The sequence below is a fragment of the Convolutriloba macropyga genome, chromosome 4 (assembly GCF_964194025.1).
Source record: "Convolutriloba macropyga chromosome 4, txConMacr16.3, whole genome shotgun sequence".
In the NCBI taxonomy this organism is placed as follows: domain Eukaryota; kingdom Metazoa; phylum Xenacoelomorpha; order Acoela; family Convolutidae; genus Convolutriloba; species Convolutriloba macropyga.
The window spans coordinates 63,895,020-63,967,108 of record NC_134471.1 but is presented as its reverse complement, the minus strand read 5'-3'; the positions used below and the strand labels follow the sequence as shown (position 1 = coordinate 63,967,108).

General features: G+C 35.1%; 1 protein-coding gene across 1 annotated transcript; it reads right to left on the bottom strand.

Moving 5' to 3' along the window:
• Nucleotides 1–36,681: 36,681 nt before the first annotated feature.
• On the bottom strand, nucleotides 36,682–52,468 carry LOC142338133 (uncharacterized). The gene is made up of 4 exons (XM_075387768.1): nucleotides 52,395–52,468; nucleotides 39,681–39,740; nucleotides 37,192–37,295; nucleotides 36,682–37,020 (listed from the first exon to the last, which is right to left on the bottom strand). Exons 2-4 carry the CDS (start codon nucleotides 39,700–39,702, stop codon nucleotides 36,682–36,684), a joined length of 465 nt encoding a protein of 154 aa, XP_075243883.1. The 5' UTR covers nucleotides 39,703–39,740; nucleotides 52,395–52,468.
• Between the last annotated feature and the right edge of the window lie 19,621 nt (nucleotides 52,469–72,089).

The following is a 72,089-nucleotide window of genomic DNA, read 5'->3' as shown; positions in this document are numbered from 1 at the left end:
GTTCTTCGTTGGCTGAGTTTCAACAAATAAACAATTTTGCGTCCTCGCCTAACAACAGTGTAGAAAATATGGCTCCCAGTTTCTCGTTGAGCACAATCAATGATCATGTCTCAGATTCGTCCTCAGAAGATGCTCGTGATTTTGCTAATGAACGAAGTTGCACATTTTCGCAGCAGAACTTTGCGATCTACGTGAATGAAATTATTGCCCGTCATGGTACGTCAGACGCTGAAGCTTCCAATTGGATAAAACTAATTCGGACTGCATTTCCCAAAAGCTACGTTCCCTCGCTAAAGTCAATGAAACGAAAAGCTGATGAGACCGTGAAATTGGCCATAAAGACCACTCTATCATGTGGTGAAGGCGAGTTAATTACATTAGATTTTAAATCAGACATTTTACTTGATCTTAAGAGGAATCTCAATTCAATATATGAGTACAATTCTTCCCGGGGCCCTCTGAAAGATGTGAATAGCCCGCCATTTTTTGATTCGAGCAATATAATAACAGTTTCGTTGTCAATGAATTCCGATGGTGTTAGGATTATCAATTCAAAAAAGCGATCGTTGTGGCCCCTATGGCTTGGTATTCTTAATTTACCTCCGGTTTTACGATGCATGTTTGCAAACATTAATCTTGCAAAATTATGGCTCGGTCGAGGCAAACCTGACTGGAATGGTTTTTTTAGCCAAATTAAAGAATCTCTGCAAAGTGAGTCGTCAATTGAATGGAACGGTACTCTTCGGGAAGTCAATTTTGTAATCAAATTATTAGTGGCGGATTTGCCCGCGAAAGCATCCATACTTAATATGCAACAATTCAATACCTATTTTGGCTGTACGCTCTGATTGATAAAAAGCAAACCAATAGCAGAAGGCAAGAAAGGTTTATATTATTCTAACCAGAGGAACAAGATGCTAACGGCGGCACAACATGAAGCCTATATACGCTTAATACAGGAGCAAGCTATGGATTCTTTTAAAGGTGTCAAAGAGCCTTCAGCGGTGTCCACATTAATCGAAAATCTACCTCTCACTGCTCCTGTTGATTACATATATCAGGTGCTGCTGGGTGTTACACGTGCTCTTCTGTTTCTTATTAGAGATAAATCGACAAAATCTGATCTCAACAAAATTCGCGAAAACTTTTCCACTCTTCAATTGACTTCTGATTTCAAGAGATCGGTCCGAAGTCTTGATGAATTGGAGTTTTTCAAAGCAAACGAGTTGAAAGTTTGGCTTTTATATGTGGGACCAGCAGTTTTAGGGAGTTTCGTTAACAAAAGTTTGTACGAGAGGTTTCATTTGTTGAGCTATTCCACCCGTTTGCTTTTATTTTCTTCTGAGCACTGCCGCGTGGCTGAAAATCTTTTTGAACGGTTTCATCTTATAACTGCGGAAGCCCACTCAGACAAAGTATTTTCTGCGAATATTCGTTCTCTCAATCATTTAGCGTGGCAGGTTAGTTGCTTTGGACCTTTATGGTGCACCTCTGCCATCATGTTTGAATCGGCAAATTACCTCCTACGTTGCAAGTTCACAGGGACAGTGTGTCATCTGAAAGTTTTGGTGGACCGATATATAAGGAACAAAAATTCTTGCTGCGAAAATCCTCGAAAAGACACGCTATACGACTTGTGTCTGTCTCTTAGGGAGAGAAAATCTTTCAAACAACGGGCTGTTTGCTTGCATGAAATCCCCTCTGATCTCAAAGATATTTCTGCTCAATTTTATTCCACGCAAAATTTTGAGAATTTTACCCTTGATTCCTTTTCTCATTCGTCGTGTAGAAACTCGTTCTTTTCTTTTGTCTGTAACGGCGAGAAAAAATTGTGTCAAATTTGATTGTTCTTTACAATCGACAAACATGGTTTTGCTTCTGTTGTGCTCTACCAAATAGAAAGAAAGCACAGACCGTCTCAATCAACGGCTGACGTTTACAGTTTTTATGAAGTCAGAAAATTGAAAAATGTACAGACTATTAGTCAGGATGCTATTATTGAAAAGCTCTTGCCATTAACTGTAAATGAAAAACTTGTTTTGGTACCTTTGGTGAATATCTTTGAACATGATTGAGCCTTAGTAGAAAATTTTGAACTCAAAGTTTGAAAATATTGAAAAAATTTTGCTTTTATGTTTGAATTTTCAGTGTTTCTTTTTTTGGTAAAATCTCATTTCTTTTATTGCTTCTTCAGTGTAAAATGCCTCAAAAATACCTTCGAAAAACAACTGAGAAATATTTCACTTCTGATTTAAATGCCGCTGTTAAAGATGTAAGAACCAAAGGGATTCCGTTGTTGAAGTCCGCAAAGAAACATGGTGTTCCAAGATCGACATTAAGACGCCACGTGTCAAAAGTTGACTTACAGCAAGGAAGGCCCTGCGTACTTCCGCGTAGTTTGATTAACAAGTTGCTGATCGACGTAGTCCTCTACGCAAAGTCTGCGCAAGATGTTAAAGAAGCAGCGTATAAGATGGGTCTGAGGTCAGGGGGTCTCGATGCCTCTGAGTTGGACAAAAAACGAAAGAGCTGGAAATGATTGGTGGCAGAAGTTTGCGGAGAAGTACCTCTTTGTTCGACACTTTCTGGCTGCGAATTCCAATAATCCAAATCCAGCTATAGCGATTATTTTTGGAAGTTGTTCAGATCGGTTTTTGCGTGACATGGGTTTTTCATTTTGCGCTCAATGCTGTGATGTGATCTGCGATGACTGTGCTGTAAAAGATTCAAAAGTTTGTTGCCCGAACTGTGGAAAAATGAATGAGTCAGTCTTTTGACTTCAAGGGTGACTTTAAACTATAATATTTTTGTCAATTTGTATAATTTGTTTTGATTGAATAACTTTTGGTACATTTTAAAGAATTTTAATCACAATTTTCCCTTTGAAAAATCCAAATTTTTCTTGAACTTTTTGTTTTCTTGTTGCTTGTATTGCGCTTTTTTGCCCAGAGTTAATACTGTTCTTCAAAAGCAACTCAAAAAATTCTAATTGCTACTAAACAGGAATGATTTCTTTTCTTCAGACGTTTGAATTGTCAATCCATTGATTGCCAGAATGCCTTCATGTAACCCCATCTTCCCCTTCTGTTTGGAGGATGTGGAAGATAATGTTTTTGTTTTGCACAAAAGCTATCTAATTGAGCATGTTGGATGCAAGAGTTGTATTAAAGAGTGGCTCGAAAGTTTCTTCAGTCAGTTCTTGTGCAATGAGAGACCGACGTGCCCTATTTGCCGTGATGATGTTGACGAAATTTTATCCAACAACAATTTTGCATTGTGCTCTGTCTGTCGAAGTTATGTCCCCAGGTTCTTTGTTGATGCTGAAAAGTCGATTTGTGGGGACTGCGAACAAGTGGTAGAAGTTTAGAGCGATTGAATACAATTTTGAGACTCAATGATAACTCATTTTTTTTTCAGTCGAAAAATTTTGCAAAAACTGAATTGTCTTCTTTTTAACAAGCTTTTGTTTTTACCAGAATGTTAGGTCTGTGCTATTTGAGGCAATACAATAAGCTAATTCTGTCCTTCAGTAGACTTTAATATATGCTCCTTTCTATATGGAATGAAATAACTTGGAAAATTTTGATTCGAGGTCAAGACTTCAAAAAGTAGTACATTAGAAATGTAAAGATCGCAAACGCATAATTTTCGTCTGTTTTAAATTATCTTCTTATTTCTTGACTTTTGGTTCTAGCCAGTTCAAAGTGGTAAAACAAATGTTCGTAAGGCTATCATTGGCTATGATGTGAAGAATTTTTGCAATTTGTGATATCTAAAGTTGAGTTTTCCAATTTCGTCAATATTTCTCAAAATTCGTCTTTTTTTTTAATTATGATGACCCTGTGGGTCAAGGAGTTGTTGAATGTTGCTCATACTCTTTTTATTTTTTTTGGGGTGTCTCAAATTTATATGGTTTGTTTTAAATCAAAAACTTCTGCTATTGGTTCAATACTTGAAAATTTGGTACATAGAAAGTTGAAGTTCGGAAACGCAAAAATTTCGTCTGTTTTTTATGTTATTTGCCTTCTTATTTCTAGACTATTGGGCTTAGGCAACTAAAAGTGATAAGAGAAACGTGTGTCAGGCTAATAGTGGCTTTGATGTAAAAAAAAGGAAATTCAAGATTAGTGTTATATGAAGTCAAGTTTTGCAATTTCGTCAATTGTTTCTCTAAAGTCGTCTCGTTTTTCAAAAATTTGATGTAGCCCCATGGGTCAAGGAGTTGTTGCTCATACTATTTTTGTAAAATGCCCTATCCATAAGGATTGCATCAAACCAAAATTTTTTGCTTAGGTTTCAAAGCTTGAAAAAATGCTGCATTAGAAAAGTAAAGTTCGGAAACGCAAAAATATCGTCTGTTTTCTGTTTAAAATGCCTTCTTTTATCTCGACTACTAAGTCTAGGCTGCTCGAAGCGATATAACAAGCGTGCGTTTGACTAACGCTGGCTATGAATAAAGAAAAATTCCCATAAGTGATATATAACATCAAGTTTTGCGATTTCGTCAATTGTTTCTCAAAATGTCAATCGTATTTGAAAAATGCAATAGGACCTTCTGGCTCAAGGAATTGTTCAATGATACCCTTACTGTTTTGGCAGTGCCTCCTATCCATAAGGATTTTATAACAATCCGATATTTTTCTTTTGGGCCATTGCTTAAAAAATGGTTACACAAAACCGGTGTAGGTCGGAAACGCTTATTTTTCGATCGTTTTTTATGTAAAAATTAGTCTCATTTCTTTACTACGGAGTCGAGGCAGCTCACAGCGATTTAACAAGCGTTCATTAGGCTAACGTTGGCCATGAGTTAAGAAATTTTTCAAGAAGTCATATATAACATCAAGTTTTGCGATTTCGTCAATTGTTTCTCAAAAAGTCTATCGTATTTAATAAATTTAATAGGACCTTCTGACTCAAGGAGTTCTTCAATGTTACCCATAGTGTTTTGGCAGTGCCTCCTATCCATAAGAATGTTATAGCAAACTGATAATTTTCTTTGGGCCAATGCTTAAAAAATTGTTACGCAAAACAGGTGTAGGTCGGAAACGCTAATTTTTCGATCGTTTTTTATGTAAAAATTAGTCTCTTTACTTTACTTCTGAGTCTAGGCTATTCAATTTGAGATAACAAGCGTGCGTTAGGCTAGCATTGGCCATGAATCAAGAAAATTTTGCATAATTTCTATATAAAGTCAAGTTTTGCGATTTCGTCAAATGTTTCCCAAAATGCCAATCGTATTTAAAAAATGTAATAGGAGCTGCTGAGTCAATTAGTTGTTCTATGTTTCCCATACTGTTTTGGTAGTGTCTCCTACCCATACAGATGTTATAACTACCCGAGATTTTTCGTTTGGGTCAATACTTCAAAAATTCTTACATAAGACAGGTGAAGGTCGGAAACGCTAATTTTTCTAAAGTTTTTTATGTAGAAAGTAGTCTCATTTCTTTACTACTGAGTCTAGGCTATTCAAATTGATTTAACAAGTGTTCGTTAGGCTAATGTTGGCCATTAATCAAGAAAATTTGCCAGAAGTGGTATATAACATCAAGTTTTGCAATTTCGTCAAATGTTTCTCAAAAAGTAAATCTTATTTAAAAAATATAATAAGACCTTTTGGCTCAATGAGCTGTTCAATACTACCCATACTATTTTGGCGGTGCCTCCTATCCATAAGAATGGTAAAACAACCAGAGATTTTTCTTTTCAGTCAATGCTTAAAAAATTGTTACGTAAAACAGGTGTAGGTCGGAAACGCTAATTTTTAGATCGTTTTTTTTATGTAAAAATTTGACTCATTTCTTTACTAATAAGTCTAGGCTGCTCAAAAAAGTATAACAAGCGTGCGTTAGGTTATTATTGGCTATGAATCAAGAAAATTTACCAGAAGTGGTATATATATATATATATATATATATATATATATATATAACATCAAGTTTTGCGATTTCGTCAAATGTTTCTCAAAAGGTCAATCTTATTTAAAAAATATAATAAGAAATTTTGTCTCAATGAGCTGTTCAATACTAACCATACTGTTTTGGCGATGCCTCCTGTCCATAAGGATGGTAGAATACCCAGAGATTTTTCTTCTGGGTCAAAGCTTAAATTTTGATACATAAAAAAGTGTGTAGTTCGGAAAAGCAGATTTTTCGACCTTGTTTTATGTCAAAATTGCTCTCATTTCTTTACTACTGGGCTTTGGTTGCTCAAATTTACATGACAATCGTGTGTTAGGCTAACGTTGGCTATGGAATAAGAAAATTTCCCATAATTGATGTATAAGTTCGAGTTCTGCAATTTCGTCAAGAGTTTCTCAAAAAGTCAATTTTATTTAAAAAATATAATGGCACCTTCTGGGTCAATTAGTTGTTCAATGTTACCAATACTGTTTTGGCAGTGCCTTCTATCCATAAGGATTGTAAGGCACCGGCTTTTTTGTTTGGCGTCTTCGTTTAAGTTTTGGGCGCTAATTTTTTTTTTTAAAAACCGATTTTTTGTTAAATGTCCATCCCTTTGTGCCCTTACAGGCACCTTCCCCCATGTGCTGTATTTTAATTGTGCGTTGTTTCTTTCTTCTATGATGTGCTATAATTTCCCCTGTTTTCCCTTGTAGTTTAAGAAGCTCATGAGGACACACGAAAAAACCAAGAATCTTTAAATGCCTCCTTTCTGTTGTTATGGAGAAGTAGTATCCATAGAACTTCCATATTATGGAGAAATTGTAGTCATGAAACTTCCATTTACGGAAAAGTTTTAGTCATAGAACTTTCATTTATGGGAAAGTTATAGTCTTACCAATCTTTTAAAACTTTTTTGATTTATGAAGTCAATGGTCCATAATATGAAAATTCTATGATTAAAATTTTGTCAACCCGGGAACTTTTTTTCTGATGTTGTTTGGAGACTATTAGTCAATCTAATAGCCGTCACCTTGACCAAAAATTGAGCCGTCAACTTGACCAAACCTTGTCCAATATCAAGCCAAATGTTGTTTTCAATTTAAGAAACATTTTATTTCAGTTAAATTTTGTTATATCGTTTAAGTCTCAAAAACTTTCCCAATAATGCGGATAAGCTAATGTCGAAGAGGTTGTGGCTGAAAAAATCAAACTCGGAGTCAAAAATGTTTTGAATTTGTTTTAGGCAAGCTTTGATAATAGTTCAATTCCTCACTCGATTATCAAATTGTAATTGAGCTGTAAATTATTTCTCATTGTTTCCTGTTCCTGAAAAATTACAAGCGCAGAAATTCATCTGTTGCTACCGCAGTCTATTGCATTTAAACTCGCGAGTATAAAGATCAATACCCAACTTAAGAATAAGTTTAAACATTTTGAATAAACATGCCTTAGACATATATTTTTGTCTTTGATTTGTTCCCCTATTTGTTTCAGCTGGTTCACACAACGATATTCCATATTGTGTGATCTGTGGCAAAACCTGTCCGATTTGATATTGAGAACATTAAGCTTAGTAAAAAAGTAAAAAATTAGTTTGCAATGCAACGGTAAAGATATAACGGATAAACAGTTAGAAAAACGAACTGCATAAAGAATAATGGCTGAACAGATTTTGAATCGCTAAGACGAACTAGGTGCTGTACAGCTTTCCAGCTTTCCGTGAATATTGTGGGAAAAGAGCCGATACAAATTATTAGTTCAGCAGAGTTCAACTGACTCAAACATTTATGCTCACTGTCGAATTTATGTGTCACTTTATCTTTATCTGCTAATTTAAAATTATTTTTATACCCAATTAAAAGATCGGCGGCCATTTTTTTTTGAAATTTTTAGCAGTTAGTGTTTGAACTAATATAGACGATAAATGCTTTGCAATCGCTCAATGATTAATGGAGAATCTAGATATTGACATGGCGAGACGGTCTTGGAAAAATGACCTATGAAAACAAGATTCATCAGTGCTACTACTGCGGTGAACTGTATGAACCTGTATGTCTCTTCGATTTTAAATGAAAGGAGGCTCGTTAATGTGCGTTAGCACATGATGTTCCGACATGCGCTCATCTACATTTTTGAATTAACTGTCTTTTGACTTACATTTTTGACAAAGCGATAGCGATAATCAAAAGTAGATGTTTGAGTTCAAAAAAACTGTTACACAACCAAACTGATAATTTAATTAAATAATGCCATGCCTCATTAAAAATGACTACGAGAATAAAAAATGACTACGAGATCTGCATTGAAAAGACTACGAGAAAAAAACAACAACTACAAAAAAGCAAAAACAAAAGTTTCACGTCAAAAATTCAATATCTAATTTTAAAAGCAACTATCAACAACGTCAGATTACAATTAGACAAAACCCTAACTACACGAATGTAATTTTTCCTAACTACACAGCAGACTGGATTTTTCCTTAATGACACTAGGTAACAATTCTGCAAAAAAATAATGAGGTGAAATTCAAAAATCAACCAACATTTTTTAAACCGAAGTCTTGAAAATCATTAGCTTTTATCAAATTAATTCTCAATAATTTTAATGAAGAGTCAAGAAACCAATAGGACCTGTCTTTGGTTAGACTAAGCCACAGGAACCAACTATAGATGAGGAAAAATTACAATCATTGCGAAAACACAAATTAGTGAAGCCGTTAAAATCATTCGCTATTTTCTGAATATTATGTTTTTTTTTTTCAATCTCCATTTATACTAATTCAGCAAAATATATACTGAATGAATAAATAAGTTCAATTGGGCCACAGTTGAAGATCATTGGGATCTGCTATTACGCGATTGTGCAAAAGGAAGAGAAAAAGAAACACAAATACATCACTCACAAAACTTTTTATGAAAACACATTGTCCAACGAACGAAACATTAGTTATGTCATAATAACTTTAAACATGTTAATTTTTTAAAAAAACTTGGGACCTCTCATTGATGAGAATACATTACAAGTAAACAAAAACAACAACAAAAACTGAAAAAATTCAAAAATCCTTAAATCTCCAAATGTATAATATTATAAACTTAAAGAATAATCGCTATAAACAGTCTTCTTCGGCTAACATTATTCAATCAATCCTCACTTACAAGCTTATGAGACCGGTCAATATTTACGGACATCTAAAGAATAAAAAAACAGGTTAACACAGCAAATTCAAAAAAAATTGATCGAGGAAAGTGTCGAAGCCATTAAAAAACGAACTTTCCAATAAAACTTTTGCAATTGCAATTAATTTCTAACAGCAGTGGGATTCTTCTTTTTAACAATTTGACACCATTAAATCAACAAACATGAACAAACACATTAAAACAACGAAATTTTTTTGAGAAAAACCGTAGTATCAACGCCAATAAATTCAATAGCCTTTAACGGGACCCGCTGAATACGCTAAGTTATGCATCGGTGAGACAACAAAAAGATAGGATGTTGGGAACTCATAAGCTGCCAATAAGGCCTTATAAAAAGTCATTGACTTGGAAAACAACAAAAATCAGAAGCAAAACCCAAAAAATTGGTACAAAAGTGCGCGAAGAGTGTCGAAGCCCTTTGAACCATAAACTTTTCTCTGAAAACTTTTTGTATGATCCATTGAACGTTGTCATCTCTAAATCAATGAAACTTTCAATATTAGGATAATGTGTTATGATTCCAAAAGGAACCAGAATTAAGAAAAAGAGATCCAAAACCTTTAAAAATTGTTATTAAAACTCGTGTATCGAATTCATAACACCAATAGTTAGAACAAAAAACCTCTCTCTAGACTAATTTTAGTTGAATTAGAAAAGAAAGGTCCGGTCCTAACTGAGACTGACTCACATTTCACGAACTAACGGTTGAGATAGTTTAATGTTAAAAAGAATTCTCGGAAAATCGATTTTAATGTCTTAACAACCATTAAATCCAATAGCTTTCAACGGAAGCCAATAAATACGCTCAGTTGTCCCTCGATAGGACAACAGGAATATTTATCATGCATGGGTAATCGATAAGACATCATAATAAGTCATATGACTTAGGAAACAACAACAAATACAGGAAAAAACGAAAATTTCTGTGGAAAAGTGCGCGAAGAAAGTGTCGAAGCTATTTAAACCATTAGCTTTTCTCTGAAAATTTTGACCAAGGTCCATTTAAAAAATGCTTTAAACCAATGGGAGACATTAATATCAGGAGAATTGGATAAGACTTCAAGAGGGACCAATAAAACGAAAAATTCCAAGTTTTTTTTAGTTTCGAAATTTTGTATCATTGAAGTCATACAACAAATAATATGAAGATAAAACCGCTAACCAGATTAATTTTGGTTGCAGTTGAAAGTAAGAGTGTCGTGTCATTCTTGAAGCTGACTTACATTTCACGAAAATAGTTTTTGATCGGGTAATGTTAAAAAAATTTCTCGAAAAACCATTTTTAAAGTCTTAACAGCCATTAGCTGTCCGCTCAAAGCTCTAGATAGGTTCTCTTAATGCTCATCATGAAACCTAATACACTTTTTGAGTTCATGCCGTAGGACTCCAAAGATTTTGGTAAAACCTTAAAAAAATCAAAATTTCATTTAAAATTCAGAGTCGTAGCCAAAAAAAAGTACGAGCGATTCATTCGAAACGAATTTTTGTTCATTGGGCTTCATTAACGAAACCTCGGGATGATAAGTTAGTAGTCTCTATGTGACAGAAGAAATAAAAAAAAATATGATTTTTTTAAAAAAAGAGCTCTCAAATAGATATCGATAATTTTTTTTATAGTAAACTTCCCTATGAGAAGAGAACTAGTTTTTTATCGCTTTTCGTCTATTAGGAACTCAATATTGATTCTTTTTGTGCCGTGAAATGTAATTTTGAATCAAAATATTTTTAAATAGAAGAATTACCCTAAATTACACGTAAATTACACTAAAAGTGAACAAAATATCACATGTTCACACAAAAATTCAATCCTCGATAACTCCTCGAAAAAATGGAAATTAAAAATTTTTTTTTTAATTTTGAATTCTACGCTGGACGAGCTTTTCAATGATTCAACTCACAATTCTCTACGATGAATGTATCGATCGGCCAAAATTGACTGAACAAAAAAACCCCATTTGAGTATATAGTTCCTCCCCCCAAAAGTCGGGTCGGAACAATAAATTTGTCCAAAGAAGATAATGTTGTTCAGAGCCGAAAATTTCAACTGATAGAAAAATTAAAATTCCTATTTGGAAGACTGTTTTATCTTGAATTTGCATATCTGGGGAAAAATTTTGCGTTGATAGGTGATTTAAGATGAAATTTGGGTTTAAAAACCATAAAACTATCAATCCCTGAATGAGATACTCACTTGAAGTTTCCTCTGAAGCAAGCTTTGACAATTTTCATTTGTTCATTTCTCTCTTACAAAACTGGTTGGGAATTCTAATGAAATATCTGAGCAATCATTTGATTTTGTCATATGAAACAAGGGCAGAGCAATAATTATATCAAAGATAATTGTAGTTACTTGCCTAGTCAAAAGAACCAAGGGATAAGCAGTTAAGTATTATTTGAATAGCTGAATTTAACCTCCTTCTCATCTAACCACTGAAAAACTAAAAAAACCTTATTTTGTTTTTGCTAGCATTCCCCAAGCGAGACCGGATGGTTATCTTGCAAGATTCTGCCAGAATCTTGCAAAAAATGGTTATCTTGCAAGATTCTGGCAGAAAAATGGTTATCTTACAAGATCTGCCAGAAAAATGGTTATCCTGCAAGATTTGCAAGAAAAGGGCTCTATTCGTTAAAACAGTCAAAACAGTGTAAAATTTTCCTTAAATAGACGCACGAGAGACAAGATACACCTCCGATAATTCTCTCGAGTTGTAAAAATAGATGAACTGTACTTTCCAGTTTTGGATATCTAATGCTTTATGCATTTTTTCTCTCTTGAATCAAGCGGTTTCACTAACTCCAGTTACATCGAAGTTCAAATAGAGCTCAAATACCGTAAAAAACAATTGGCAGTAATAAATTAAGTAGGTTCATACGCCAAAAAGCAACAGAAAAATTGATTTTAGGTTTTGCATAGCTACAAAATAACGTTTTTTGTGCTTAAAAATGTTAAAAGCATTGTTTTCTTGTTGAATAGTAGACGTTTTAATCATTATTAGATGACCAATAGGAATAAAATTAGCTGTAAGTGTTTGAATGATAGTAAAAAAACACGTAGTCACTGCAAGAAAGTCAACCAGAGGTTTAATGTTGCGATAACATAACATGATTCAATGATTATGTACGTCCCTCGCGAATATCGTAAATGATCATAGTTCTCATCCTTCTACTTCTTTATAAACTCCTTCTATAGCAGAACAACGCTCCTAGTAGAACTCAAACTCAATTCAGAGAAATAACAGGGGTAAAAAAATTCTTTTTTCATCGAAAAATTTTTCTCCTGGGCCCAAACGGAAAGTTTCAAGCCAACTTTACAGTTGATAAGCTATCTTAACTACTGGTTTACATAAAAACAGTTCCATGATCTTTTCAGCGGTTTATTCCATTAGGACCAATTGTCAGTTTTTGTAAAAGCACTAATAAGCTCAAGCAAAGGCATCAATGGCATTGCAGCATATGGTATTTAGTGTTTTTTTTCAAATTTTATTCTTTAAATGAAACTTTCTAGGCCTCCTTTCATTTTTAATCATTATTAGATGACCAATAGGAATAGAATTAGCTGTAAGTGTAAGTGATAGTACAAAAAAACACGTAGTGTCTCTCGTTTTTCACGTTTCTCTCTCTCTCTCTCTCTCCCCTCTCTCCCGCCCCTCTCCCTCTCCCTCTCTCTCTCCCCCCCCTCTCTCTCTCTCTCCCCTCTCTATCTCTCCCCTCTCTCCCTCTCTCTCTCTCTCTCTCTCTCCTCTCTCTCTCTCTCTCTCTCTCTCTCTCTCCCTCTCTCTCTCTCTCCCTCTCTCTCTCTCTCTTCCCCCCGTGCGTTGTGGTTTTTTTCGTGTTTTTTTGTTGTTTTTCTAGTGCATTTTTGTTTTTCTCTTGTTTTTTGGCACTCCGTGCCATCAGTTTTTTTTCGTTTTTCTGGCCTGTTTTCCTGTTTTTGGGCACGCCGTGCTTGTAATTTTTTTTGAGTTCCTAATGTTCAATTTTTCCTCTGTGTTATAGCAAGTCTTCAACCCAACTGCAGCCCAGCTTCAACCCAACTGCAGCCCAGCTTCAACCCAACTGCAGCCCAGCTTCAACCCAACTGCAACCCATCTCCAACCCAAGAAAATCAAGAAAAAGACATCGAAAAACAGAAAAGTTAAAAAAAGATATGAAAAAGATCGAAGATGGAAGGACTTCTTTGCTGATGCCTTAGATTAATAATTGTCTGGTGATAATTATTATTCCGCTTGTTTTTTGTTGATGCCCAAAATATGTGTACATCCAAATATTACGACGTTTTATATTTTTTTTCGAGTACATTAGGACGTTTCGCGCGTGCTTTTTAGCTGTAGGAAGTACTTAAAAAAAGGGTTATATTGTAAGATTCTGGCAGAAAAAATGGCTGTCTTGTTAAGATTCTGGCAGAAAAAATGGCTATCTTGTAAGATTATGGCAGAAAAAATGGCTATCATGCAAGATTCTGGCATTAAAATGGTTATCTTGCAAGTTTCTGGCAGAATGAATGGTTATCTTGCAAGATTCTGGCAGAAAAATGGTTATCTTACAAGATTCTGGCAGAAAAATGGTTATCTTTCAAGATTCTGGCAGAAATCTTGCAAGATTATGCATAATCTTGCAAGATTCGGGCAGAATCTGCCAGAATCTTGCAAGATAACCATTCGGTTTCGGCTGGGGTTCGGAAATATTACGAGCTTTATTACTCGGGAAAGTCCAAAACCAGGTAAAAAAGCAAATTAATTTTCGGTTTGTTTCACACGTCACTGTTTCTCCAATAGGCTTTCCTAAGAAGATTTATTCGTAAAAATGAAGATCAAATCGAAAAAAACCGAATTCAGCTTAATGACATCTCATTGTTACATCTCGTTACAAACAGCGAATGAAAATTTTTTTTTCCTGATTTTTGTTATAGAGATTCAAAAAACCAGGAGAGAAAACATAAATTGATGCAAGAAAATATGCACAGTACATTAATTTTGCTTGACGCAGTTATAACTGTGACGGTTTATCATCAAGAAATGAATAATGCTCAAGAAATATCACCTGATTAAGACGGGATCTCTTTTGCTTATCAACTTAAAAACGGTGGTAATTTTGAACTATTATGAAAAATTACATTTAGATCAGCTGTTATTCTTATAGTAATATTCAATAATCATCCTTGCTTTAACTAAATTCTCTTTTTTTGCTATTAGAATCTAATTCTACCATTGAATTCAATCAATCCCTCGACTTTGCACAATTTCTATGGATGCGTATTTTGGCGTATTTTGATAACTAATATACCCTTTGAGCTAATATAGAAATAACGTTCATCGGGACGGCACTAAATTTTATCGCGCGCCAATCATGTGAACCATTTTTAGCTGCAACTTTAAATGAACAACTAACTTAATGATTTTTTTGACCCTTGATAACGACCACGATAGCGGCGTCCTGACCAACGGCAGATCAAAAGTATTTGCATATGAACAAAGCTGAGGCTAGCACGGGGTGATTGAGTTGGTTTGTGTCAAAGTGTTTTGCTAAGAAGAAAACTTACAAGGTCAAAAACGACGGCTTAATCGAGGACATGCAGGTACTTAATTCGTTTATCATTATGCGGTACGACGCACTCATAATACTTAGGATTTTACTATGACCGAAGAAGTTGCAGTAATTACACCGTTCAACGATATCTGAGCTCAAACTCAAAATTTAGTCTCACCGGGCCGAGGTGTCAATGCTAAAAAAACGGAAAGTTATGTAAGATTGGTGTTGAATGCAATAAATTTATGTAAGATCTAAGCTTGAGCGAAGATCTTACATAAACTTAACGCATTCAACGCCAACCTTACATAAATTTGCGCCGAATTTTGGCGTAGATCTTACATATTTAGCGTTGAATTTTAGCGTAAATCTTACATATTTAGCGTTCAATTTAGCGTAGATCTTACATAAATTCAACGCATTCAACGCCAATCTTATAAATTTTGCATTGAAATTTGGCGTAGATCTTACACATTTAGCGTTGAATTTTAGCGTAGATCTTACATATTTAGCGTTATATTTGGCGTAGATCTTACATAAATGCAACGCATTCAACGCCAGTCTTATAAACTTTGCGTTGAAATTTGTTGTAGATCTTACACATTTAGCGTTGAATTTTAGCGTAGATCTTACATATTTAGCGTTATACTTAGCGTAGATCTTACACAAATGCAACGCATTCAACGCCAATCTTTTTTTTTGCATCGAATTTTGGCATAGATCTTACATATTTAGCGTTGAATTTTAGCGTAGATCTTACCTATTTTGCGTTGAATTTAGCGTAGATCTTACATAAATTCAACGCATTCAACGCCAATCTTACATATTTTGCGTTGAAATTTAGCGTACATCTTACATATTTTGCGTTGAGCTTAGCGTAGATCTTACATAAATTCAACGCAATCAACGCCAATCTTACCTATTTTGAGTTGAAATTTGGCGTAGATCTTACATATTTAGCGTTGAAATTAGCGTAGATCTTACATAAATTCAACGCATTCAACGCCAATCTTTTCTTTTTTGCATCGAATTTTGGCATAGATCTTACATATTTATTGTTGAAATTTAGCGTAGATCTTACCTATTTTGCGTTGAATTTAGCGTAGATCTTACATAAATTCAACGCATTCAACGCCAATCTTACACATTTTGCGTTAAAATTTAGCGTAGATCTTACATATTTTGCGTTGAACTTAGCGTATATCTTACAAAAATTCAACGCATTCAACGCCAATCTTACATATTTTGCGTTGAAATTTAGCGTAGATCTTACATATTTTGCGTTGAACTTAGCGTAGATCTTACATAAATTCAACGCAATCAACGCCAATCTTTTCTATTTTGCATTGAATTTTGGCATAGAACTTACAAATTTAGAGTTGAAATTTGGCGTAGATCTTACATATTTAGCGTTGAAATTAGCGTAGATCTTACATAAAATCAACGCATTCAACGCCAATCTTTTCTTTTTTTTATCGAATTTTGGCAGCATAAATCTTACATATTTAGCATTGAATTTTAGCGTAGATCTTACCTATTTTGCGTCGAATTTAGCGTAGATCTTACATAAATTCAACGCATTCAACGCCAATCTTACATATTTTGCGTTCAAATTTAGCGTAGATCTTACATATTTTGCGTTGAACTTAGCGTAGATCTTACATAAATTCGACGCAATCAACGCCAATCTTGTCTATTTTGCATTGAATTTTGCCATAGATCTTACATATTTAGCGTTGAAATTTAGCGTAGATCTTATCTATTTTGCGTTGAATTTAGCGTAGATATTACATAAATTCAACGCATTCAACGCCAATCTTACATATTTTGCGTTGAAATTTAGCGTAGATCTTACATACTTTGCGTTGAACTTAGCGTAGATCTTACATAAATTCAACGCAATCAACGCCAATCTTGTCTTTTTTGCATTGAATTTTGGCATAGATCTTACATATTTATTGTTGAATTTTAGCGTAGATCTTACTTATTTTGCATTGAATTTAGCGTAGATCTTACGTAAACTCAACTAATTCAACGCCAGTCTTACATATTTTGCGTTGAAATTTAGCGTAGATCTTACATATTTTGCGTTGAACATAGCGTAGATTTTACATAAATTCAACGCAATCAACACCAATCTTTTATATTTTGCGTTGAATTTGGCCTAATTTTTACATATTTAGCATTGATTTTTAGCGTAGATCTTACATAAACGAACGCATTCAACGCCAATCTTACGTATTTTGCCTTGAATTTTTGCGTAGATCTTAGATATTTAGCGTTAAATTTTAGAACAGATCTTGCATATATAGCGTTGAATATAGCGTAGATCTTACATAAATTCAACGCATTGAAAGCCAATCTTACTTTTGATGCGTTGAAATTTGGCGTAGATCTTACATAATTAGCATTGAATTTTAGCGTAGATATTACATAAATTCAACGCATTTAACGCCAATCTTACATATTTTGCGTTGAATTTTGGCGCAGATCGTACATATTTAGCGTTGAATTTTTTCCATTCCATTTTAGACCACTTTACAATTTCAAAAGTTTTTCAAGTTTTTTTCAAAAAGTCAATTTTTCACTGCTTTGACCCATATACTTCACAGGAGAGTCAGCAAAAAACCACTTTTTATTGCTCTTTTATTGTGCAAAATTTATTTGTAGACCATTTTACAATTTCAAATTTTTCAAGTTTTTTCTTTCAAAAAATTATTTTTCTTACTGTTTCCAACCCCTATGCTGCACAGCTGAGAAAATTGAAGTCAGCAAAAAATCACTCTTTGGTGCTCTTTTATAGTGCACAATTAATTTCAGATCATTTTACGATTTCAAAACTTTCAAGTTTTTTTTGCAAAATCGATTTTTTTTACTGTTTCGACCTCTATTCTGCACAAGTAAGAAAAACAAAGTCATCAAAGAAGTAACCTTTGAGTGCTCTCTTACGCTGCAAATACTATTTCAGACCATTTTAGGAATTCAAATTCTTATCAAAACTTGAAAAAAAATTAAATTTTTCCAAGTGCGCCTCAGATGTTAAATGCGTTGAATACTTTGAATTAATGTAAGATCTCGGTTAAACGTGTAAGATCTACGCTAAATTCAGCGCCAAATATGTAAGATCAATGCTAATTTCCACAAAAAAATATGTAAGATCTACGCTAAATTCAACGAAATATATGCAAGTTCTAAGCTAAAATCAACGCAAAATATGTAAGATCTACGCTAAACTCAACTTTAAAAATGTAGGATCAGCGGCAACTAGCGTTGACAAATTGGAAAATTCACTGCCATTTCTTACATCATTTTGCGTTGATTGCGTTTAAATTTTGTCTTTAAATTCAACTTATTCAACGCAAAATTATGTAAGAATATTGAGGTGAGTTTTCCCACTTGACAACACTAGTTGCCGCTGATCTTACATAATTTTGGCCAAATTCCTCGGCCCGGGTCTTCAGATATGAGGGTTTGAGTGTCCACGTTTCTATTTAAAAAACAGAGCGTCCAAGAATTCAAGCCAGACGGACACAATTGGCAATTTAAAAAAAAATCAGAATTGGCAAAAGCTCGAGCTGAAAAAACCTTGAATTGAATATTCAGAAAAGGAACACTGTCTTTTGCCAGCTTTTCTGCAGATAATATTTTGTATTGTGAGAACAAAACGATTGGGTAAAACTCTGAAAAGATATTTCGAATAACAGACAAGAACTTCACACCCAACAGAAACAAAAATTTGTGCACTAGATGTTGAGATACACCAGATTATAGTAATTCATGTCCTCCACTAAACAAAAAACACCACCTGTAGAATAGGGGGCATCTCTTATTAATCTGTGAAAGCAAATCCAGGTAAGCACCAGCTTCAAGTATTTGTAAAAAAAGCAAAAAAAAATCTATAGGAGAAAATATTTCTTCAGAGCAATTCTCTCAGTATCCTATATTGAATAGTTGACACTTGAGAAAAAACGTAAGCTTGCCTGCGGCATGAGAACGAGCTTCAATAAATCAACGCAAATTAAAGAGCAGATGAAGAAGCAGACGCTGTCTCTGACAATAAAAATTTAATCAATTACTAAGTAAAACGCATTTGCAATCGTTTTATTGTCTGGTCACAAGACTAATGTAATTTCTTCTTTAAGGAATATTCACTTGACAAGCAGACCATATCCCAATGAAAATTCTATATGCATCAGACCAGGTAATCAGCAAGACAGCATCAGCTAAATTTACAAAGTGAGCAAGATTTTTGTTGGGTTTCGACTTTGATTAGAAGTACACGCCAGGTGAGTATGTACCTTACGCAGATGCCTTGAAGAGAAAAAATATCAGGAAACAAGAATCTGGTAGTGATCAGGTGGCATTCACAAGACTAGATGAGATCAATGTGAATACTGAAAAACAAGTGAAAGAGACTGTATCTAGATCAGAAACACAAGTTCGGCGTACAGGTGTGGGACCTTCACACCAGAATGAAGGTTCTGTATCAATTTCAACTCCAAAGCAACCATCACCTGCCTTATCAGAACCTTTAGATATTTCAACAAGAAAAACAAATTTTTTAAATACTTGTTCACAATGAAAAACACTAAACATAAAAAAAGTTAATACTAAATTTTTTATTGGTTCAACATTTGATTTATTATTCACCTCCTTGTTCTCTTTTGACCCACGCTGCGACAATAACTCCTTAATTCAAATCAATTTTTACCTGTCGCCAGTTTTTGATATGCAATTACAATTGCAGCCTTTCCACTTGTCTTCAATTTGAGACACTGCTTTTTAATATTTGTTTAAAATTATGAGAATTTTGAGATTTCTTATTCGCGAAATATGGAATATCTTTGATATGGTTTTCGATTAGACCAGTTTAACAAAAAAATAAAAACAGCGATTTGAAGTGATTGCTATTTGTAATTTGATGGAACCCGGGTCGAGGTTCAGCGACGAAATTTTGTAAAAATTGCGGTAAAATGCGATGAAAAAAAGAATTTTCACCGTTTATTTCTTAAATCTTTTTGCGGTGAATGCGGTGAATTGCGTTGGATTTTTTTCTTAACTGAGTTCTTGGTGGTGTTGCTCAATTATTTTTTCCACCGCTTGATGCAATGAATTTTTTTTGACTGCATCTAGCGGTGAAAAAAAATTCACCGCTACCGAGACCGCGTTAATAACAAATTGACCGCGCTTCTCCATATTCAACGCGAAAAAAAATGTGAGAAACACGCGTTGAAAAAAAATTTTTTTAGTCATCAGCAGACAACTCAAGGCAGACAATCTTTATCAGCCTCAATTTTTACTGTTGAGCAAATTTTTCTGATTTTGTTTCCAGTTATTCTAGAGCTTCAAAAAAGAACAGGAGAGAAAACATAAATTGATGCAAAAAAATATGCACAGTGGATCAATTTAGCTTAACCCAGTTATAACTGGGACGGTTTTCATCGAGAATTGAATAATGTTCAAGGAATATCACATGATTAAGGCATGATCTTTTCTACTTATCATCCAAAAAATGGTTGTTATAGAGATTTTTTATTAAAAATTACATCTTGATCTGCTGTTATTCCAATCGTAATCTTCAATACTCATCCATGTTTTATAAATTCTCTTTTTCTTACTATTAGAACCTAGTTCCACCATTGAATTCAATCAATTCTTCGACTTTGCACAGTTTCTATGGATAGCGTATTTGGCGTATTCTGAACGAATTTAACGAATTTAACTTTTGAGCTAAAATAAATATAGCGTTCATCGGAACGACACTAACTTTTTCCGCGCGCCAATAATTTGAAAAATTTTTAGCTGCATTTTCAAATGAAATTTTAACTTAATGATTTTATTGACTCTTGTTAACTACCACGAACGAGGTGTCCCGACCAACGACAGCAAAAAAGTATTTGCATAATAACAAAGCTGAGGCCAGCACGGTGTGATTGATTTGGTTTGTGTCAAGGTGTTGTGCTTAGAAGAAAGCTTACAAAGGCAAAAATGACGGCTCAATCAAGGACTCGCAGGTACTTATTTTGTTTATCATTATGCGGTACGACGCACTAACAATTTATGGGATTTTACTATGACCAAAGAAGTGTCCAGTAATTACACCGTTCGGCGATATATGAGTTCAAATTCAAGATATATTCTCTTTAGATATGATGGTTTCAGTGTCCACGTTTCTATTTTAAAAACAGAGCGTCCAAGAGTCCAAGCCACACGGACGCAACAAGCAATTTTTAAGAACTCTAAATCAGAATCGGCAATGGCTCTAGCGGCAAAGACCTTGAAATGAGTATTCAGAATTGAAACACTGTCTTTTGCCAGACTTTGTGCTGATAATAAACCGGATGGTGAGAAACAAAAGATTGGGTAAAACTTTTAAAAGACATAACAGACAAGATTTTCACACCTAACAGAAATAAAAATTTGTGCACTAGATGTTGAGATACGACAAATCATAGTAATTCTTGTCCTGCAGACAACAAAAGACAACACCTGTAGAATAAGGGCGCATCCCTTGATTTTCTGTGAAAGAACATCCAGGTAAGCAATAAATTCAAGTAATTATAAAAACAAAACAAAATGTATAAAGGAAAATATTTCTTTAGAACAATTCTCTCAGTATCCTATATGAAATATTTGACACTTGAAAAAAACTTAAGCTTGCCTGCGGCATGAGAACATGCTTCAATAAATAAACGCAAATTAAAGAGCAGATTAATATACAAACTGAGCTTGGTAAACTTCAGAAGAATGGTAAAATTTATCTCAAAGCTAATGTTGGTTAGCAAATATTACGTCTGAGATGATTTATTGATAACGCTGATTGCCGTGGAAAGGGGCAGATAAAAAATCAACTATTATTTGTGCCTTCTGACAAAAAATTGGTCTATTTGAAGATATATTCTACAAACCATAGTGTGAAAGAAAAAAAGAAGCATCAATTTTCTACTATGAATAGTCACAAAGCCCTGTGAAATTGATGCCTAGTCATAGCTAACCTTCTGCAGAGCAAGAAAAAACTCAACTCAAATACAACGTCACATAGAAGCTAGAATAGATCGTTGAAAAGGGTATCCTTGAGCTTGTGCAGCCAGGAGTCACTAATGCATCACCGGTGTTGTGGCAGCGAAAGGAGAGTGAGGAACTAAGACGTTCCGCGTACTTGAAACGGCATACGATTGGCACATTCATCGATGAGAACTCTACCCAATAATTTTAATGAAAACGATCGTTCATAGTTTTTCAGTATCATCTTCTTTTGGAACAATTGACCAAGAAAGGGCCACTATAATTTTTATATAGACGACGAGATGACGCATTGTTTATCCGCAACAAAGAATTTTAGTAATCCATATGTGAAAGACACGGTCTCTGACGATAAAAATTTATTCAAACACTCAGTAAGAGGCACTAGCAATCATTTTTTTGTCTGGTCACAAGACCAGACAATAAAATGCAATTTCTTCTTTTAGGAATATTCACCTTACAGGCAGATCATATTCCAATCAAGAAACTGTTGGCACCAGACTAGTATTCAGCAGGTCAGCATCAGCTAAAATTACAAAGTGAGCATGATTTTTGACGTGTTGCGACTTTGAGTTGAAGTACACGCCAGGAGAGTATGTGCGTTACGCAGATGCCTTGAACAGAAAAAATTTCACGAAAGAAAAATTTGATAGTGATCAGGTGGCCTTCCCGAGACTAGATGAGATCAATGTGAATACTGAAAAACAAGTGAAAGAGACTGTATCCTGATCAGAACCACAAGTTTAGAGTACAGATGGCGACCTTCACATAAGAATGAAGGTTCTGTATCAACTTCAATTAGAAAGCAACAACTACCTGCCTTATCAGAACCTTCAGATATTTCAACAAGAAATCTAATTTTTTCAGTACTTCTTCACAATGATAAGCACTACACATAAAAGCTAATTTGAAATATATTATTGGTTCAACGTTTGATTTATTATTCACCTCCTTGATGTCTTTTGACCCACGCTGCGACAATAACTCCTTAATTCAAATCAATTTTTACCTGTCGCTAGTTTTTGATATGAAAATACAATTGCAGCATTTTCCCTTTGGTTCTCTTTAGTTTGAGACGCTGCTTTAGAACGTTTGGTTAAAATTATGAGATTTTTTCAAATTATGAGTTTGGTTAAAATTATGAGATTTTATGAAATTATAAGATTATGAAAACAGCGACTTAAGGTTGTTGTTATTTGTAATTTGTTGGAAGAAATAGAAAGTTGATCAATTTTTAAAACAACTCACTATTTTTCACTTTTAACATGGATGATGATTTCCTACAGAAAATAATTTTCCAGCGTTAATGTGCCCACACACATTTGCCAGATCGATATTTAGCCAGAATTGTCCATTGAAAGCAAAAATATCAAATTATGCCTTGTATTCTACTAGCTTTTCTTGGGAGCAGACCAAATCCCAATGAAAATTCTATATGCACCAGACCAGGTAATCAGCAAGACAGCATCAGCTAAATTTACAAAGTGAGCAAGATTTTTGTTGGGTTTCGACTTTGATTAGAAGTACACGCCAGGTGAGTATGTACCTTACGCAGATGCCTTGAAGAGAAAAAATATCAGGAAACAAGAATCTGGTAGTGATCGGGTGGCATTCACAAGACTAGATGAGATCAATGTGAATACTGAAAAACAAGTGAAAGAGACTGTATCTAGATCAGAAACACAAGTTCGGCGTACAGGTGTGGGACCTTCACACCAAAATGAAGGTTCTGTATCAACTTCAACTCCAAAGCAACCATCTCCTGCCTTATCAGAACCTTTAGATATTTCAACAAGAAAAACAAATTTTTTATATACTTGTTCACAATGATAAACACTAAACATAAAAAAAGTTAATACTAAATTTTTTATTGGTTCAACATTTGATTTATTATTCACCTCCTTGTTCTCTTTTGACCCACGCTGCGACAATAACTCCTTAATTCAAATCAATTTTTACCTGTCGCCAGTTTTTGATATGCAATTACAATTGCAGCCTTTCCACTTGTCTTCAATTTGAGACACTGCTTTGTAATATTTGTTTAAAATTATGAGAATTTTGAGATTCCTTATTCGCGAAATATGGAATATCTTTGATATGGTTTTCGATTAGACCAGTTTAACAAAAAAATAAAAACAGCGATTTGAAGTGATTGCTATTTGTAATTTGATGGAACCCGGGTCGAGGTTCGGCGACGAAATTTTGTAAAAAATGCGGTAAAATGCGATGATAAAAATAATTTTCACCGTTTATTTCTTAAATCTTTTTGCGGTGAATGCGGTGAATTGCGTTGGTTTTTTTCTTAACTGAGTTCTTGGTGGTGTTGCTCAATTATTTTTTCCACCGCTTGATGCAATGAATTTTTTTTTGACTGCATCTAGCGGTGAAAAAAAATTCACCGCTACCGAGACCGCGTTGAAAACAAATTGACCGCGCTTCTCCATATTCAACGCGAAAAAAAATGTGAGAAACACGCGGAGAAAATAAATTTTTTTAGTCATCAGCAGACAACTCAAGGCAGACAATCTTTATCAGCCTCAATTTTTACTGTTGAGCAAATTTTTCTGATTTTGTTTCCAGTTATTCTAGAGCTTCAAAAAAGAACAGGAGAGAAAACATAAATTGATGCAAAAAAATATGCACAGTGGATCAATTTAGCTTAACCCAGTTATAACTGGGACGGTTTTCATCGAGAATTGAATAATGTTCAAGGAATATCACATGATTAAGACATGATCTTTTCTACTTATCATCCAAAAAATGGTTGTTATAGAGATTTATTATTAAAAATTACATCTTGATCTGCTGTTATTCCAATCGTAATCTTCAATACTCATCCATGTTTTATAAATTCTCTTTTTCTTACTATTAGAACCTAGTTCCACCATTGAATTCAATCAATTCTTCGACTTTGCACAGTTTCTATGGATAGCGTATTTGGCGTATTCTGGTAACGAATTTAACTTTTGAGCTAAAATAAATATAGCGTTCATCGGAACGACACTAACTTTTTCCGCGCGCCAATAATTTGAAAAATTTTTAGCTGCATTTTCAAATGAAATTTTAACTTAATGATTTTATTGACTCTTGTTAACTACCACGAACGCGGTGTCCCGACCAACGACAGATAAAAAGTATTTGCATAATAACAAAGCTGAGGCCAGTACGGGGTGATTGATTTGGTTTGTGTCAAGGTGTTGTACTTAGAAGAAAGCCTACAAAGGCAAAAATGACGGCTCAATCAAGGACTCGCAGGTACTTATTTTGTTTATCATTATGCGGTACGACGCACTAACAATTTATGGGATTTTACTATGACCAAAGAAGTGTCCAGTAATTACACCGTTCGGCGATTTATGAGTTCAAATTCAAGATATATTCTCTTCAGATATGATGGTTTCAGTGTCCACGTTTCTATTTTAAAAACAGAGCGTCCAAGAGTCCAAGCCACACGGACGCAACAAGCAATTTTTAAGAACTCTAAATCAGAATCGGCAATAGCTCTAGCGGCAAAGACCTTGAAATGAGTATTCAGAATTGAAACACTGTCTTTAGCCAGACTTTCTGCTGATAATAAACCGGATGGTGAGAAACAAAAGATTGGGTAAAACTTTTAAAAGACATAACAGACAAGATTTTCACACCTAACAGAAATAAAAATTTGTGCACTAGATGTTGAGATACGACAAATCATAGTAATTCTTGTCCTGCAGACAACAAAAGACAACACCTGTAGAATAAGGGCGCATCCCTTGATTTTCTGTGAAAGAACATCCAGGTAAGCAATAAATTCAAGTAATTATAAAAACAAAACAAAATGTATAGAGGAAAATATTTCTTTAGAACAATTCTCTCAGTATCCTATATGAAATATTTGACACTTGAAAAAAAACTTAAGTTTGCCTGCGGCATGAGAACATGCTTCAATAAATAAACGCAAATTAAAGAGCAGATTAATATGCAAAGTGAGCTTGGTAAACTTCAGAAGAATGGTAAAATTTATCTCAAAGCTAATGTTGGTTAGCAAATATTACGTCTGAGATGATTTATTGATAACGCTGATTGCCGTGGAAAGGGGCAGATAAAAAATCAACTATTATTTGTGCCTTCTGACAAAAAATTGGTCTATTTGAAGATATATTCTACAAACCATAGTGTGAAAGAAAAAAAGAAGCATCAATTTTCTACTATGAATAGTCACAAAGCCCTGTGAAATTGATGCCTAGTCATAGCTAACCTTCTGCAGAGCAAGAAAAAACTCAACTCAAATACAACGTCACATAGAATCTAGAATAGATCGTTGAAAAGGGCATCCTTGAGCTTGTGCAGCCAGGAGTCACTAATGCATCACCGGTGTTGTGGCAGCGAAAGGAGAGTGAGGAACTAAGACGTTCCGCGTACTTGAAACGGCATACGATTGGCACATTCATTGATCAGAACTCTACCCAATAATTTTAATGAAAGCGATCGTTCATAGTTTTTCAGTATCATCTTCTTTTGGAACAATTGACCAAGAAAGGGCCACTATAATTTTTATATAGACGACGAGATGACGCATTGTTTATCCGCAACAAAGAATTTTAGTAATCCATATGTGAAAGACACGGTCTCTGACGATAAAAATTTATTCAAACACTCAGTAAGAGGCACTAGCAATCATTTTATTGTCTGGTCACAAGACTAATGCAATTTCTTCTTTTAGGAATATTCACCTTACAGGCAGATCATATTCCAATCAAGAAACTGTTGGCACCAGACTAGTATTCAGCAGGTCAGCATCAGCTAAAATTACAAAGTGAGCATGATTTTTGACGTGTTGCGACTTTGAGTTGAAGTACACGCCAGGAGAGTATGTGCGTTACGCAGATGCCTTGAACAGAAAAAATTTCACGAAAGAAAAATTTGATAGTGATCAGGTGGCCTTCCCGAGATTAGATGAGATCAATGTGAATACTGAAAAACAAGTGAAAGAGACTGTATCCTGATCAGAACCACAAGTTTAGAGTACAGATGGCGACCTTCACATAAGAATGAAGGTTCTGTATCAACTTCAATTAGAAAGCAACAACTACCTGCCTTATCAGAACCTTCAGATATTTCAACAAGAAATCTAATTTTTTCAGTACTTCTTCACAATGATAAGCACTACACATAAAAGCTAATTTGAAATATATTATTGGTTCAACTTTTGATTTATTATTCACCTCCTTGATGTCTTTTGACCCACGCTGCGACAATAACTCCTTAATTCAAATCAATTTTTACCTGTCGCCAGTTTTTGATATGAAAATACAATTACAGCTTTTTCCCTTTGGTTCTCTTTAGTTTGAGACGCTGCTTTAGAACGTTTGGTTAAAATTATGAGATTTTTTCAAATTATGAGTTTGGTTAAAATTATGAGATTTTATGAAATTATAAGATTATGAAAACAGCGACTTAAGGTTGTTGTTATTTGTAATTTGTTGGAAGAAATAGAAAGTTGATCAATTTTTAAAACAACTCACTATTTTTCACTTTTAACATGGATGATGATTTCCTACAGAAAATAATTTTCCAGCGTTAATGTGCCCACACACATTTGCCAGATCGATATTTAGCCAGAATTGTCCATTGAAAGCAAAAAAATCTAATTATGCCTTGTATTCTACTAGCTTTTTTCTTGGGAGCAGACCATATCCCAATGAAAATTCTATATGCACCAGACCAGGTAATCAGCAAGACAGCATCAGCTAAATTTATAAAGTGAGCAAGATTTTTGTTGGGTTTCGACTTTGATTAGAAGTACACGCCAGGTGAGTATGTACCTTACGCAGATGCCTTGAAGAGAAAAATATCAGGAAACAAGAATCTGGTAGTGATCAGGTGGCATTCACAAGACTAGATGAGATCAATGTGAATACTGAAAAACAAGTGAAAGAGACTGTATCTAGATCAGAAACACAAGTTCGGCGTACAGGTGTGGGACCTTCACACCAGAATGAAGGTTCTGTATCAACTTCAACTCCAAAGCAACCATCACCTGCCTTATCAGAACCTTTAGATATTTCAACAAGAAAAACAAATTTTTTAAATACTTGTTCACAATGATAAACACTAAACATAAAAAAAGTTAATACTAAATTTTTTGTTGGTTCAACATTTGATTTATTATTCACCTCCTTGTTCTCTTTTGACCCACGCTGCGACAATAACTCCTTAATTCAAATCAATTTTTACCTGTCGCCAGTTTTTGATATGCAATTACAATTGCAGCCTTTCCACTTGTCTTCAATTTGAGACACTGCTTTGTAATATTTGTTTAAAATTATGAGAATTTTGAGATTTCTTATTCGCGAAATATGGAATATCTTTGATATGGTTTTCGATTAGACCAGTTTAACAAAAAAATAAAAACAGCGATTTGAAGTGATTGCTATTTGTAATTTGATGGAACCCGGGTCGAGGTTCGGCGACGAAATTTTGTAAAAAATGCGGTAAAATGCGATGATAAAAATAATTTTCACCGTTTATTTCTTAAATCTTTTTGCGGTGAATGCGGTGAATTGCGTTGGATTTTTTTCTTAACTGAGTTCTTGGTGGTGTTGCTCAATTATTTTTTCCACCGCTTGATGCAATGAATTTTTTTTGACTGCATCTAGCGGTGAAAAAAAATTCACCGCTACCGAGACCGCGGTGAAAACAAATTGACCGCGCTTCTCCATATTCAACGCGAAAAAAAATGTGAGAAACACGCGGTGAAAATAAATTTTTTTAGTCATCAGCAGACAACTCAAGGCAGACAATCTTTATCAGCCTCAATTTTTACTGTTAGGCAAATTTTTCTGATTTTGTTTCCAGTTATTCTAGAGCTTCAAAAAAGAACAGGAGAGAAAACATAAATTGATGCAAAAAAATATGCACAGTGGATCAATTTAGCTTAACCCAGTTATAACTGGGACGGTTTTCATCAAGAATTGAATAATGTTCAAGGAATATCACATGATTAAGACATGATCTTTTCTACTTATCATCCAAAAAATGGTTGTTATAGAGATTTATTATTAAAAATTACATCTTGATCTGCTGTTATTCCAATCGTAATCTTCAATACTCATCCATGTTTTATAAATTCTCTTTTTCTTACTATTAGAACCTAGTTCCACCATTGAATTCAATCAATTCTTCGACTTTGCACAGTTTCTATGGATAGCGTATTTGGCGTATTCTGGTAACGAATTTAATTTTGAGCTAAAATAAATAGAGCGTTCATCGGAACGACACTAACTTTTTCCGCGCGCCAATAATTTGAAAAATTTTTAGCTGCATTTTCAAATGAAATTTTAACTTAATGATTTTATTGACTCTTGTTAACTACCACGAACGCGGTGTACCGACCAACGACAGATAAAAAGTATTTGCATAATAACAAAGCTGAGGCCAGCACGGGGTGATTGATTTGGTTTGTGTCAAGGTGTTGTGCTTAGAAGAAAGCTTACAAAGGCAAAAATGACGGCTCAATCAAGGACTCGCAGGTACTTATTTTGTTTATCATTATGCGGTACGACGCACTAACAATTTATGGGATTTTACTATGACCAAAGAAGTGTCCAGTAATTACACCGTTCGGCGATATATGAGTTCAAATTCAAGATATATTCTTTTCAGATATGATGGTTTCAGTGTCCACGTTTCTATTTTAAAAACAGAGCGTCCAAGAGTCCAAGCCACACGGACGCAACAAGCAATTTTTAAGAACTCTAAATCAGAATCGGCAATGGCTCTAGCGGCAAAGACCTTGAAATGAGTATTCAGAATTGAAACACTGTTTTTGCCAGACTTTCTGCTGATAATAAACCGGATGGTGAGAAACAAAAGATTGGGTAAAACTTTTAAAAGACATAACAGACAAGATTTTCACACCTAACAGAAATAAAAATTTGTGCCTTAGATGTTGAGATACGACAAATCATAGTAATTCTTGTCCTGCAGACAACAAAAGACAACACCTGTAGAATAAGGGCGCATCCCTTGATTTTCTGTGAAAGAACATCCAGGTAAGCTATAAATTCAAGTAATTATAAAAACAAAACAAAATGTATAGAGGAAAATATTTCTTTAGAACAATTCTCTCAGTATCCTATATGAAATATTTGACACTTGAAAAAAAACTTAAGCTTGCCTGCGGCATAAGAACATGCTTTAATAAATAAACGCAAATTAAAGAGCAGATTAATATGCAAACTGAGCTTGGTAAACTTCAGAAGAATGGTAAAATTTATCTCAAAGCTAATGTTGGTTAGCAAATATTACGTCTGAGATGATTTATTGATAACGCTGATTGCCGTGGAAGGGGGCAGATAAAAAATCAACTATTATTTGTGCCTTCTGACAAAAAGTTGGTCTATTTGAAGATATATTCTACAAACCATAGTGTGAAAGAAAAAAAGAAGCATCAATTTTCTACTATGAATAGTCACAAAGCCCTGTGAAATTGATGCCTAGTCATAGCTAACCTTCTGCAGAGCAAGAAAAAACTCAACTCAAATACAACGTCACATAGAAGCTAGAAGAGATCGTTGAAAAGGGCATCCTTGAGCTTGTGCAGCCAGGAGTCACTAATGCATCACCGGTGTTGTGGCAGCGAAAGGAGAGTGAGGAACTAAGACGTTCCGCGTACTTGAAACGGCATACGATTGGCACATTCATCGATGAGAACTCTACCCAATAATTTTAATGAAAACGATCGTTCATAGTTTTTCAGTATCATCTTTTTTTGGAACAATTGACCAAGAAAGGGCCACTATAATTTTTATATAGACGACGAGATGACGCATTGTTTATCCGCAACAAAGAATTTTAGTAATCCATATGTGAAAGACACGGTCTCTGACGATAAAAATTTATTCAAACACTCAGTAAGAGGCACTAGCAATCATTTTATTGTCTGGTCACAAGACTAATGCAATTTCTTCTTTTAGGAATATTCACCTTACAGGCAGATCATATTCCAATCAAGAAACTGTTGGCACCAGACTAGTATTCAGCAGGTCAGCATCAGCTAAAATTACAAAGTGAGCATGATTTTTGACGTGTTGCGACTTTGAGTTGAAGTACACGCCAGGAGAGTATGTGCGTTACGCAGATGCCTTGAACAGAAAAAATTTCACGAAAGAAAAATTTGATAGTGATCAGGTGGCCTTCCCGAGATTAGATGAGATCAATGTGAATACTGAAAAACAAGTGAAAGAGACTGTATCCTGATCAGAACCACAAGTTTAGAGTACAGATGGCGACCTTCACATAAGAATGAAGGTTCTGTATCAACTTCAATTAGAAAGCAACAACTACCTGCCTTATCAGAACCTTCAGATATTTCAACAAGAAATCTAATTTTTTCAGTACTTCTTCACAATGATAAGCACTACACATAAAAGCTAATTTGAAATATATTATTGGTTCAACGTTTGATTTATTATTCACCTCCTTGATGTCTTTTGACCCACGCTGCGACAATAACTCCTTAATTCAAATCAATTTTTACCTGTCGCCAGTTTTTGATATGAAAATACAATTACAGCTTTTTCCCTTTGGTTCTCTTTAGTTTGAGACGCTGCTTTAGAACGTTTGGTTAAAATTATGAGATTTTTTCAAATTATGAGTTTGGTTAAAATTATGAGATTTTATGAAATTATAAGATTATGAAAACAGCGACTTAAGGTTGTTGTTATTTGTAATTTGTTGGAAGAAATAGAAAGTTGATCAATTTTTAAAACAACTCACTATTTTTCACTTTTAACATGGATGATGATTTCCTACAGAAAATAATTTTCCAGCGTTAATGTGCCCACACACATTTGCCAGATCGATATTTAGCCAGAATTGTCCATTGAAAGCAAAAATATCTAATTATGCCTTGTATTCTACTAGCTTTTTTCTTGGGAGCGATCAGTTTTACAAACAAATTAGTTAATCAGAAATTTGCTTTATTTTGCAATATATTTTGTATGAAATACAAAATAATGGACTGCAAGTATACAACCTTTGCTATTACAAACTTTGCAGGTACAATTTTTAGGGTGGTTAACATGACAACAAATAATCGTATTGAAGTTGTGCGCTATATGTCTTTTGTATTCATTCATTTAGCCAGTCCAACATAATGTTTTCAACAATTTTAATGCATTAAATTTGAAAGTGCTAAATCCCACCTGAGAGTTCCCTGAAACCAATCTATATGAAATGTTATCAAGGTTTACATTTGTTGTTTCCTTTTCTTGGTCTATATTTCATGGTAAAGACATTAAAGTGGCCAAAACTTTGACTTCTCCAAAATTTGACCTCTCTGAAGCAAGCTTAACGTTTAATCCAATGTTTTTTTCGTTAAATTATCAGAACCTACAAAACAATTCAAGTTTCTTTGGCGTAAAACTGCAATTCTATACCCCTTGCTCCAAAGCTCCACTGTAGTTTTATCATGTTTCATGTGCAATTTGACAAATGCACGCTATAATTTTCTCGAGTGAAATCACATGAGTTTTTTGTCGTGTGATGAAAATTCGCACAATTTTTCGTGTGAAAAATGCGTCTCGTGTGATTCACACGAGAAAAATTTCAATTTTCCTCGTGCAATAAAGAGTCACACTTATCGTGTGAACGAGCGTAAAATGAAAATTAGCAATTTTATTAGGATATTTTTCGCAGGCTCTTCTTCTAGTTATTGTTGCATTGAAAAGCCATAAAATTAACTCTCAATTAATATTTTTTATGAACGCTTAATCAGGTTTAATTGTTGAAACCCAGATAAAATCATCCTAGATTAGAACTAACCGGTTTTCTGACTTTTGTTTTTAAGGTTATTTAGGCATTGAAGATGGACACCAGTTTTTCATTCGGGAGTTCAAATTATGGCCAAAATTCCTTCAAAAAAGAAGCACTTAAATAGGGTTTTAAAATTTTACTGATATTGTGTTTGAAGTATATGGAGTGCACTCCAGAGTTATAAGCCCAAATTGCTTATTCAACATTTCAAATTCTATGGGTCTTCTTCTCATCCCAATCTGTTTTAGAGCCTAAGACTTTTCTGCTAATGACAATTTTTTGTTATATTGAGCCTTTTTCAGAGATTAAAAACAAAGATATCACTTTAAAACCAAAAAGTTGAGTAAAGTGGGTCACTTAAATTAATGTCGCATATAATTTTTGTTAACGCTCATTTCTTTATATAATTAAACATATGCACACCTGTAGCATGCCAAAATTAAGTTTTTGACAGTGATGTGAAAATAAAAATTGTACACAAAAACACTTGTGAATTGTCCAAAAATAGTGTACTGCGGGAAAAGAGTGACACACGAGAAATTGCGCAGTTACATAATAAATCGTGTCCTGTGTGAAAGCATATTATAAATACTGTTAAAAAAACGAGAAATTATGTGAATTTTACGCGAAAATTGTTTTAATCACATGAGTTTTTTTTGGTTTTTAAGCAAAAAATCGGAAATGTTACACAAAAATGGCGTTTATTTCGCTTAAAAAGTACACAAAATTCCTATGTGAAAGAACAAATTTTTTCTCGTAAAGTTGACATAAATTCTAATGTTTTTTAACAGTATTTATTGTGTGCTTTCACACGAGAACCTCTTGTGTTTTTAAGAACAAAATCGTAAATTTTACACAAAAAATGGGTTTTTCTACACGATTTTTGTTGTGAAGACGCAAGAAACCATAAGATTAGGTCAGAGAAAATGGTGTAAAAACAAAGTAATTATCATGTGGGGCAATTTACCAATTTTTCTTGATTTACACAAAAAAATTTGTTTTGTGGTTTTAGGGAGAAACATAGATTAGATATAGCCCTGATGGATTAATCTAGTTTCATTAGCAGCCTTTCTTTTGATTTTTCAGCTTGAGTTTTTTTATGTCGACATCCTTTGTTGGGGGCACTGGTTTTGGCAGAAAAAAAATTCAACCAATTGAGTAAAAGGAGTCTGTCAACTAAGTCAGAAAGACTTTGGCTTGCTACTAGAAAACTCTCGATTTTGACTCTATTTCTTGAGATGTCCTCACTAAAATAGCTTTGAAATCTGGGACAGGGAAACTTTAACATCGGATGGGTGACGGCTAGTATTATATATCCAAATCATACCGCCTGATCTAATCATTGATCTTCTTAACTAAACTTTGTTCGGTTTAAATAAAAATATTTGATATGTGTCTGCATAAAAGCTAAAATTATAATTTTGCTTTTTACAACTAAATTTCAAAACAAAATAGCAGAATAGATATGAAGTCTGTTTCTAACATCCCATTTCATCTTTGAGCAGATTGCGTTGTGTCTGCTGCAATCAAAATTACACTGAAAGTATCTCTTTTAAAGAAGGGTAAAAAATTACGAATGTGTACGGTGCCATCTTGTGTGTGAGAACGTAGTGAATGCTCCTGAAGTGAAAATCAAGCTTGATTTAGTTGCTCCTGTTTTCTTGACAAGACTTGATACTACTTTTGTTTTCCTGGGCAATTGCTTTGGTGTTTCTGTAGATTTCACCAATTCTCTGGAAGTTTTTATGGCAAAATTAAACTGAAATCCTGCCAACTTGATTTGAAGTTTCGCTTTCTACGAAAATACAGCAACTAGAGCTTACTTCAAGACTCAACAGCCTATAAATGCTCTAAGCTCCTTGAACTTGAAAAGGTAGCTTGCCGTTGAATTCTTGTTGTTATCACCTCCAAAGCAGTGTGAGCCACTTTACCTACTCATTTATAACTATCTTATTTATTATACGCAAATTCAAGTAGTTTGTTATCTGTGCAGATAATTCAACGGTACTTTTTTACATTGTTGGTGAAGATGTGTGGGAGTGTGTGCGCTTTAAAAATCCTGGTCCAATTGTTGAACAAATCGTTGAACAAATTGTGAACAAATTGTCGAACAAGTTGTGAACAATTTGTTGAAAAAATTGTGAACATGATTTCTTGCCTGGTTCTTGCTATATGCCAGACAAAGATGTGATCTAACCAAGGTTCTCTAACTTTGTTGATACTTTTTGTTAGTCCCGTATCTGTGATGTCTGAGTATTTAAGACCAGTTGGTTGGATTTTCTTGATGATGTTCAATCCTTCATTGGGAATTGCTCAAGAATTATCTCTATGTAGTGTCTGTGACTTTACCATCCTCTCGTATGATTCTTATATTTCAGAAACTTGTGAAAGCCCTCTCTGCTTCTATATGAAGTCAACTAACTTTGCTGATTCTTCTCTTGTACTATTTTGCTTGTCATCGCTGGAAAAACTACTTGCTCCAGTTACACTTCTTCCTCAAAACATAGGCTCAGGAAATCCATTAAAGCAAAATGTTGAAAGCATGACTTTGCGCTGTTGAGAACTCACGTAGAATCTTTTATGTTGCTGGTTTATGTGTTGGAGCAAAATACTCAAAGGAGCCCAGTCATCCCATTTAAATGAAAGCTTTTACTATATACTGCGCCATGTAATTGTCTAATGGACCACTGAATTTCAGCTTCACTTCGGAGACCATTTGCCCTGAATCGCGTCCCTCTCTGTGGGTAGTCTCGCTAGTTGCCAAAGAACGTTATCTTGGAGGGCCTTGAAGTTGTCCTTCAGTTCTGGGCGCTTTTGTCCAACTAATCACTGCCGTTGCGTTGAATTGTACACAGGTTTGAGACTCATAAGGTTGTTTTCATTAATTTCAAGATGAGTTCCATTTTCTCCAGAAAATTGCCTGCTTCGATCCGACGTCTGGGCTCAACTCTGTCCGATTGCTCCCACCATCATAACAGAAGTCAACCGTCTTTGCGTGTAATCTACAATCTGTTTTACTGTCTGAAACAACCTGAAATCCTTCAACTCCTTCTAATTGAAGCAGAACATTCACTTATTTGTCTTTTGGATCCGCGTCTCTCATCTCTCTAATCAATTTTGTATTTTGAAGATTCTTCAGGTCTTCTGTGTCACATACTCTTTTTGGAATGGTAGATCTAAATTTTCTTATTGTTCTCTTTTTTATTTAACCAGCATATTGTTGCCAGGTGTCCAGATGTTATGTGCCTATTTATTGTAGGTCAGCCATCTTTGTGCTGTCAGTCGTTAAGTCCACTTGATTGACGCCTCGTTTCCTCGGTAGCCATACTTTGTTCTTCTTCATAGCTTTCGTGTACGTCATCGTTCAGCGTTCATTGAGGTACAGTCTTTTGCAGACCAGACGAACTAACAAATTGATTTTTACAATCGAAAACAGTGTTACATCCAGAGATCTGACAGATAGATAGAGATAATTGTTTAGATAGATGAGAAGGAAAACTCTCAAAATGCCCGTAGAGAACAGGACTCCGATCTTAGCAGCATGATATATCGTACAGTGGCAGTCATAAGGCAGTAAAAATATGATGTGCTTCTACCGAATTCTAGGAACTGATTCGTTTTTTCGGAGATATTCTAAACTGATAACCACTTAGGATTCTGATTGAGCGATTTTAACATCATATGCCGGCCGTGAGGAATTATCTAAATCAGAGCGCATGAAAAAAACCTTCTCAACTAATCCGAGCGGTATTCATTTCAATAACGCCGTCAGATTGAATCAACTGCATTTGACACTGTTTTGGTAAGTTATACATTAGAACTACCTCAAACTATTTAAATGTTTAAATTTTAAGTCAATGTCTAACATTTTTGAAAATCTAAAGACAATTTTGAAACTTTTATTTATATTCTGCGCACTGTCACAATTTCTTACGTTTTTTTCCTCGTGTCGCTTAAAAATGCACTTGCCTTACAATCCTATCTCGACAACGATCATTTCGTAGCCTTAAAAATAGGACAATATTTGTCATATTCTAAAATTGAACTTTTAAAGGGGTAATCTCTTGTATTTGAAAACCTGTTGGACTCGATCATATTTGACAAAAAACGTGATGAGTTTGGCCCTTTCCCGTTGAATTTACAAGTCAATATCAGTCAATTCTTATTTTTTGCCTTTTTGGAGAAATGAAATTGCTACCAGATTGGAAAGTCTCTAAGCTTCAAAGACTGCTTCATTATATAGAGGATAGAGGACCATGACTGTTTTCTGGATACTCTTGAAATTCGGTAAGTAGACCGACTTGTTCAAACACATCCTGATTTTCATTAGTAAAGTTGTCCACGCGTTTTAAACCAAACATCGAGTGAGGTTGAGCGTAGTCCAGAGTACAGTAGAAAAAGAATCTCTGCAAGTATAATTGACATACATAGATGACATAGAACACAGCGCCAATCAAGTCCGCCACAGTCTGAATACCCACCAGACCAAACTCGATTTTCTTCAACTCTGGCACAGATAGCAAACATACAACACAGTACATATTCATAATTATTATAATCAACTGAATCACCACCTGAACACACACACACACTCAATTCGATTGTTTCTGAGAGGCTCGGTGTCAAGTTATTTCACGGTTATATCAGAACTAACAACTTCATCATTTCATTGTTATGAAATCCTAACGATGAAATCTGGTTTCTCAAAACCAATGATTTTTCAACTCAAGTTCGAATTGACTTACATCAGCAACATTGATTCCACTCCTGAGTTGATAATGGAACAAGTCGAACTCGTCCTTCTCTCCGTGATCTGGGTGAGCCCAATTGTGATACTCTTTGCCGTCGTCTTTTCAAAATAAAAATCCAACAATCTTTTATATTAAAATTTTTGCTCTATAGGCTAATTTTTGGAACCAATTAAGAATCAAAAACTGAGGTACAAACAATGGGGGGGGGAGGAGGTTTTTTAAAAAAAACTACTGTTATCTTATATTGGCAAACAAATATATGTCATTTTGTTTCACTTTATTAGACTCAAAATTTTTACTATAAAAAGAAGATTGTTTTTAAATTTAGCTCAGTCTTCATAGCCTTAAATGCTGAGTCATTCCGCCTCAAATGCTGAGTCATTCAGTGGATACAATCTCAGCGGAGAAGGCACCACATACTTTAGCTATGTTTTCTAGGGCGTAGAGTTTTCAAGCCCTCGATAATAAGCCCAGTTTTAACCCTATTTTAATTAACACCGCAATAAACCGCCCTCTATTTCACCCCACTTATCATTTTCCTATAATTGACGATAATAAAGTTTAAACCAATTCAAATGAGTCAGAGTAAAGGAGATTAGGAATGGGGTAAAATAACTGAGGTATGAGTAAAGTAGTTTCTCCCCTCCCTCATTACACGCCATATTTGATCTCTTAAATATTAGCTCGTAATGGTCAAACAAAAATTTAAAGACTCAATTACTAAAAGTTAAATTATTACTTTTATCGAATTAGTTATCTCATCTAATCACTTAATAAGGCAAATAAATGCAGACGGGAAGTGAACCAAACCCAGGAATATTTTTTTGTGTTTGCATTTTGAAGGCAGCTTTTTCGTTTTCATTTTTTACAAAAAAAATTATGTTAGTAAAAGACAATGTTTTTATTACAAAATATAACAAAAATTATATTAAAATTTTGTGGGGGGGGGGGGTTAAATGATCGAGGGGTGAATATATGGTATTAAATTAAAGGGATTGAATTAAATTGGAGTGAAAATAAGTAGAACCGCTTTCTACGCAAGTTATATCGTCTCATAAACTGACGTCGCAGAGTGCTAATTTTAAGTATTTGTGTTGCTACTCACATATTTAACCAATCCAGATGATCTAAATGGTCCAATCCTTTATCACATTCATACCTTATTTTACTCCATATTATTGCATCAACTAAGTTTTGAACCATTTCAATGATTGCATAAACTAATTATTAACGGGCTTTTCTTGCTCATATTTGGATAAAGAAGGCCGGAGAATTTTACTGGAAATGTTAAGCAGGAAAGTTTCCGAGATAATTATTTGGACAGCGTTAGAAAAATGAGGTTCCTGTCGTATTTCGCAATAATCACTCATAGGACAATTTCGCGATGATGTGCATCGATATTTGTGGAAAAACCGGCAATACATTTATCTACAAAAGTTCATGAAATGGTTTGTTTAACCACTATTCAAAGAAAAATGGAGCAAACAAAATTCCACAATTTAGCAAATGTTTAAACTTCAGAAACTTTTTAAACATTTTTACGAAAACTGAGTCGGTAATTTTTTGAGTGCAGTTAAAAAGAATAAATCTATCTTCTTGCTTTTAACTTGCATCAGTTCTTTGAATATTTTTGGCCAAGAAGTATACAACAAAAACGTATCCAAATATTTTCAAAGAAATGACCCAGGTCACCAATCATACAACTTTCTTTGGTATCATACCAGGTCATATATGACTCTTGGTTATCGTACTAGGTCATATATAATTCTTAAAATTCATGCTAAGTCATATATGACTTTGTATGATTTCTTAGTAGTCATACAAATTTAACATAAGATTTATTTGAAATCATATAGGAATCTTACAAAAAATTGGAAGCCGAAAAACAAAAACAATTTTGCATCTTCGGTAGAATTTGAAAAAGTTTCTCGGAAATCATACAATGTCATATATAGTGAAAAAAAACATTGACTGGTGCCGAAAATTGCCGTATAATGTAATCAGAGGGCCACTTGCATCGATGCAAGTTTTTAGCTTGTCCCGAAAATTATCTTTAAAAGGAACTTCCGAGGCTCACCAATTAGTGTCAAGAAATTTTGGACTTTTAGAATCATACTGCGCGCACGAATTTTTGAGCGCACGAATTTTTCTTTGGAACGCACGAAAGTCTGGACATAGGCAATTTTGAACGCACGAAAGCCTGGACATGAGGACTTTTGAAGGCACGATGAACGCACGAAAAATTTTGAACGCACGAAAGTCTGGACATAGGCACTTTGCGTCTGGGAGGGTCTGGACATAGACACTTTCCGTCTGGGACGGTCTGGACATATCGACTTTCGGTCTGGCACCTCAACCTGGGTGCTTCATCTTCAAAACGTGTCAAAATGTAAGAATTTTTGAATATTGAACAGGTTTCGAAGTTTAAGTTTTTCAGGGTTTTTAAGTTTTGAAATGTTTAAATGTTGGATGTTCGAAGTTACAGATCCAATAAACTACGTCCATTCTGCTCAATTTTCACAAAGTTTTCTGAATCGGAATATCTGGAGAATGCATGCGATAAATTGATTCATGTCATTGCTTACGCAGTTTTGAGAAAACAGGGCACCGTAAACATTGTACATCTTTTGTTCTTAATTTGAAAAGATAAAACAATTCAGCTCACCATGACCTATGAAATTTAGCTTCCAAAGCCAGCTCACACGTTCACATTAAAAACACCTCATTACACCCATCCCAAAATTATCAAAGTACTTGAGATTAGGTGCGTATAATTAATTACACGCATCTAATTTCAGTTATTTCGTTATTTTTTGTATAGGCACAATTAAAGAACAAAGATGCAATGATGTGATAAGGAAAGAAGACATAAATAAAACTCCACGTATGAAGTTCCGGAAAGGCATTGTTGAGATCTATCATCATTTTTTTACGTTTAAATAAATTGCATTGTCTCGGAGGTCATTTTCGATTGCAGTTGTCAGGAAAAATGGGAATAAATATACTTTTGGTTTCTCTGTTTTATTATCCTCAGAAGTGAGTAGGAAAAGTTTTTGATTTCGTTTTGAAAAAAGAAACGCAGAATTAACTTCACAAAGACGCTGTTATTATGATGATTTGATAGAAAATAGAATGAGAAAAAAACCGAATGTGAACCAAATTATCGTATAAAGGTCCAGAATTACCTCAACAAAAGAAAGTTTGAACAACTTTATTTCAATTCAGTTCGAAATCTGTCTCCCAACAACTGGTCATACTTTTATTGAAAATTTAAATACATTCATTTCCTGTTGTTAATATTAGCCGTTAATGCCGAGCTAATTAAATGAAACGGTTTTAAAGGCCAAATTGAACATTAGAGTGAGAGTATCATGAGAAGCGAACTTCGACGCTACATTCTACGGAAGACCAAATTGATTTGTTCACTTTTGCCAACACACGTATTTAGTAGCAATAAGTAGCACCTAATTAGTATCCATCCAGATAACTCAAATTTTTGTACCGATTCAGAGAGCGTAGGTTACTATATAGGGTATCCCGAATTGCATGTATTCAGAGTATCTGATACAAGAGTTATCACTATCCAATCATTAAGTTAGAATTGACATATGAAGCAGTATAAAAGAGCTTGAAAAACTACCAACGAAAAAATGAGAAAGTTGAATTTTGGACATTTAGTGGATATGGAAGAACAGTTTTATGAGCTTCAAAGTAGTTGTTTAATTGATTTGTTCCTGTATATACTCTTAGTTATTGTACCGCTTAACTGCCTTTGATTTCGGAAAAAAAGAATTACCTTTCATTTTTTCAAAAGGTTTTTATTGGGGGGAGGACAAAGTTCCTCGGTAAAAGAATCATTGTTCGGAGCGCAGAATTGGACGCTCGTACTAATTTTAAGGTGGTCTAGCCTATTTTCAACATTGGTGACCTTTATCCCAAATGAGAATCAAACTTTGATTGTTTTTACTACTTGTATACATCTTATAGATCCTCACGCGAACCACTGTTTATTTTAGCAGATTGAAACATGCAGCCAAGTTGTAGCCAAAATACAGGGCTACAAATTGCGAAAACTAAATCGCTGGAATTTTTTTTGGTTAGAAACTTTACCTGATCAATATTTGGTTGTTTGTGTGTTACTTGTAAGTTACTTGTATTCCAAGCGGAGCATATTGTTAAGTCAGACAAAATAAATAACTAGGTTTTGGGGTTAACTGAAAATCAAGTAGTGCGGCAAGAACCTACAACAAAGGAGAGTTTTTGCTTAAATTTAATATCCCAACAGATTTGCATCGGGCTGCAACGAACTGGGTGCTGTAATGTCTTCCTTGTCTTTGATTGGATTGCAACCTTTTTCTTTTATCCGCTGGCTCAAGATGTGGAAGGCGAGCTGCTGCCCAACAATCTGATGAAGAGAGTGCTAATTGCGCTATCTAACTAAAAACGAAAAAATGAAGACTGAAAAGCGAGCGAGGCTAATCCTAAAGTGCAATTCAGAACAGAAATGTTTGTTCGATACCTGCCTGAGAAAAACAGGCAAATCAAACCAAAAGGCCAGTAGCAACCAAGCAACTCAATCATAAACTGGGGAGAAAAGCGTCGGAAATTACGATAAAGAGCCTCAAGTTTCAGTGAAGGAAGGTAACACTAAACGCAGTTTAGGCATTAACTATTTGAATATTCAGATCAACCAAACTAGCTAAAGATTTTTTATCAACAGACTGTAAACCACCGAAAGAAAGAATTCTTTGGGCAATTGCAGCGTCGAAGCCAGAGTGCATCTCGAGCAGAATTTTTTGAAGACTATTTAAGGCATGCAGGGGAGTGCAAAGCAAGTTTTGACATCCATTATCTTAGAAGATTATGCAAAAGCTTGCAAACAGAAATGAGAAATTGACTACAGAGCACAGTGGCGGAAGTCAAGCAGTGAAAGAACGCATGTTTCTTTTTCAATCACCGAAAAACAGAGTTCAGTTGCGCAAACTTTTTAAACAGAACAGGTGAAAACGTTCGAAATACGAAAAATTTTCTCAGACATCTTCAGCAAAGCGAAGGAGTGACTAACGGCTGAGGAAATTTCACACAAAGTTCGAAAATGGCGCGATTCCAATTTTAAAAGGAAACTTCTGAAGCAAAAAGTCTAGAGCTAGGATTACGTAATGAGAAACAGAAAACCAAGCATCATCTACTGTAAGATTAATGCAATACGGTGCGCATAGTATTAAGAACGGCATTTGAGAATGACGATTCGCGTTCTCAACCAACCAAGGAGCGGGGAAGGACGCCCTTCAATTCAACTCCTAAGAAAACAGATGTGTCCGTTTGGGTCAGCAGAATTGACAACCTTCTCCCACCAAGTTGACCCTGAGCTCGCTTCAAAGTAACCCTGAACCAAGTGTATGTGAGATTCATTTATAACGGCATACAAAATTACGCGGGCATTCATCAAGCGTTGGATACTAGGAGAATTCCCCAGCACTCGTTTTGGTTTAGGGTGTAAACCTCAGGTCATCATCGAAGCTCGACTGGAGAGTCTACGCAAGGAAAGTCAGTTGAATTCACAAGGTTCATCAGGTCTGAACAGTTTCTGATTTGTTCTTTCAAAAACCTGGTAAACGTGCTCATGGAGTACAGGCCTGTTCAGGCTTGTTGGTGATCTTCAAACAAACTCAACACTCCCTTTTTGCACCGGATAAGCTAACCCAAGTTGTTAAAGAGAATTAGCATTTTTTGACGATAAAGATTCGGTCTACTAATTTGACTAATTTGGTCTACTTATTTTTGAAAAGTGGCAATGTTTAAAAAGTTCTCAGAAACACTGTAACTTGGTGCGATTTTGATTGCGACGGAAATGAAGCAAATACGAATTAATCACTATCCGCTGGCTCAAGGCGCACAGAAATTTTTGAACTTTGCATTTCTCAGGAACAATACAGTGCATTATCAGTTTGGTACGCAGAAGTGAGAAAAAACGCTTACAAAACAAATGCCAGCGCAATTTCAAGCTTTGTTTGCAATTATGTAAAATCAATTCTTGCAGAATGAATAGATGTACCAAATGCTGCACTCAAGATATCAAATGGACGAAAGAATCACACTGTTGACACTGCTGAGACAATCGCACAATCAACGTAAGCGCAGCCACAATTATCAAGAGTAACGAAAAGATGAACTTTCTGCACATGGTTTCGGTCTCGATAACGAGTGGTGTCAACAGTCTGCACACTTAAAGGTTCGTTGATTGGGGATAAACGGTTTCATTCATCGCTCAGAGTGGGCAATAGCAATTACGAGCCCAAGGAACGCTTAGTATGGCAGGATTACTTGGAAAAATAGATATGAAGACTAAAAAAACTTCTTCTAAAGGAAATGACTATATTATAAAATTGATTAAACTTGTCTTTGGATCTCTGAACACCCGTTAATCTAGTTGGGACACCACTCACGACTACAACAAGCCGAAGAGAAACGTTATTCACTTGTGCGTTCTCGAAATCGGTACCTCCAACTGATGGAGTTGGCATCATTTTCGTTCGAAGTGAATACGAAAATCAATGTTACTTACTAGAGCAAAGACTACAAAAGGACGCAGACCTGAAATTTGTTTGATCAATAAACAAAAGGTACCGAATGCTGACAGTTTTGTGCCCCACCATCTTGCGCTAAACCCCATCAAGCCTAGGAATGTGCGACGTGTTTGCAAAGCTGCATTGAAAATCAAACAAGTATGCCTAAAAGACAATCTAATAGCAGGACTTCATCTAATACCTGGGTTGATTGGATTGACATGTTCACTTCGTACAAGACTAATGGCCCTGACAGCCCATTTCAAGAATTGAAGATCCTTGAAGTGCATATTACCGAGCAGGATAGAAGTTGCTTGGGCTCTTACGCTGTCCCGAAACTAACCAACGTATTCACTAATACAAAAATCAGCGTCCTGGATTGAGCACTAAAGTTTCTACAACTTGAGCAACAAGTGCCTCAAGCAAGTGGGATGGGGCCAGACAAAAATGTATCCAACTACAGCAAAGGCAGAACAAACGCATTTCTATGTGGATGATTTCATTAGGTCGAAATAAACAACAGATGAAGCAATCAAAGTCTTCAGTCAGCTGCAATCGATTCCTCAACAACTTGGATACAAAGCAAAATAGGTGGTTCTTACGAACTGTACATCAGGTATTTGGTCTACGATTGTATATTGCTGAGACATTGCCTTATATCAGAGGAAAATTTTGTTGCATGAGGAAAAGTGACATTGCCTTATATCAGAGGAAAATATTTTCTTACACACGAGACTTTGACACCCTGTTTCACCCTATATTATTAATTGTCTGGTCCAGCGTCTATATGATACGACTTCTGTTATGCATCTTAACAAATAGTGGACATTCTTGGGACAATGAAGTATAGCTTTGAGAAAGAGCCGACTTTTAATATCGAAAGAATGATTTTCATTTGTAGCTGAAACCAGCATCAATGGAAGACTTTTACATAGACTGAGGGAGATAACGGAACTGCATGTGTCTACTAACGCATGTGAAGATACGTTAGGTAATGTCTCAATCTACGAGGCTCCGCCGACTTAGCATTTAACATTGAACAAAGACGCGGGAGACATCTTTCAAAACCACTTTTGAAACAGCAGTAACAGCGTTGAGGTTGAAAGAACAGAAAAAACGCAAACAAAAACTGAAGGACCATTTTGCAGTTTTTGGTCAGACCGAAGTACGGTTTGCAGTGGATACGCAGTAGCCACTTTAATCGGAAAGTTGTTTTTTCTTGCAGCCAACCGAGTATCTGAGATACTTGTCAAGAGTGATGTTTTCCTATTGAAACATATGTGTGGTATCAACAACCCAGTGGACGTTGGCCCAAGGGCAATCAAAATCGAGGGACACAAAGAAAAGTTAGCGGCTTACTGGGCAGGCCTGCTTGAAGCCACCGGAAAGTGAATAGCCAGAACAAGTGAAGCAAGTTTTCAGCTCACATGAAGAGAGTAAACTTGCATTGGTCTTACTAACATAGGGCTAAAAAGTAAGCTATTATTCAGTGCAAAGAAATTTGAAAATTCAACAGGCCAGTCAAATTGAGACACAATAGGTTAGATACAATTGCAACTGTGCCGCCAGATATAACCGGTAACAGTGGTAGTGAGCATAGAAAAAGCGAGGGCTGTATTCCTCAATCTAATACAGCAAGAACGGTGCAGCGAAGAGATGAAATCTCTCAGAGCATTAAAGGAAACATAGAAAAAGCATAAAAATATCCTTTTTTTCGTGATGGATCGCGAATTATTTCTGAAAGGGCAGAATAGGCAAAACTCAAATGGACTTCAATCTAAGGGAGCCATTAGTGCTGCAATGGATACATCATGCAGTTGAGCTTATCTTGCGCGAGGAACAAACTCCCAATGAAGAAACTGAGAATGTAAAAACATTGCTGTACAGAAGAAGGGGACCATGGGAATATATAATGCTGTAAGTTCAATCAAAAACTGTTGCATTACATACAGAGAATTCAGAGCGCAATTACGAGCACAAAAATGGGCACATTTGACTGAAGAATGCTTAGTTGATTCAACAGCTTTTACAGGTGTTGGGAAGAACTATTTTTTTTTTCACAGTGGCTCTTGGACAAAAGAGAACGCAAAAAAACAACGTGTTTGCTGTTCAAATGTCTCACTGTCCAACGGGTGCATATAGAACTTCATACCAAAATTAGACCCAGGCAGTTGTCTCAATGCAGTTTGGAGATTTTTTGCAAGATGGAGCAGGACAAGTAGAAAGATAAGCAAAAACGGTGCAAGTTTCGTGACAGCTGAAGGAGAAACTGCTGAGTACGTTGGGCATGGAAAAAACGTATAGTGGGAAGATCAAAACGCAGTGGGAAGATCAACCCACTCGCAGCAATTCACTAGTTTGTATGAAGATATCTTGCAAATCATTTTGTCAAAATTTTATTTCGTAAAACGAAAAACAAAGGGCTTGCTCAAAATTGTTTCTCAAAGTGGAATACCGCCCCTCTAATTAAAATCTGTGGAAACACAGCTCAATTTGAGACACAAAAATGACGACTTTTGAAGATTATTGGCTCAATGCATTACATTTTCCGTAGTCCAATTTTCAAATAAACTTTTCTCGGTTTCTATTTTGCAGAGCGAATTCAATTAGAGCGACCAAATTCCTCTTTGAGAAAAATTATAACCGAGCCTTGTTTTCTCCTCTTCTCGAAAAGACATTTTGGCAGAATCGTTTTGCAAAATAACTCCATCCAAACCAGTGGGGTATTGCGAGTGACTGAACTTCCATCCAATCTCTCGTCGAATCGGGCCTCTTTTCATCCAAAACCTTATTCTTTACCCCATGTAATCTGCATTTTCTCGTTCAGCTCCCACAAGGCCTCTACACTTGTTGCTGGCCATTGTGTATGTTGTGGTTCTTCGTGCATTTAATCTCATACTTGCATTGAGACTGTGTCTAACTTCAGTACCTGAAAAAATTGCAAAACAAAAAACATGCGCAATATGAACAATGTGAAGAATTAGATAAATCAGGAAGGAATAGTTCTACCATATTAAGCTATCAGCAAATATTTATTTTTTAACAATTTTTGCAGGCTAGTTGACGAAACAGCCAAAAACGCAGCGATCACTGAGCAATTGCAAACCGTCAGCAGTGGTAACGAGCATTGAAAAAAGAGAGGGACAAATATTATAATCTTCACGCTATTACAGCAAGAACGGTTTGGTGACGAGATGAAGTCTCTCAAAACTGAAATGGAAATCCAAAGCTGACGCGAAATCCAAACTGAATTTATAAAATTGTTTCTGCACCTCAAAATCAAGTCAGTCACTCAGTTTTTTTTTCAACCACTAGCAGTGAATTCGCACCGCAAAAACAACAAAGAAACAGAAATGTGATTTTTTTAATATTATGAACAATTATTGAGACCAAAGAACCATTGACACTAAATTAATCTATCATCAAATAATTCCCCCAGAATTTGGAATGTTGAATCTAATTCAACACTTCGGTGGCCGCACGTTGACGGCAATATCCTTAATTTGGTAATTGTTTGAACCCAACAAAGCTATCACTTCAACTTAAATCATTCTACCCATGCAGTCGCGTCCCAATTACAGACAGCTAATAAAGAGAAAACTTGAACAGCACTATTTGAAACTCTTTTTGCTTTTTGGAAGGCCATCTAAAACAAAATTTCTTAGATCTCAATCTTAAATTTAGGAAAAATATTCAAAATTAGGAGCCGAAGTACAAAAATATCACCAATCAATATTCAGACGAAAGGATCATTCCCGGAAATATTTACCTGACAGCGGCATATTGGGCAGAGACGGGAACTTGCAGCGACGCTGAAATAGAACAGGTCATGTGAGCCGCAACTAAGAAGCCACCGAATGACAAAGAAATTCAAAGGATGATGATAGAAGGTTCAAATGTTTGGCTGAACCAAAGCAACTCCAGCTATCCCCAACACTGAAAGATACGTTAATTTCAGATTGGTCTGAAAAATGAATAAAAAGAATGGCAAAGAGAAACCTTGAGGGGCCTGATGAAGTCTTGATTACTGGTAGTTAGGTAATCGAAAACAGCAAGATAATAAGTCAGATATTGGAACCAGGAAAAGAAGTAGTTAATGTAATGGTTTTTGGCAATTTTTTTAATATAGTGAAATTTGGCACCAAGGACGAACACAAAACGGAATTTATAGAATTTAGCAACGACGCCCAGCCCAAATTACCGAAAAAATTCTAGAAGAAAAAGTTGCCGTTCATAAAAAAGAATTGTTGCGCAAACCTAAGTTGACCTAAGAAACTCGACGAAGATGTCACCCAGGTGTTGAGTATTTGGTGTTTATCAATAAGCAGTAATAAAGCTCGAGCGCTAAAAATACGAATTCCGAAACAAAAGCTCAAATATCACAATATTGCTATTAATGGCGTCGGAAACCCGAAACGTCAGAAACCCCAACAACTCCACAACAAGTCGAACCACAAAATCAGTTTGCGACACAAAGAAGTCGATCCGCACCGCAAAATCTGCCAAAAGAGAAAAAACCCAACCAAATGCGAAGTTAAATCCTTATGCGAAACATCCAATGAAACTGATTCACCCACTAATTCTTCGGTATCAACGCCCACACTCAGATCAGAAGGAAAAATCACAACATGTTTAACCTTATCAAAACGAGACACAATGCAAAGCAAAACAAAAAACATCAGAGGAGGAGATCAATCAACATCTGGATATAACGATTCAATCACCGATAAATCTTCTATGTTGATTAGCCATTGCTCTCCGATAAATTTAATCGAACGGTGCCTTTTTAACAAAAATCACTATCAAATCTACGGAATAGTGAGTATTAGAATCAGAACAAAAAAGCATTGACAGCTCCCATCTGCTATAAAACGCTATTATTTATTAATGATAATCACTCTACTCAAAAATATTACCTAAAATTGCACATATTACATAACAGGTGTTGATTGTTGATTGTTGATTTTTTATTGTTTTGGTTTGTTTTGTTTGAAAATTTGTTGAAAAAAATAAAGGTCATATATAAGTATTATTTCAATGATCTTTAGCACACATTTTCAATGTCATTTCCATTCTTAGTAATTTTGCTGTTTATTTTTTATTTCATTCCCTGTCCTCTCAAAGATGACTCATGTCTTCATTATCTTAGAGAGGTATTGTGCGGGCTCAATCTGTTCATTTCATGAACAAATTCCCTAATAGTTGCTTTTGTACGATCAAGTGATGATCAAGTTTTTTTCCTTTCAACTTCCTTTTCTAATCTCAGTCGTCCCATTTATATTGCTTGAGACGAGTCGAAATTTCAAATTGTGTTTTGATCCGCGTTTTGACCATCTAAATAACTAGTAGTATTTCACAAAATCGATTCAAAAAATTTGTTCAAACAATCAAAATCAAAAACGATAATTCTGTTATCTACAAGTTGAAACAACATTTGCGACGCAAAAGCCGAGCAAAAATGAAAATTAAGTTTTCAATTCACAGAGTTCATTTCAAATCCTGGTAGGAGATAACAGAAATAAATGATTCTAATCATGCTGATAAAAGGTGAAAATTGAGTGCTCGTTTTCTGAATTACCAATTAAGTCATTTAGACTAGTGTATTTGAATTAATAGAAAAATTGGAAAAGTGATAAGCGAGTTCTATCAACTCTGGCAGCGGGTTTTTTTTTGGCGTCTAAAACACAGTACAATAAAAAATACTCCAATGTTTTCTCTTTTATTTTATTGACTTGAGAATATGATATCAAGTTTACATATCAAACAACAACAAACAGGATCATAAAAACACTCCCTGTGGCGCAGAAACAGAGCCGCATTACAAAAAGAGATATTGCCCTCAGTTTTATAGCATATCCATACCCAATCTTCACATATGGGAGAAAACACATCTTGCAAAATATTTAAGTGAGATTGAAAGTCGTGGATATTGTACATATTACATAACCGGTGAAAGTTTGGTAATTTTTAATTATCTTGTTTCGTGCGATTTCAAAATTTGTTGAATAATGGGAAGGTCATATATAAATACTATTTCCATGATTTTTAGCACACGTTTTTAATGTCAGTTCCATTCTTAATAATTTTGCTGTTCATATGTTATTTAATTCTCTGTTCTCTCACTTAGACCGGTGACTGATCTCTTCAATATCTGAGAAATTACTGTGCGGGCTATATCAGGTCATGTCATAAACAAATTCCTTTTTATTTGCTATAGTACATCAAGTGATGACAAAGTTTTATTTCGTTTAAACTACCTTTTCTTGTCTAAGTCAGCCCATTTGTGGTGCTTGAACTGAGTCGATATTTTGTTTTTTGCGTTGTCCACGTTTTGGCCATCTAACTAGATAGTAGTATTTCACGAAATCCAATTTGAAAAAACTAGCTCACGAAGGCAAAATCAAACACAATAAATCTGTTAAGCACTAGTTGCCAGCGCATTTGCAACCCAAACTTGAAAGATAGGTTTCCGCTTCATATATCTCATTCCATTTTGTTGGAGGATTTAGCAAGAATAAATACTCTTAACCATGCTGATAAACGTTTACTGTTGAATTACCTGTTACGTCATTTGGACTATTGCAGTTGAACTAATGAAAAATCGGAAAAGTCATGATCAGGTTCTATCAACTCTGGCAGAGGGCATTTCATATTGACCATTCAAAGCAAAGCTCAACGCATAAAAAACTGTTCAAAATGAAAAACGAAACACAAAACAACACGCGCACTTCAACAATATTTTTTCGATAGAGAGTGAAAGAATCTGATACCGCCCAAAGATACCTATCATGGCCACGTTTTTCTGTCTATTGAAAATAGTTTAGTTTTGGGGTTTATTTAGGGAACCTTTCAAATTGGTATAAACTCAATTCAAAAATAGTTTCGCCAGATTAACAAATTTTACGTTAAAATTTTTTTAACAGTCTTTGGATGCATTAATTATGAACAAATTTATCTTAAAACTTTATAAACAAGACTTGTCAAGTCTTGGTCTAGACTTGGCAACCAGACTTGCCACGTTATGGCCAAAGCTTGACTCAAGACTTGACAAGTCTTGAGCAAGTCTTGACATGTCTGCACAAGTCTAAGACTTGAGATAAGAAATGATCAGTTCCGTTTTGTCACTTCAAGACGTCTATTTCCCCGGATAAGTACTGATCAAGACTTTAAATTCGTTCCGAAAAAAATTACTCATTCTTAAAGTGTTTTCAATGATGGCAGATGATTTATTAAACATTGATAAACGGATAAATTAAAAGGTAATAGAACAAAACATAGAACAGCACGTTCTCCCACTTTGTCTTCATAAAAACCTTCCACGCATTTTTCACAAAAAGTGAGCGACATTACACGAGCGAGATAGTTCTAGATATTTTGGAGGACTACATAAAAACAAAAAATCAAAAACTTATATGAAATATTTTACTTGCAGCAGAAATTGATTATATTAAATACCCGTTCCATAAACAAATGTCGTACAAAGTTTTTATTTATGCCCCACTGCACTAAAACACGTGCAAATATCCCTGGGTTGACCACCATAGATAAATCTTGGCAACCATATCCAAGCCATATATGGTGACCAAGAAAACTTGGCAACCATATACCTGCCCATACGAAATTTCAAACGTAGGCTGAAGAAGCGTGAAATAAGTGCCTGTGACATGTTTTAGGGTGAAAAGTCTCTGTTGAAACTTTGAAAGATCTCTTGTTTTCCTGTATGCCTTAAATGCTTCTCAACTCAACCTTACGAGATTAATAAATGATTGAAAAAATCCTCTCTTGACCATTTATAGCCGCTTCATTGTTTGCTTGTCTTTATGGTCAATTCAAATGCTTTCCTGGATGTCATGGAAGGTTTCGTGGATGCCATACAAGAATTCTTGGTTGCCATACAAGATTTCTTGGATGCCATACAAGAGCCAGACCTGGATGCCATACAAGTTTTCTTGGATGCCATACAAGATTTCCTGGATGCCATACAAGAGCCATAGAGACCAAAAATGTTCTTTTTGGGGTTTACCCTGTCTACTTTGTACGCCTATACCCTCTCCTCCATGGAATCACTGAAACGCGAAAAAAAATTTTTATAGAAAACTTGGCAACCATGGTAAGATCATGCAAAAAATTTTGTATGGCGTGTATGGAACCATATATGGCTCTTGGATATGGTTGCCAAGAAAGGTCAGCACGGGTCGTTGGTGTGTCGGTATTTTATTGTCTTCCATCAAAATATCTTATTAAATACCACGAATAATTGAAACACGAATCAACACAAACACAAACACACACACCCATTCTCACACGCATATACACAGACATACGCACACTATTTCTCACACAAATGAACGCTGCCAAAACTTTTGAAAACAAACTTATGATAATCGCTTTCAATTAGGAAGCGCGTTAGATTGGTTATCTAATTTATCTTCCAACGACATTTAAAATGAAACAACATATTAACTTGTTTGGAAGTGGCTTTTACTTCTATTTTCCAATCCAAAAAAATCTCGCATTAAGTTGTGAGGTAAAAATGCGCCGACAGTTCAATGAGTGAGCACTATTACTCCAGTTTTGTCAAGCCACGTTATAGCTAGTTTTGAGTAAGCAATGAATCAGAATTTGCAAAACAAGTATGTAGGAAGTTGCAAATTTTGAAACAGTTAAAGAAATGCTTTTCGTATCGTCAATTGTTCGCAAAAAATTATCCAAAGAAATGAAGAATTTATATGTGCTTTGGGCAAAGTTTTTGACTCGACTGTCAGTTGATATAATTCGGCAGCAATTTTAGTAGTTAACACGTCACGCAGTTTTTCCCTATGGGATTGCCTCGAGTTTATTTGGATTAAAAATAAACTTGTTTTGGTGAAACTTTTGCTTTGACTGTCAGTTAATGTCATTCGGCAGCAAGTTTAGTAATTAACCAAATATACGCATTTAGTTGCTTAAGGGGTTGCCTCCGTTTTGTTTGGATAAAAAAAATTGTGGTGGGTAAAACTTTCGTTCTGATTGTCAGTTGATGTCAATCGGCAGCAATTTCAGTAAAAAATGTATTACGAAGTTTTCTCCCTAAGGGATTGCCTCCTGTTTATTTGGATTTAAAATATTTTCTATTAATCTTCTCATTATTTGGAAGTTGATTGCTTGCTTTCTAAATTACTGATGAAGTCAATTAGACTGCTGCATTTGATTATATGAAGCGATTTGATTTTTGGTAGCGGTAATAATGGCCGTCATAGCAGAGCACGTCAAAAGTAGCTCCAATGTATTAGTTTCTTGAGACCTATAACGAAATTTGAACGGAACAAACCATATGAATTAGGAGTGGAAAATATTCTGTGCTACGTAGAACCGCAGCTGCAATGCACAAGAACAATTTGCTTACAACTGTAGTGTATTAATATATACCCAATCTTAATTTATGGAGAAAAATATTTTGCAAATTTTACTTGCAAGTAGTAGTAAAATTGCCTGTATTGTAACGGGGGGGGGAACACCCGTTACAAAACCAGCATGGCCTTTTTTAGGTGCCCTTGTCGAAAACTTGTAAAATTTTTCGAAAATTTTGTTTCCCGTGGTTGGCAAAGACTTGTAATTTTTTTTTTGAGAATTTGGTGTTCTGAGAGTGGTGGAACTTGTAAAATTTTTGGAAAAAATTTGGTGCGGTGAATGAGTGAAACTTTTAAAATTTTTCGAAAATTTTCGATTTTTTTTTAAAATTCTGAATCCTTTTTCTAGCCTAGTGAGACTAATGAAGGACTGAAAATCGAAAGTGACTAACCTGATGGAATACTGAGGTAAGGGAAGAAAAAGATAGTTAAAATTTGATAAGTTTTTGTTCCAATACAAGAAATTTAATAGTTTTGCAAGTCTGAGACCGCACAAGTGGTATTAATTTTATGGGTTTTATTGCCCATATGATTGAATTAACAAGCGAGTGCGAAGTAACGAAATTGGAGGTTTGTTCAATTTCAAGCTTGGAGAGAAGTTTCAAGTAGAAATTCGAACTGAAAGTACCGCTTGAGAATGAATGGGGGACAAAATATCTTGAAATTTGACTGAAAAATAGAAGAAATTGGGGTTTAAAATTTGTCTAAAAATTGGTTAAAAATATGATTTTATCGCTTCATTATTGTGTCGGGAAATGCTTGATATGGGGGCCAATTGAATTTTGGTAAAATTACGGTTTAAAAAAAGTTTGAGTGGAACGCTTAAGGTGTATTTTTGAAGCCATTTTGCGTCAAAAACAGACAAAATTTCAAAAAAGTGCAAAAATTGCTGTTTCTTGGTAGTAAAAACTTTAAAAAAATTGTTTTTCGCCGTCAATAAGCATTTTTATACAATATAAAAATTGTTTAAATGTGGTAGGAGAAATACTGTAAAGGAATCGGATTTATGTTAAATATTATTTAGCGATAACTTGTACCTACTTTTTTTGTATTTTTTGATGAAAGGCCAAAAATGTGCAAAAGTTGTTAATTGTTGAGGTAAGATTGTTGAATAAAATGTTCTATGCTAGTTATAAGGGAGTAGGCAACAAAGTTTTATAAGACGAAAATTTGCTCGAACAATTAATAAAGAGTATTTGGGTGTTGTTGGCATGTTACTTTTTGTTAAATTTTTGTTATTTTCTGCATTTTATGACAAAAAAGTGAAAAAATTGATGTTTCTTGGGCGAAGAATGTAGAATAAAGTAATGTGTCTTAGTTGAAACGCAATTTGCAATGAAATTTTGTCCTTTAACATCTTGGCGAAACAAATAAAAGTGATTATTAGGGTGCTGAATATATGTTTTTTCGTTACTTTTTATGTTGTTTACTTTAAACTATCACCTTTTTGCGAACCAAATGTTATAAAAGAACATTCGGCTAAAATAGCTGACGTCCAATTGTACAGTATTCAGTGTACAAGGTCATTTTAATAAATTGCCCTAAAATTGTGGATAAAAAAGTGTGAGAGATTAAGAACAAAAAAAGAACTGTTTTGACAATTTTGCCGGCGATTAACCCATTTATGTTTCTATGAAAACTTCTTTGAAGTGTTCATGTATGACTTCACTACATGGTAGACGAAACTTGGGTGTGGCAACCATAAAAGTAGGCTGAGTTTGAGTTTGAGTTCTATTTTTAGCCTATCTGTGCAATCGACCATGTAAGGCCAAAGTGAGGAAAAATTGTCTTAAAAAGTTTTATTGGTATTGCATTTTCTTTGCGATTCAATTCAAAGCAAGCCGCATTTCTTTATTTCCTCTTACAGCGCGTTGATAACATTACGAGTGTATTTCTTGTCCACAACGGAAACAAAGTTATGACTGAAAAATTTTCCTTTCACGAAAAAAGTGACTTTTACCACGAATAATATGAAGTGCTTTGTTTGGCAAGAGTTTGATACTTGAATTGAGCTGAAAGATCTGAGAATTAAATTATAAAATAATCAAATTTTATAAAATCAGCTTCACAAAAGAATGTCATACACAACAAATAATTTCAACAAAGGAATAAGTTTGGTTTAATTCTCGTAATTGAGATCGATTCTTCGTTTCTTTGGTGCAAAACACTTGATCACGGGTGCAGTCACAAGATTTCCACTGCTCAAAACATCATTTGGTTTGTTTTCAGGTGTACAGGCAATGGTATCATGAACCATGGCAGTTGTTGGTGGTTCGCTAAAAGTTTCTGGTCTCTCAATATCTGATTTCATTTTCCAAATGCTTTCAACCAGTTCAAGATCTCTCCAGTAGCCTTCTTGATTTTCATACAGCGGCATTTTTTTCACGTCATAATTGTAGAAATTTTTTTGAACTCCCTTGTTCAATGCGTCTGGGTCAAATACAAACTCTCTGACATAAGACGTTAAAAAATCCAGCAAGTATTGAGCTCCTTTCATAAGGCATTTCTCAAATCTAAATGACTGAATAAAGTCAATAAACACAATGCGCGCAGCCATGCGATTTACTGTAACCCAAACATCTATTTGTTAATCCTGCTGTACAATGATAACAGTCTGCTATCTGTAAGTCTCATAAGCAATTGTTCGGCTGTCAGGGGTCGATTCCGCCTTTAGAATGATGGCTAGAGGAGACATTACAGTTAATTTTTTTGGTTATGGTAGAATTTGGTAACTGAATTGAACAAAAAGAATCTGTTGTCAAAATCCAGGAACAGTTCTGCTAAATAAAATTTGGAATTGAACAAATGAATTTTAAATGCAAAATTAGGAAATTTAGAGTTCAGGTGTAATTTTAAACTAAGGCGTGTTTAATCAATTCCTTCCGTTTTTGTTGTAAAAATTATTCAATTTGTTTTTACACAAAAGTTCAATACACTAAAATCCTTGTACTTTAGTTGAAACTCAATATACTATTCGGTTTAACCTTTCTAATCTTTCCGTGTAAGCTATGTTGCATGTACACACCGAATTTTATTACTTTCTTATCTAGGGGAATTACTGAGTGCAGTATGTTGTTCAAATACCAAACAGCGCTGATATGAGAATTGCTATGTAATTCAAAAGATATATAAGGCTTTAGGGTTTGTTAATGTCTGGTTTTTAACATGTGTTCTCGCAACAGTGTTTTGTTACACTCGCGGGTTTATTAAACTTTGGAACAAAACTTTACCTCACTGCTTTTACACACCTTTGTTTGTGCATACCACTCAAAAGTATTTAAAACTTTCTTATCAAGAATAAACAACAGTATAACGTCTTTTGAACACTATATGTGTACATTTTGTGTGTGTATTGTTACTAGTGTATTGTAAAAACGATTTATGAGGATACATACAAAGTAGGACCAGCATATGCTAGGAACATTTTTTACTGCTTCCTTATCTTGAAATGGTATCAAAAAAGTTTGCTTTTGTATGATCAAGGTTAAGTAGGTGCTTAATAAATGAAATCCCATTTTGTCTGTTGTAAGTAAATTGTTTTCCCGACGCAATGAACAATAATCCCATTTCTTATATTTCCAATCATTTTATTGCGCAGCCAGGCTAGCGACAAGAAGGTATGCGTCTTGAAAAGCCAATTGTATACAGAAACTGTTTGAACAAAATCCACGAAAATTGTTTATCGGTTTCATTGATATACCCAAACAACAGTGTTAGGTTAAATTATTTTCTGGCTACAAGTGAATATTTTAGTGAAATTGCATGGTTTGGTTTTGATATAGCGCTAAAATTGACGCCCTACGGTGGTATTATTGGCTTAGGTAATTCTTCATTAGATAAAAACTCGAAACTCTCAAAATTTTTACGTTTGCACGCTGTTTTACACGACGCAGATGGTTTCATATACGAAACATATAACCAAGGACCTGGTTACTCTTTTGTGCTTCCGTGGAAAAGCAGCAACTGTTTTAGCGGTCATTTGTTGGGTATTTTGTTTTGCTCATATATAAAGGTTTTTCATCAGTCAATTTTTCATTTATTGGAATGCTGAGCAGCAAAACAGTTGTGTTAGACGTTGAAAGGTTTCGTCACAGAAAAGAAAAATTTATTGTTAAAGAACTTGATGTTTGCACTGAGGACTATCTTGACTGCGTATCTTGTTTAACTCCAACAAGTTATAGTGAGTTAACAACTCAACAAGAGCAATCTTTCAATGGTTGACTAGAAAGTTGCACGGCATTTAGTGGGACACAGGATACTATCCTTATATCAATCTTACGCAAATAATTCAAAGCGTTCGCTTGAGGAATCCGGGTGCAATATTCTACGCTAAGGGAGAGGAAAAAATAAAATTTTTGTCAGATTTGTTTGAGTGATCTATCATTGATCTGAACTCACTCGCGTGTCCTTCGATATCTGTGAACTATTTTACACAAAACTTTCAAAATCAATTAAAAGGGCAAAAAAATTTTCAACAAATATTGTGCAAAAGAAAAAGCCATATTCCTTTTCAACTGGTTAACAAATGGAATTGACGAAAACGGAAGCACCCTTGTCACCGAGTTCAACAATTTGCGCCTTGATTACGGTGGAAGGGAATCTGAGTCCTTCTATTTCCAAAGACGAAACCATAAAAACCGGAAATCAGTTTTTACAGAGAAAAGTTAAATTGTTGCTGAGTGAGGACGAAACTCGCTCATTCACTCATTTAGTATACTATATTGAACTTTTTTGTCAGTGGAAAAAACAGAATGTCAAAAACTCGACTCAGAGTCTGTCCTTCGAGACTCTTACTAATGTCGAAACACCCGGTTGGTGAAGAAATTGACAAGAACAATCCTTCACTGCCAAAGGAGATTCAACACTTAGAGAAAGAAGAAAGATCACACAAATTTGTTCATTATGACAAAACTGAGATTCTCTCGTAGTGCTTTATGGTTCATATGAAAGACTTTCTACTTGAGTTCAATTGCTATGAATTGTTTTATGTAGAGTGATTTTTTTCTCAATACATTTTTCAAAAAAAATTATTTTGACTCGAGATGGAGGGAGTAACAGTAAGATCAAGATGAAGATGTTGTAGAAAAAAATTTTTTTGAAAAAGAAAGTAGCAGCAAAATTTCATGGAAATTTTGCAATCAAACAACGTTGCCAAGGTCAGAAGTTGTATTTTTTGTGCAAATGTTTGTTATTTTACTGCTGATATCACTCTGTATTGTTAAATTAACCATTTTTAAACCAAATTGTGAAGAAACTTCAGTTTGGATATCAATATTGTCTAGTTTAGTTGGTTACATTTTACCGAATCCAAGACTATAAATAAAAATATATCTACACAAGATAAGGTCTTCATGGCCGTTGTAGGGCCTTCAAGTTGTGGCAAAACAGAGTTAGTTTTCAAAATGCATAGTGGAAACACATTTTTCCCATAATTTAGCAACATTTTTTCTTATACAGAGAAATGAAACAAATATACATCAAAATAGAGAAAAGACTTGGCGTTACGTTTAAAAAATACGCCAATTTAGAATTTTTTAATAGCCTTGCATACTGTCTTCTGATAATAGACGACTCGTGCGAAAAAATTTGCAATGACAAAGAATTTGTTAAATTGGCCACGGCAGGAAGTCAAAAAAATATTAATGTTTTTTATGTAAAGCACAACCTTTATCAACAGAGCAAGTGGTCTCGTACAATAGACTTTAACACAACACACATCTTTTTGTTCAAATCAGCTCGCGACATTCAACAAGTTGAAATTTTAGGCAAACAGTTGAACCTTGTTAAATTTTTAAAACACTGCTGTCAACTGGCAACGAAAGAACAGTTTGGGCATTTGCTTATTGATCTTGACCCAAAAACTTCTGATTGTTTACGATACTGTTCAAATATTAGTGAGCCAGGACCTACAGTTTTTTATCTTACATCTTGTAGAGCAGAAACAACTCCACTAAACAAAGAAAGAGAAAAATTTATCTATACTGAAGCAAATGGTACATTTACAGCCAAACCAGTTAAGGAAATATTTGCGTAGTTATGATAGTGATGTTATACTGGTTTTATGTGAATGTCTTCACAATGTTTTACTGGGCCATGTTAGAGTGAAAGTAAGAGACTTAGAAAATCACAAACACATATTTGGAGGCGTTCTCAAGAAAAATTCATCGACGGATAAACGACGGGCACTTTTACTATCAAAACCGGTTTTGAACTGATTCAGCTCATTATTGAATTTTGTTTCAGCCATTTGAGTTAAGCAATTTCAACTGCTGAAAAGTTTATTTTGCTTCCCAAAAATCAGTTTATGAGGAGCAACCATATTCCTCATAAATTCTGAATGATCCCAGAGTTCAGCATAGAGGTGCTCAATTTTCGTTTTGAACCGTACGCGAACAAATGAAAACACTGACAAAGAGAACCCAGAAATTTTTGATACGAGGGAAACAACTGATCCCACTGAGTTGTCAAAAGTACATGAGGACAAAATTTTTCACAATCTCAACATAGCTAGCGCCACCGCACGTTACCAGGACGGAAAAAATAGTTTAACTCATTAAACAATCAAAAAACGTTGTTATAGACGAAAATGAAAATTTCATTGTTGACGGAACTGCGACAGGAATAAATATCCCAATTTTTCTCTATGATTTGCAGCAACCAACTAAAAAACTAAGTAATCCAGATTATTCAAAATTCTAGAGGCCTTAAATATAAAAGAAGACTTGGTGATCAACAGTAATGCTAAAATTGCGATCCGGAAAGAACTCAAAGAGCTAACAAACAAAAAAAGAAACAGAAAACTTTTGCGCCAAAAAGAACCAAGCACGAAGAAAACAGTCAATTACTTACAGAGGACTCATCAGACGTCGGAAGTTGTTTCGAATCCTCAAAGGAAAACAGAACTCAGCAAGAGGATAAAAACTGGGACTCTTTTGACGAATGAGAAAAAATTGCTTGAGTTAAAGTATACGAACGGTCCCGCAGCATACGGAAGCGTAAAAAATCTTCAAAAAAGCACAAAATTGAAACCAAGTAAGGTGAAATTGTTTCTAGAGGGTAAAAATGCCCTCACAAAGCCTAAGAAATATAGAAAAAAATTTCCAACACTGAAAGTTATTGCTTAAGACATAAACAAGATTTGGTCGCTAGACTTGGCTTATGTGGATAAATTAGCAAAAGAGAACAAAAAAGTGAAATATTTGTTGTTTGCAAAAGACTGTCTTTCACTTTATCTACAAATCGAACCCTTAAATTCAAAGTACGCCACAACAACAGCAGATGCGTTGAAAAAAATGATAAAAAAGAAGCAAACTAAAAAAGTGTGAGTAGATGCTGGTACAGAAACTAAGGGCTCCTTAGGCAATCTTTGTCAGAAAAAAAATTGAAGTTTATAAAACCTTCAGCGAGAATATATCAGCATTTGCGGAAAGAAATATACGACCGCTCAAGAATTTGATATACAAGTATTTAGAGGACAAATGGACATACTCGTATATTAATCAATTGCAGAGCTTTGTACAACCCATTAACTCAATTAACACAAACTCATTAGAGTCAACAGAGTAACGAAATTGGCGCCCAATAAAGTGACAAAAAAAAGACGTTCCTGACTTGATATTATTAATTCTTAATACGTCAGCAAAACTATATCGTCGACCAAAATTTTACGTTGAGGACTTTGTGAGAATATCAAAAGCGGATCTTCCTTTTTGAAAAGGATGAAGCAAACATTTACCAACGAAGTTTTCGAGATTTACGATATACCTAAAAGAAATCCCCCTACTTATAGTCTCGTTGACACATCCCAAGAACCAGTCAAAAAAAATTTTATGAGTTAGAGTTGGTCAAAGTTAGAGACAATAGTAGTGAAATAACAAAACATGAATGAATTCACGTTCACTTAGTTTCATCAGCATCTATGAATATTTTTCCTCAAAATGCGTTGTCCTCATTCAAAAATAATTTCAATGAAGAAATTAATTTGAAGGGGGATTGGCTAGTTGCGATAAGTGAAATTGTCTTCCCGGCAAAAATAAATCAAGTGAACAAAAGTGATTTAAAGATATTTTCTTCTGAAGGCCGCAAGTTTTATGAGAAAAGTATTCCATTTGATGCTGTCTCCAGACCATACGGAGGAGAACAAGCTATCATTGGAATTGGTTCCTATGAAAAATTTTTTGAGATCCTTAAAAACAGCTACTGGATTGCCTCATTTTGACTATCAATTTAACAAAATCATTGGAGTTAATTCCTATTTTTTGGTAAAAAAGAAAGATATACTTTCCCGGATAACGAAATTCCGAGTATACTAGGTTTCAACGGTATCCATGGTGGGTCTGGTTATAATATTGGATACAAGATGTTGGAAACTTTTGAAAATCTGACCATGGCAGATGACGAAGAAAAATCTTTTGCTGGTGATTATCCTTTTGATTTTTCTGCAGGGAAGCAAATGTTTTTTTTTACGTTAACATAATTGAGTATCATTACGTAGGTGATACTAAAGCTCCTCTTATTCGAGTCATTGATTCAAAACAACGCCTGAATAACGGTAGCCCCTGCGAAATAGAGCCAACACACAGAAATGTTTCCAGCAATTTGGAATACAAAAAGTTATCATCAAAAAATTTTCAGTCAATTGAAATTTAACTGCGGACAGAAACCGGACAATTAGTTCCATTCGCTGGAAAAGGAAAAGTTGTTTTGACTTTAAATTTTAAAAAATTCGACTAAATGGAAGCCTACTATAAACAGAAATCGGTGTCAACATACTTTTCAGGACACTATCGCCAACGAGGAAGTGGCTTTGGGGCTTTAGCAGCAGGTATTGGCAGAGCCGCATTACCGATTGCAAGAAAGTTTCTTTGGCCTGCAGCCAAAAAGATTGGACGTGAATTGATTGTTTGAACAGCTCCTGAGCTGGTAGATGTTGTTATAAAGAAAAAGTCTCCAAAGCAAGCAAACAAGTCGACTGTAAGAAAGCAAGTGAAGGAATCAAAAACAAGAAGAATGCGTAAATTAAAAACCTACGTTGAAAAGCCAAAACAAGGCATTCGTAAGAAGAATTCTTTGACGAGAAGTCGGTCAAATTTCTTTTTTAAAGTTCAAAATGATTACTAATTTACTGCCCACAGAGGCAACACACACCACACTTGATTTGTTTGAAAAACAGCCTCTGCTTATTACGTTTGACAATGCTTTTACTCAAAAAGTTGGACCATCATATACCCGGACGGTCCAATGCTTGAGTTTGAAGTTTTGGGCGATAGGAACAATCTCATAGATTTACAAAAACTTCTCCTTGAAAATAAATGCAAAATCTCCCGAAATGATGACGGCGATTTAAGGAGAGGAACTGATGCTACAAATACAGACTGGCCATGTTTTAGCAACAACGCATTACATTATTTATTTTCAGAATGCACTGTATCTGCTAACGGTGTTAAAATTTCCAACACAAACGGAAACTATGCGCACAAAGCATTCATTGAAACGGAATTTTCTTCAGGAAAAACTGCAAAAAGCACATGGATAGCTTGTCAGGGATATTATTATGTGGATGAGCCAGCTAAAATTGATGGCATCGACGGTCGCGCAAACGAGGTAGCGGCCAGAAAAACTAATTCCCAGGAAAACTATTTTATTGGAAAGCCGGCGAATGATATTTTAAATTGTGATAAACAATTACTTAGTGTTGTTACTCTGCAAATCTCATTTAGAAGGTCTACAAATGATTCTGTTGTAATTTCAGAGTCAAACAAACATTACAAAGTTAAATTAATTTAAGCTAATCTCCACGTCAGAAAATTGACAACTTTGACTTTACTAAAAAACACCTGCCGTGTATCGCTATACAGAAGTATTTTCACAAACTCTTTTTAGCTACAACTGGAATAAGAAGTTAAAGCCATGAGGATATTTTCTTGAAAGAACCTGTTCGACGTATGATAGTTGCAATGCCAACAAATCAAGTATATCTTGGCTAACAGATAACTAATCGCACTAATTCTTTTCACTACCAGAAATTCAGTTTGAGCCAGATTGTTGTCTATAGAAATGGTCAACCTATTGTTGGAACTCCGGTCTCAAAAACTTTTAACCACCGCATTTACTTCAATACTCTGGAAGCCCTGGATTTTCTTGACAAAGGTGGGAATGGCATAACTCTGGACAATTATCCCAATCAGTTTATTCTAGCTTTTGACTTAAGTTCAACGCAAGATGCTTCTCATGATTTCATTCGTCCAGAACTTACATATTGCTCAATTTCTGTTCAACTTATATTTGAAGGAGCTTTGGCGGCTAACGTATAAATTCTATTTCTGGGTGAAAGAAGCTCAACGTTTTACGTTATTTCGGAACAAAAGGTGACAAAAAACTCAATTATCACCTACCCCACCGATGGATAGTGATGAAATACGCTATTTGTTGTGAAAATGTACTCAATTGAAATATTATTTTTATGGAGTTTTTGCAGCAGACAATTTTACAAAATTATCAGGAAAAGGATTTAATATAGTTAATGCTTCACCAGCGCTATATGAAGGCACTCATTGGATGGCTATTTTGTTTCACGAAAACAAAGTTTATTTGGCTGACCAGCTTGGAATCCCGATACAAAACTACCAAATACTGTATTCCCGTCTGATACAGTTTTATAATGAAGTAACTCAAGTACTCAAACTTAAGCCAGTTCAAAATCAAAACTCAAAACTCTGTGGACTTTTTTGCATTTTTTTGTGCATGTGATGTGGTTACGAATATCCTTTATTGTTGAATATGAACGATAATGATTTGCTACGCTTTGCTAATCATGCGCTCTAACATTTTTATATAAATTTTTTGCTCAACTCTTTTTTCAAAGACAAACAAGTACATAATTATTATTTAGAAGATTTCGATTCCATATTAAAATTTATGAATATCAAACTATTGTCGCCATGCAAACAACCGTAGCCACTATTTAATATATCAAATATTTTGGAAAGCTCACCGTACAGACCACCATTATAAAAACTATAAAATCTATCAACCGTGCAAGTAGGCAAAAAGTTAGTTTGAGTCTGAACACTATTGGTGAAAACACAATCAACGTTAGGTAGTTCTCTCTTAGAGTTTGCAAAGTTCAACTGGTATTGCACGTTGTAGTTCACCGCTTCGTTAATTTTGTTCATTATTTCTCCACGAAAAACTGTATTTGTTAAGTTAGTTTTAATAAGCAGTTTGAAACAGCTGAAGAGACAAGGTATAATGAATGGTTTGGATGCTGTAGACTTGAAAGAATCAGGAAGTTGATCATTGGAGGCATTAACATGATAATGTGATCCAGGTACTTTACAAAAGTCGTCATTCATATGCAAGCTGTATGCAAAGTTCTTTGTTACTGTATTTTCAAAAATATGCTCAATTCGACATATAAAGTAAAGATATTGTTTGGCAAACTGGTGAAAATATTCCGGTGCGCGCTCAAACATTGCCTCCACCATTTTGCTAATTAATTTTCTTTGTAACTTTCACTTGCATTAATTGTTATTTTTTGTCGTGATTTTTTTCGCTCTTCCACCTTCGCAATGAGGTCTTTCTTCGAGATCCCTTTCACAACCAGATCGTTGCCTTCGTTTAATTTTCTTTGCAGTTCCTCGAGACGATAGATCTTGGATCGTTTTTAATTTCTGGCCGAGAAGATCAAATTCAGCAGCTGAGAGAGTTATTTTTTGGTTAAAACGAAACTTCTCATAATTTTTTTTGAAGAGTCGCAGAGTAATATATGCTCCCGTTGTTTCGTATGTTTTCACAGAAAGCAACAACAATTCGTTTGCTAGTGCACGAAATTTCGTGGCAAAAGTCACTATTATTGTGAAAAGAAAATTTTTCAGTCATAACTTTGTTTCCGTTGTCGACAAGAAATACACTCATAATGGTATCAACACGCTGTAAGAGGAAATTAAGAAATGCGGCTTGCTTTGAATTGAATTGCAAAGAAAATGCAATACCAATAAAACTTTTTAAGACCATTTTTCCTCACTTTGGCTTTACATGGTCGATTGCACAGATATGCTAAAAATAGAACTCAAACTCAAACTCAGCCTACTTTTATGGTTGCCACACCCAAGTTTTGTTTACCATGTAATGAAGTCATACATGAACACTTCAAAGAAGTTTTCATAGAATCATAAATGGGTTAATCGCCGGCAAAATTGTCAAAACAGTTCTTTTTTTTGTTCTTAATCTCTCACACTTTTTTATCCACAATTTCAGCGCCAATGATTAGAATGACCTTGTACAATGAATACTGTACAATAGGACGTCAGCTGTTTTAGCCGAAAGTTCTTTTATAACATTTGGTTTGCAAAATAGTGATAGTTTAAAGTAAACAACATAAGAAGTAAGGAAAAAACATATATATTCAGCACCCTAATAATCACTTTTATTTGTTTCGCCAAGATGTTAAAGGACAAAATTTCATTGCAAATTGCGTTTCAACTAAGAAACATTACTTTATTCTACATTCATCGCCCAAGAAAAATCAATTTTTTTTTACTTTTTTGTCATAAAATTGACAAAAAGTAACATGCAAACAACACCCAATTACTCTTTATTAATTGTTCGAGCAAACTTTCATCTTATAAAACTTTGTTGCATACTCCCTTATAACTAGCATAGAACATTTTATTCTACATTCTTACCTCAAAAATTAACAACTTTTGCACATTTTTGGCCTTTCATCAAAAAATACAAAAAATGTAGGTACAAGTTATCACTAAAAAATATTGAATATAAACCCATAACAGTATAAATACCTTAACAGTATTTCTCCTAGCATCTTTAAACATTTTTTAAATTGTATAAAAACGCTTATTGGCGGCGAAGAACATTTTTTTCAAAGTTTTTACTACAAAGAAACAGCAATTTTTGCAATTTTTGTCTGTTTTTGTCTGTTTTTGACGCAAAATGGCTTCAAAAATACACCTTAAGCGCTCCATTTAAACTATTTTCAACCCGTACTTTTACCAAAATTCAATTGGCCCCCATATCAAGCATTTCCCGACACAATAATGAAGCGATAAAATAACTTTTTTAACCAATTTTTAGACAAATTTGAAACCCTAATTTCTTCTATTTTTCGGTCAAATTTCACGATATTTTGTTCCCCATTCATTCTCATGCGCTACTTTCAGTTCGAATTTCTACTTGAAACATCTCTCCAAGCTTGAAATTGAACAAACCTCCAATTTCGTTATCGCACTCGCTTGTTAATTCAATCATGTGGGCAATAAAACCCATAAAAATAATACCACTTGTGCGGTCTCAGACTTGCAAAACTATTAAATTTCTTGTATTGGAACAAAAACTTATCAAATTTTAACTATCTTTTTCTTCCCTTACCTCAGTATTCCATCAGGTTAGTCACTTTTGATTTTCAGTCCTTCATTAGTCTCATTAGGCTAGAAAAAGGATTCAGAATTTAAAAAAAAAAATCGAAATTTTTCGAAAAATTTTACAAGTTTCACTCATTCACCGCACCAAATTTTTTCCAAAGATTTTACAAGTTCCACCACACTCAGAACACCAAATTCTCAAAAAAAATTACAAGTCTTCGCCAACCACGGGAAACAAAATTTTCGAAAAATTTTACAAGTTTTCGACAAGGGCACCTAAAAATGGCCATACTGGTTTTGTAACGGGTGCCCACCCCCCCCCCCCGTTACAATACAGGCAATTTTACTACTAATTGCAAGTAAAATTTGCAAAATATTTTTCTCCATAAATTAAGATTGGGTATATATTAATACACTACAGTTGTAAGCAAATTGTTCTTGTGCATTGCAGCTGCGGTTCTACGTAGCACAGAAAATTTTCCACTCCTAATTCCACACACCTAAAAAAGGCCATGCCGGTATTATAACGGGGGGACAAGTCCCCCCTTCCGTTACAATACAGGCATTTTTAATACTACTCTTGCATGAAAATTTTAACAACTTCTAAGAAATGTTCGAAAGGATGATAATTCAAATTTGTTTGCACATCCTTTGAAATAACAACTCGAAACCTCTAAACATACTGCCCAAGGGTAATCATACCCCAGCTGCCAGGGTGAGTGAGGTGAAGGCTTTCTAACACAGCGTGCTTGATTGAGTGTGGTATTGCCACACGTTCTTCTATGCAGACGCAGCCGGACCTAACATGCAGGTCCCTCCAAAACGAGAAAAGGTAGGGGTTCTTCTCCTTGCAGCGTTGTGCGTCATTTTGGAGGATACTGTCTCGCACTTCTTTGAGGACTGCATCCTTGATTGTGAGTACAGCCAAAAATCCTTTGGTGAATACTGTGTTATGGTTGGGTGAATTTTGACCTTCATTGTAAGAGTGTGTTGCATTCACGGCCGAATTCGGTGTAGATTGAAAAGTGACAATGCTGTGGGTAGGAGGGTTTTAGGGAATTGACCTCGGGCTACTCATATTTGCTTGAGAATGTGGGTGTATTTGCGTTGTATTTGTTTGCAAAATAGAATGATGTTGGATTTGAGTTGAATTTTTATGCAAGTTAGAATTTACGTGTTTCTGAGCTGTGTTTGCAGAATTATCAATGAGCAACTGAGTTGTGTTACGATTAGTAGCAGAAAACAAATTGGCATAGTTTGCTGACTGAGGATGCGAGGCACGTGTGGAATGTGTGTGATTGACGCTGCCGAAGTGCTGTGATTGGCAGCTTTGCAGTGTGGTACTTACATAATTTGCTGCAATAGCGTCACAAATGCGGGTAATTGTTGCTACCGCAAATTCCTCATCGTATTTGTTTGTAACTTTTGCTTCTTGATTTGGTTAGCGAGAAATGTAATCTACCAGCCCCATTTTTGCGCCTGGTATATGTTCAATATTAAAATGAAAGGGTAAAAGACGATCCACCCAACGGGTTAAACGACTATTATATCATTTGTTAGATCGGTGTTCTTTCGTAATAGAAAGTAGTGCTCGATGATCTGTGATGATTGTGAATGATTTGTTGATTAAATAATATTTAAAATATTCTGCAGACCACACAACCCCTAATAATTCTAATTTATTTACGCTGTAACTTTCCACAATTGAGTTCAGGAAACGTGACGCGAATGCAACCGTATGCCAACCTGTCGGTGAACGTTGTTCTAGTGCTGCTCCTAGTCCAGCTCTAGATGCATCGCATTTGATCCGCGTTTCCAAGTGTGGGTTATAATGTGTGTTTTCTGTTGCCTTTGCGAGTTTCTTTTTGATTGGAAATGAGTTTCCAATTCATCATTCCAAGCAAATTTCGTATTCTTTTTAAGCAATGGTCTAAGTGGATGACATAATGGAGATAAATTAGGAATGAATTTACCTAGATAATGAACTGAACCTAAGAATGATCGTAATTGTTTTAAATTTTTAGGTGCTGTTAAATTTTAAATTGCTGCTGTTTTAGTTTCAAGTGGTGCGGTTCCTGATTGTGTAAATTTATGACAAAACCATTCTAATTCAGCTGTAGCCAAATGACATTTAGGTAAATTTATTCTCAAATTATCGTCGTCCAATTTTTTTAGGCATTTATAGACTAACTTTTGGTGTTCTTCTTTAGAGCCACGGCTGACTATTATAATATCATCTAAGAAACAATGAATGCTATTTAGTCTAACAAGTGTGCAGTCCATTACTATTTGGAAAGCTGCTGGCATGTCTGTTAATCCGTAAACTTCTGTAGTGAAGCGCTAAGTACCAGTACCCTCACCGCTAATAATATTGAAGTCGCATTGCTAGCCGTTTCCGGGTCTAAATTAATTTGACTATATGCGTACTTCAAATCCAATGTTGAAAAATATGCTGCTTCAGTGACGCATTTGTATTTAGATTTTGTTGGATTGTGTCAATTAAGTTTTCTATATTCGGCAAATGATATTTATTTTTATGGATAGATTTATTTAAGATTTTTGAATCTAAGGCTAAATTAACAGTTTTGTCTTTTTTTACCGTGATAACTATAGGTGAGATGTAATTTTTATCTGAACAACTATTTAACTTTATGATGTGGTTTTCTGCAAGTAACTTTTTAAGTTCATCATTAACTAAGCGTTGTAAATAAATTGGGACCCTACGAATTTTTTGGTGTGTAGGTCTAAAATTTTTGAGAAGCATAGATTTAACAGAGTGTTTTAACGATTCGCAAGATTAGACCTGGGAATTCAAACGCTATCCGTTTCCTAATTAATCATTGGCTTTTATCCACATTTGCAACTTGTTTTATTTGGGTGTGCAAAAAGCCAAATTTTGGGAAGAGATCTCGTCCGATTATGGGTCTATGGCCATCTTCCACTACTGTCACATTAACACCCGTAGCGACCCAATCGTTACACTTGATTGAAGTTTTCATCACTCCAATTGTTTTGATTAGATCATTAGAAAAAGTTTTTAGATCGTGTTTCTCTGGTGATTGTATCCAAAAGCTTTCTTTACACTCTGATACTACTGTAGTTGCAAGATTTTTATTAATTATAGTGCACACGCTTCCCAAATCCACTACAGCTTTTGTACTGTGTTCCCGATGCAAATTTAAAAGTTCACGGGCTCCACTTCTCTAGTATCGTTTTTAATGGAAATTGTATTAACACAATTGTCATCATAGTCATCAAAATCCGAATCGTAGTTAGCATCGTAGATACTTTGCTTCTGGAGCAATCTATCTATATGGTTAACTTGTTCTCCGACTGTTGCTGAAGTACCCACCGCTGCCGCCTCAGAAATAGAATCATCTACATTGTTTACTCTGGGTTTCGGCTTGTATGAGTGTTTAGGTTTTCTGCAAACTTTCGCAAAGTGGTTGGCAATACCGCAGTTTTTGCAATTCTTCCCAACAGCAGAACATTTTTGTCGATGTGCAGCAGACCATCCCTAGCCAAAGTTTGGACAAGTTGTAGGTGTCACGAATCGGTTGGTTGAAGGTCGCCATCTATTTCAAGATCCTTGTATATTGTTTACAGATGTAGTTGTGATCTCATTGGTCGTCGAATGAATGGTGATTCCAGATATTTTCAACTGGTTTTGTATGCCCATCTCAATATTAATGGCAACTTCTAATGCCTTTTGAGCCGTTCTCGTCTCCTTTAGCAGTTCTCTCTGGATCTCGCCGTCTTGCAACTTGGCTATGAAAACGTAAGGAATGATTTATTCCTCATGACTTCCCAAGTCGCAGTTCAAAGATAGTTCCCGGAGACAACCGTAGTTCCTGGAGACAACCATTTTCTACAGGCCCTCCTTTCAATTGTTTCCTGGTTAGGAAGGTATACCGATCAAAGGTGATATTTCGTTGTTTTGCAAATACCCGATCCAGACTCTCCCAAAGATCCTTTGTTGTTACACGATCAATCTGGATATTTGGTTCTTGGGAACCAAATATTCGTCCTCCTTCCATTCCCAGGCTAAGATAAGTCAAAGACACAGCTTTGTTGTCGCAGAACTTCCAAGGTTTGTCGCCACACAGTATACCGACAAATTCTATCTTCTGACAACGATTTAACCGCGCATTCTTTAGTTGCTCGTTCCGAGTTTTTCGATCTCTCTCGCTCTGAGACGTACTGTTCTCAATATTATCCTCGTAAATAAGTTCTGGAGGGAAGGTGACTTTGTCCGGGGGAGCTTCACGTAGGGTGTTGATCGAAATACCCTCTTTTGCCAGGATAGACAATTTCAAAATTATCCGCCAGCGATCCCGTCTTAAGGGTGGTTTTAGTGTTGGTTTCTCCCAAAAGGGTTCGACTCCAAGGAGTGCAAGTTCTTTGACTGCTGACTGCGCCATGTGATACCTCTCACTGCAGAGGTAGGTATATGAGCCACGAATACGCTTTAAGAGATTTGAATTGGATTCGGGGCGCGAATCAATGTTTTTCCTAAATTGTTGGATTACCACTTTTAGTTTTGTTTTGCAATAGAGCTACGAATGTAGACTTAATTTTTCGGCGTGGAAATCCTTCTCAAATCCAGGTAGGATTATTCTGACTGCAAAACTAAGAAGATTTAGAACAACTGAATTCTGTGAGATAAGTTCAAACGAATGAAATTATAACAAAAGTGGGGGATGTGAATAAATTGAAAAGTTGATTTATTAGTCGGCGGCAAACTTAACTGAAGTGGAATATGAATTTTACTAAGGCGAGGGCAAACTTAATATGATTCGGTACAAATCAACTAAATATGAAATAAATATGGTACAACCCTACCACACAGTGAAATGCGGTGAAAATTAAAAATTTTTAGTGAATGCGGTGAACTGCGTTGATTTTTCTTTCACTGCATTCAACGGAAGTCTTACAAAAAACTTCCGTACACGGGTTGGAAGCGTTCACCTCCTGCATGTCTACAACTTCTCATTCAACTGCGCAATCTCTCACTTAGCTCGTTAATATTTCTTTTGATTTAGAATCAGGTTCAATAAAAGTTGGAAGACAATGCGGTGAGTTTTTGAAAGGAATGCGGTGAATTGAGGTGAACTATTTTTTTGTACCGCGTTCACCGCATTTTTTATATTAATTTGCCACAAAAAGTGATGCGGTGATTTTTTGTAAGAATTGCGGTTAATTTCGCGGTGAGTTTTTTTTTTAAAAATGCGGTGAAATGCGCTTAATAATTTCTTTTTCGCCCCCATTTACCGCAATTACCGCAATTTTTATAAAAACTCACCACAGTTATCGCATTTCTTTCAAAATCTAAACGAAAACTCGATCCGAGTTCTGGAAAGTTCATTGTCCTCCGGTACATCTAAATCAAATATAACGTATTTTCGTGCACTACATTTGTGGTGGATGAAGCTACGATGCCGGCTCCAGAATTTGCTCTAAAATTGTGCAAAAAAGCACTGAAATGCGCAGAATTTTTCAAAAATGTTCTTCTGATTATTAACTCCCAAAACAAGAATATTACGCACTAACTTTTAAGG

Coding starts and splice junctions, on each gene's coding strand:
- LOC142338133 (XM_075387768.1), bottom strand. CDS start 39,702: ATGGACGTAGTTTATTGGATCT. Junction 37,296..39,680: donor GGACGTAGTTTATTGGATCT/GTAACTTCGAAC, acceptor TATTTTGAAAAG/ACGACGGCAAAGAGTATCAC. Junction 37,021..37,191: donor GTGGAATCAATGTTGCTGAT/GTAAGTCAATTC, acceptor GTGTGTGTTCAG/GTGGTGATTCAGTTGATTAT.